At 46.1% G+C, this 72,089-nt stretch overlaps 2 protein-coding genes across 2 annotated transcripts; both read right to left on the bottom strand.

The window, feature by feature from the left end:
• Positions 1–41,859: 41,859 nt before the first annotated feature.
• Positions 41,860–53,032, bottom strand: LOC123054383 (calcium-transporting ATPase 5, plasma membrane-type). The gene is made up of 34 exons (XM_044478152.1): positions 52,732–53,032; positions 50,786–50,902; positions 50,646–50,703; positions 50,306–50,406; positions 50,102–50,233; positions 49,928–50,017; positions 49,543–49,612; positions 49,303–49,373; positions 49,146–49,229; positions 48,992–49,069; positions 48,831–48,902; positions 48,321–48,404; positions 48,138–48,220; positions 47,887–47,995; positions 47,755–47,810; positions 47,633–47,675; positions 47,458–47,541; positions 47,193–47,330; positions 47,003–47,068; positions 46,827–46,925; positions 46,160–46,270; positions 45,917–46,084; positions 45,124–45,183; positions 44,789–44,950; positions 44,139–44,255; positions 43,929–44,027; positions 43,703–43,840; positions 43,363–43,463; positions 43,136–43,181; positions 42,927–43,061; positions 42,727–42,834; positions 42,529–42,620; positions 42,342–42,433; positions 41,860–42,172 (listed from the first exon to the last, which is right to left on the bottom strand). Exons 1-34 carry the CDS (start codon positions 52,855–52,857, stop codon positions 42,123–42,125), a joined length of 3,240 nt encoding a protein of 1,079 aa, XP_044334087.1. The 5' UTR covers positions 52,858–53,032; the 3' UTR covers positions 41,860–42,122.
• A 5,706-nt stretch (positions 53,033–58,738) lies between these two features.
• Positions 58,739–59,332, bottom strand: LOC123049889 (ethylene-responsive transcription factor 2-like). The gene has a single exon (XM_044472749.1). It carries the CDS (start codon positions 59,330–59,332, stop codon positions 58,739–58,741), a length of 594 nt encoding a protein of 197 aa, XP_044328684.1.
• Positions 59,333–72,089: the final 12,757 nt, after the last annotated feature.

Below are 72,089 nucleotides of genomic sequence, written 5' to 3'. Positions count from 1 at the left end.
TCAGAGGGTAGCCTGTCAGTCATATGTCAGCAACATCGTCGGTACCAAGGGCGAGGGACGAAAAGAACCATTTTCCTGCTCGTTGAAACGAGGCGGACCATTAGGCAAAGTTCTCGTCCATCGGTGGTTACCGAAATGTCACCAACAATAGTAACAGGGTCTTACTGACAGAGTTGTACACCGAGGTGTTTACATAAGCAGGAGAATATTACTGCTTAGATCATATAGATCACCAGAAAGGTTAAACCAAACAATGGGAAGGAAAATATGATTATCAGATTAAACAGAAGAATGGAAAGGAAAATGTGTTTAAACACATATTTCAAGGGTATATCCTTCCCAAGGACAAGCAGAGCATGATATCCATGACGTGATATAATGTAGAAAACTCTTTAGGTACGGGAGAGAAATTTCATGACATTACCCATACAACGGTGTGTGGATAATTGAGCAGGAAACAATTAGCTTTGGGCTTCAAATGTTCCTGTTTAAAATCAGAGTACCATAGACATGCTTCGAGATAGCATTGACATGGTCAACAGGTGAAGATCAGACTTTGGAAACAAAAAGGATCCATCAGGAACAACTTATAGAGTAAGTCTTACAATTTCCTCATGGAAGAATAGCTAACCTTGCTAAAAAGGGAAAACTTATAACAATAGGTCCTCCGGCCAGGTGTGTTAGGCATGACATCACCTTACCGGGTCATAAATAGACCAATGTTATAACTCTTGGAAATATGTTCCAACCATCATATCTGACCGAGATTCAGATTTGATTGGTGTCAGGATAACTCAGACTCAGGATGCCTGAGAAGAAAGGTGCAACACCAATTGACGAGATGACTTTGTAAGATTCTCGGGAAACGAACTATGGAAGCGAGTTCCGAAACAAGAGTCCATCAGTATACCAACGAGAGGATGAGGAGGTGGCTGATTGTCTCAGCGACATCCATTGAGATTCCAAATGTGGATTCCACCGCTATGTGAACAAGGAGATAACATTAACTAGATCGAATGACTTAATGATGTATGCTCGAGGAAAACATACACAGTTAAACATTGGTTGAAATGTGCACCCGAAATATGGGCTAGGTAGCACAACCAATGTTCGAATGATGATTCATTAAGCCATAGACGTAGAATGAAGCTATAGACCAATAACTCCAAAGCAATAGGGCTGCTAGAAGTTTAGAATTTACACATCACAGACCATTGGTCGGTATTCCTTTTAGAAACAACACGGGGACCAAGAAAGAATGGTGATGGGGAGAAGTATCACCGTACCAAGATGTCATACGAGGTGGTGAAATTCTTACAACATACTTGACGTAAAATTTGGTAATACTCCAGGGTAGAACATATCATAAGCTAGATAGTAGGGAAATCAAGGTACAACACAAAACACGCACAAGTTTGTGTTGAATGGAAGGCAATAAAATGGTCGATGATAAAACAAATCATCGAAGGCAAGGATGGTATTTCTCATCCAGAATTCGATAGATATCTTGGAAGAGCTCAGAATGTTGATGATGTTCACGACACATTTGTAGCGAGGATTTATGAAGAGGTAAACGATCGGCGATGACATCAAGTCAAAGGAATGATGAAGCGATAGGTTAATGGAACCAAGGGGAAGGCACAAACTTGAAATCAAGCCTGTTGTTCAAGGCGAACTAATATGACGAGGAAGATCGACGTAAGCTTAGCTCATCACCGAAAGTTGTGTTCCGGGAAGGACCGGGTAGCACAGTTAAAAGTTTGCACGATAATGATATAGCCGATAAGGCTAGGAATGACTTGAAGGATTATTACACTCGTAAGCAACAAGAATTACTTAGAGTTATTGAATCGGAGTGCGGAATCGATTCGCTTATCGGTGTTCTCGAGTGACTAATAACTCAGAGCCCGTGGAAAATTGGGATCAGTGAGAATGTAGCACTTGATGAAGAATTCATAAGAAGTTATGCAGTTCCATGATAATCTCGAGATACCAGGGGGTAATACTCGACGACAGATCAAGGTAAAGGTTGGACTAGGGTATTGCCCTGCAGAAGACAAGTGCCTAACTTGTACGAGAAATGGTGTTTAAAAGAGAACATGGTCGGAACCATGATTGCAAAAGGCCAGATCCCAGATATAAGATGAACTTATACCAAGGGAATAATTAATTTAAGAGAAGCTTTTAATGATAAGATCTACATCGTGTCCATGGGCATGAACACAAAGTTCAAGGTCGACTCCCACTTCTTCAATGCATAACCTTTCATTCACTTCTCGCGTTTGATGAAGTTGCAGTGTTGAAAAATTTTATCTGGTAAAATACCAGAAGAGTATGACTCATGAAAACTTTCGAGTTCATACGGTTTTTAGGGAAGGTATAGGTTCAACCCATCGGGGCTTCGTAGAAAGATATACTACAAACTTCAGGAGTAAATAACACAAGCTCAAAAGTAGAGCATGGTTGACAAAGCAGAGGATACAATTTACCAAAGGCATTATGTATCCGAGGAAAAGCTCACCAGCTTATTTAATATGGAGGACATTGTCGGATAAAATCCGACAAAAGGGGTCTGGTGGTCCACAAGGGATCTGATGTGAGCATCAGTACTCAACCAGAGGAAGAAAGAATGCAAGGAGATCTGATTAAAGAAACAACTGACTAACTCAACGTTCAAATGCAAAAGAATTATGATTTCCAAATCATGGGGTCAGAAGCAACGCTCTGATCAAGGATGGATAAGTTGAGTAGGCTTAGGGGTACAATCGATGGCAATTTGATAGGTCGAGATCCAGCTCATGTTAAAGATGTCTGAGCCGGAAGGATGAATTCTAGGATCTGATTGAGGATTGCGAGCATTCGCATCATATTGAATCAATGGACTCAAACTGATAATGACAAGAGATGCCAATAAGATTACGAGACTTAAGATTAATCATAATGCAAGTAAGCAAGAATTTCAAGAGCAAAAAGGCTCCTGAAGATTTTCGGAAGATCGAATAGTATTTTGAAGACTATTGTGGAATACTTGAATCAACTGGGGATGACCGGATACTCGGTAAGTGCGAGAATTATCAGTAGGGGTGTTCAGGTGACAAAGAACAGCAAGGCAGTAAGCTCAAGGGATTCTCGGAACAACAGAGAGAATTTCGGGGTATCTTGTAATAACAAGATCAACTGGGAAACATTGTATGAATGGCGAGTATACGTGGTTATCCATAGGAGTTTATCGATGAAAGGGAATTGCAAAAGCGATGAACACAAGTCCTCGGGTTATCAGCAGAGAGTATCTTCAGGGTCTTCACGTGCAGCAGACGATCATCAGTAAATAAGGGGCTCTCCGGGTGAAAGTGATAACGAGATCCTAATGTTAGATTTAGTAAAATCATTTAACCCGAATAGAAGAGAGATCAGAGTCCCAGAGTATAGGCAGGGAGTAAAAGATCCTAATACCACCCAATGGCGACGTGGGCCCGTAAGACACACAGCCATGTTAGTAAAAGATTTGTAATGTCTAGACTCGACTTCGGCCAAGGAGTGTGGAAAGGGGGATTCCTACAGGCAGTCGGCTCTGATACCAACTTGTGACGCCCCCGATTTGACCGTACACTAATCATGCACGCAAATGTGTACGATCAAGGTCAGGGACTCACGGGAAGATATCACAACACAACTCTAAAACATAAATAAGTCATACAAGCATCATAATACAAGCCAGGGGCCTCGAGGGCTCGAATACAAGTGCTCGATCACAGACGAGTCAGCGGAAGCAACAATATCTGAGTACAGACATAAGTTAAACAAGTTTGCCTTAAGAAGGCTAGCACAAAAGTAGCAACGATCGAAAAGGCAAGGCCTCCTGCCTGGGACCTCCTAACTACTCCTCGAAGCCGAACTCCATGTAGAACCATCCTCGGGATCTCTAGCTCCTGGACTCCAGCATCTGGTTGCGACAATCAGGTATAGAAAGGGGAAAAGAGGGAGAAAAGCAACCGTGAGTACTCATCCAAAGTACTCGCAAGCAAGGAGCTACACTACATATGCATGGGTATATGTGTAAAGGGGCATATCAGTGGACTGAACTGCAGAATGCCAGAATAAGAGGGGGATAGCTAACCCTGTCGAAGACTACGCTTCTGGCAGCCTCCATCTTGCAGCATGTAGAAGAGAGTAGATTGAAGTCCTCCAAGTAGCATCGCATAGCATAATCCTACCCGGCGATCCCCTCCTCGTCGCCCTGTTAGAGAGCGATCACCGGGTTGTATCTGGCACTTGGAAGGGTGTATTTTATTCAGTATCCAGTTCTAGTTGTCATAAGGTCAAGGTACAACTCCGGGTCGTCCTTTTACCGAGGGACACGGCTATTCGAATAGATAAACTTCCCTGCAGGGGTGCACCACATAACCCAACACGCTCGATCCCATTTGGCCGGACACACTTTTCTGGGTCATGCCCGGCCTCGTAAGATCAACGCGTCGCAGCCCCACCTAAGCACAACAGAGAGGTCAGCACGCCGGTCTAACCCTATGCGCGCAGGGGTCTGGGCCCATCGCCCTATGCACACCTGCACGTTGCGTACGCGGCCGGAAGCAGACCTAGCCTAGTGGCGTTCCAGTCCAATCCGGCGCGCGCCACTCAGTCGCTGACGTCAAGAAGGCTTCGGCTGATACCACGACGCCGGGATACCCATAACTACTCCCGCGTAGATGGCTAGTGCGTATAGACCAAATGGCCAGACTCAGATCAAATACCAAGATCTCGTTAAGCGTGTTAAGTATCCGCGAACGCCGACCAGGGCCAGGCCCACCTCTCACCTAGGCGGTCTCAACCTGCCCTGTCGCTCCGCCACAAAGTAACAGTCGGGGGCCGTCAGGAACCCAGGCCCACCTCTACCGGGGTGGAGCCACCTGTCCTTTCAGCCCCCTCATCAGAACCACTTGCGGGTACTCCTCGAGCCGACCCGACTTTAGTCACCACATGTGTCATGTATATAATGTATATAGTATATACCCGTGATCACCGCCCAGGTGATCACGGCCCGATAGTATAGCACAGCAGACGGACAAGATGTAGGGCCACTGATGGAAAACTAGCATCCTATACTAAGCAGTAGGATAGCAGGTAAGGGAAACAACTGTAGCAACAATGACAGGCTATGCAACAGAATAGGATTAATCGAAAGCAGTAACATGCTACACTACTCTAATGCAAGTAGTAGAGAGTAGAGTAGGCGATATCTGGTGATCAAGGGGGGGGCTTGCCTGGTTGCTCTGGCAAGTAGGAGGGGTTGTCAACTCCGTAGTCGAACTGGGCAGCAGCAGTGTCGGTCTCGTAGTCTACCGGAGAGAAGAGGGGGGGAAGAAACAGTAAATACAATGCAAACATAAGCATGACGATGCGTGACATGACAATGAACAGTGCGAGGTGTGTCCTAACGCGACAGTAGGTGGTACCGGCGAAGGGGGGGAACATCCGGGAAAGTATTCCCGATGTTTCGCGTTTTCGGACAGACGGACCGAAGGGGGAAAGTTGCTAGATCGATAGGTTAGGGAGGTGTGGTGGACGAACGGACTGCGTATTCGGATTCGTCTCGTCGTTCTGAGCAACTTTCATATAGAAAACATTTTCATCCGAGTTACGGTTTAAAAGATATGAATTTTCAAAGATTATTTGAATTTCTGGAATTATTTGAATTTAGCAAAAATGAATTATGACGTCAGCATGAGGTAATGCTGACGTCAGCAGGTCAACAGGTCGGCTGACCAGTCAAACCAGACAGGTGGGTCCAGTGGGACCCACATGTCAGCCTCTGTTAGTCTAACAGTAATTTAAACTAAACTAACAGTCTAATTAGAGGGGTGGGCCCCATATGTCAGTGAGTGATTAGTTAATCTAATTATTTTTATTTATAAAACAATTGTTAGACTAATTAACAGAAGGGGGGCCCGCATGTCAGTGGCTGGGGGCCGCCCAGTCAGCTCGTTGACCGCGGTCAACAAGTCAAGGGGGGACCTGGGTCCACCAGTCAGTGGCCCAGGCGGTGCCACGCGGGCGCCACGTCGGTGACGTCGCCGGAATCACGCCGGCGACCATTCCAGCGGCGGAAGTTCGCCGGAGTTGCTCGGATTTCCAGCACAGGGCACCATTCCGCGCGTTTTTGGTGGCGTTCGAACGAGTAGATCGTCCCGCGTCGATCTAGAGTGATCCCAGGAGCGGGGGTGGCCGGAGTGGAGCTCAACGACGACCGCGGGCGGCGCCAGACTACGGGCATCTTCGAAAACCATGCTACGGGCTGCGTTCTAGCTAACAAACGACACTAGCGGGCTCTACGGACCTCCGGCAACTCGACGGAGGCCACCGCTTGGCTCGGAGATGGACGGGGTGAGCGCAACGAGCTCGCGGACGAGGCCGCATGCGGCAATGGCGACGGCGGCACCGCGAGCCTTCTACGGTGTATGAGGAGGAACCAGAGGAAGGAGGAGGGGGTGGAGGCTTACGGCGCGGCACACGGAGGCCCTCGAGTGAACGGGAGCGCAGAGGGGAGGCGGGATGAATCGCGGCGGGCGGCGGCGACCGAGGTTGGGGAAAAGCTTGACCCGGCCGCTGCAGGGCACCCCAGCTCGTCCTGAAGCGCGGGGTCGACGAGGACGACGTAGAGGGAGCTCGGGGACATCGGCGGCTCGACGAACGGTGGTCGGGGCCACGCCTACGAGGCTTCGGCGGCGATCTCGCTCGGGCGAGGGGAGGGCCAGAGAGAGAGAGAGCGGCCGAGATGGAGAGGGGAGTTGGTGGAGGTAGGTGGGGAGGAGGCCGAGGCGTCGAGGGGAGGGGTCAGTGGAGGCGGGGGCGCTGGCGATCTTATCCCCTCCTCGACGCCGGCGAGGGGGGGTCCGGCGGGGACGCGCGCCTGTTCCGACCCTGGTCGGGGGAACAGGGAAGGGGAGAGAGCGACCGGGGGGGAACGGGCCGGTTCGGCGGATGGGCCAGGTGGGCCGGCCTGGCTGCGAGCTGGGCCGTCTGGTCCAGGGGGGTCATTTTCTTTTCCTTTTGTTTTACTTTGTCTTATTTTTCCTTTTCTGTTTTGGCTAATTGTCTGGGCACCAAGTGAGTTTTGTAAAATATGATAGCTGGCCCACAAATCACAGCACAATATACCTTACCACCAAAAACTAGTTTGGGGTAAATATCATTTCATATTTATTTTGTGTTAATAAAAAGGTTATTAATTAATGTTTTCAGCCACTGTTTGAGGATGTTTAAGTCACTTATCAAATTTCAATAATGTTCTTTACTATTTTATCATAGCCTCTGATTTATCTACTATTTATTGAACATTTTAGTTTTAGTATTTGAAAACTTTTATTGTTTGCTTGATTTTGAACTTTGAATTTTGATCCGGTTTTGAACTAACGCGAGATTATCAACACTAACAGAGGTGACGTGTCATCACTAGCGTAGGTTTACTGTAGTATAATTATCCGGGCGTCACATGAGGAGACACAGATCTCTATGAGAGGGGTGGAAATGAAGAAATTTAGCAGCCAGGAAACACTACAGGAATCAGCTTCTTTGCCGTCAGTCATGGCGGACAGCAAACGACTCAAAAACGGACGGCAAAGGCTTTTGCCGTCTGCCGCATACAGCAAACATGTCCGGCAAAGGAAGCGACGGTAAACAGCTTCTTTGTCATCCGCTTTCGCATAGCGGACGGCAAAGGGCCGCTGCCGTCTGTGGCTGACGGCAAAGAACGCGTACGGCAAAGATTAGATGTTAGCCCCGTTAGGTGGCTAACGGGAGGCTTTTGCCGTCTGCCGGCTGACGGCAAAGAACCGGGTCGTCAGCACACACGTCAGCTTCGGACGTGAGCAGGCACGTCGTGCGGACTGCGTGGCGTCGTGCGGCCCGCGTGACCGTCAAGGCGGCGATTCCCGAGGCGCCCGCCGCCCGTACGTCTCCCGACGTACCATTAAGGCCGTCATTACTCCGGTGGGTCGCCGCCCACCTACCCCGCCGCCCCGTCCGCCTATATAGGCCTCCGTCGGCCTCCCTCCTCCCCACCGACGCGCTTCACTTCATCCCCCGGCGCCCTCCCTCTCTTGCCGCCCTCCTCCACCCGACGCCCTTCCCTCTCTTGGCAACGACCATGGCGTCCGGCGGCAGCGGCGGTCCTTCGAGGGGCGGCACATGGCCGTCGAGCCTCAGGACGCCGGAGACCGACGAGCTCATCGACGTGGGGCTGATGGTGCCACCGGGGTGCCGTCTGCCACGCGAGTTCCACATCATCGCCGACGGCTACCCAACGAGGGGGCCCGGCATGATGCCGGACGAGCTCCGCCGCCACCGCGGCGGCCGTTGCAACATCGCCGACCGCCACCGCTATTGGGACGGCAAAGATTATTGGGCGGTCGTCGGCGAGCTCCAGCAGGCGGCTCCTCATCTGTCGCGCGCCGCGACGGTCGCTCCCGCCGTCGTCCTCAGGCCGTCGCGTCGCCCCACCGTCGAGATCCCGCCGTCGCCGGACCCTCCGCCCCTCCCACCGTCCCTGGAACCTCCGCCCTTCCTGCCGTCGAGATCCCGCCGGATCTGGTCGCACTGCACGAGGAGGGGGACCCCGACGACAGCCTCGGCTACCTCGTCACCTTACGGGCGTCGTAGGCAGACGCGGCGGTGGCCACGGCAGCCACGGCGGCGAGGGAGGCCGCGGATCTGCAGGTGGCATTGGACGCGGTGGCGGCGGCGGCGGTCGTGGAGCCTGCGGACGCGCCTGCGGTGGAGCACGACGATGGTGTCTACTGGGAGGCCGCCGTGAAGAGCAGCGATGACAAGGGGGACGACAGTGGTGCGGGCGAGGTCATGGATCTCGCCGACTCCGACAACGAGTAGTTAGATTAGATTGGGGATGAAATGTAATATGTATGAATCATATGTAATATATATGAATCGTTTGTCGATTTGTCTAAATTTCACCGGAGGGGGCTCACTGGAGCGGCGGGGTGCAGTCGTGGTGGCAGCGGGGTGCGGTCGGGGGCAGACGGGGAGAAACCCTAGCGAGAAAGACAAGTGAGAGAGAGAAGTGAGAGAGGAGGAGGAGGTGGGCCGTTAGGGCCGTTAGATATATCGCCTTTGCCGTCAGCTTGATGCAACGGCCCACCCCCCCCCCCCCCCTCTCTTTGTCGTCCGCTAGCGGACGGCAAAGTTTCTTTGCCGTAAGTTAGCGAACGGCAAAAATCTGGCTGACGGCAAATATTTTCGGTGCTGTCAGCCATATCTTTGTCGTCCGCTTTCTCCATGCTGACGGCATAGAACGCCTTTGCCGTCTGCTAGCTGGCGGCAAAGGGACGGCTGACGGCAAATAGTCTGATTCCAGTAGTGAAAGGGAGGAACTTATAACACCCTTCTCCCTAAAAGAAATTCATGAGGTGGTATTTGGGATGAAGAAAAATAGAAGTCCTGGACCAAATGGATTCCCTGTTGACTTCTACCAGGAATTCTGGGACCTGATCAAATGGGATCATAAAGCCCTGGTGGAAGGATTTGCCAAAGGAGAGATTAATATTGCTAGACTTAACTATGGCATTATCATTCTTGTCCCAAAAACTGCTGAAGCCAAACAAATCCAAAAGTTTAGACATATTTGTCTACTGAATGTTAGTTTTAAGATTACCACTAAGAGCATCTCTAGCCGCGCCCCCAACAGGCCCCCCAGGCCACTTTTTTGGCGCCGGCGCCAAAAAAACGCCCCAGTCGCGCCCCCAGGACGACGAAAAGTGCCGGTTCGGCCCGTTTTTGGGCCCGGCAGTCGCAGGCCGAACCCGGTGCACTCGGGGGCGATCGAGGGCTCCAGCGCAAGGGAAAAGCATGGCTGGCCCACACCACCAGGTGAAAAGTCAAGTTTTTCTTCCCCGACTCGCCTCCCACCCCCCGCGCCCTCGACCGGCACTAGCTGTATCCCGGCGCCGCCCGCCGCCCTTCACCGCTAGATAGCCAATCCCCGCCAGATAAATAGCAGAGATTCGCCGAGGCAGCCCCTCCACCAGCAGCTGGGCATTTCCTGCCGCGGAGGGGCAGTTTAGCGGTGTGGTACACGCCCACCGGGCGCAAGGTGTTCGGCGATTTGCCTGCCTCGGCGATGGACTCGGATGACGAGGAAGCGCTCGCCGCGCTGCTGCATGAGACGTCTCCAACGTATCTATAATTTTTTATTGCTCCATGCTCTATTATCTTCTGTTTTGGACATTATTGGGCTTTATTATTCACTTTTATATTATTTTTGGGACTAACCTATTAACCGGAGGCCCAGCCCAGAATTGCTGTTTTTTGCCTATTTCAGAGTTTCCCAGAAAAAGAATATCAAACGGAGTCCAAATGGAATGAAACCTTTGGGAACGTGATTTTCGGAACGAACATGATCCAGGAGACTTGGACCCTACGTCAAGCAACCAACAGGGAAGCCACGAGGTAGGGGGCGCGCCTACCCCCCTAGGGCGCGCCCTCCACCCTCGTGGGCCCCCAGTTGCTCCACCGACGTACTTCTTCCTCCTATATATACCTACGTACCCCCAAACGATCAGATACAGAGCCAAAAACCTAATTCCACCGCCACAACCTTCTGTACCCACGAGATCCCATCTTGGGGCCTGTTCCGGAGCTCCGCCGGAGGGGGCATCGATCACGGAGGGCTTCTACATCAACACCATAGCCTCTCCGATGAAGTGTGAGTAGTTTACCTTAGACCTTCGGGTCCATAGTTAGTAGTTAGATGGCTTCTTCTCTCTTTTTGGATCTCAATACAATGTTCTCCCCCTCTCTCGTGGAGATCTATTCGATGTAATCTTCTTTTGCGGTGTGTTTGTTGAGACGATGAATTGTGGGTTTATGATCAAGTTTATCTATGAACAATATTTGAATCTTCTCTGAATTCTTTTATGTATGATTGGTTATCTTTGCAAGTCTCTTCGAATTATCAGTTTGGTTTGGCCTACTAGATTGATCTTTCTTGCAATGGGAGAAGTGCTTAGCTTTGGGTTCAATCTTGCGGTGTCCTTTCCTAGTGACAGTAGGGGCAGCAAGGCACGTATTGTATTGTTGCCATCGAGGATAACAAGATGGGGGTCTTATCATATTGCATGAATTTATCCCTCTACATCATGTCATCTTGCTTAAGGCGTTACTCTGTTCTTATGAACTTAATACTCTAGATGCATGCTGGATAGCGGTCAATGTGTGGAGTAATAGTAGTAGATGCAGGCAGGAGTCGGACTACTTGTCTCGGACGTGATGCCTATATACATGATCATACCTACATATTCTCATAACTATGCTCAATTCTGTTAATTGCTCACCAGTAATTTGTTCACCCACCGTAAAATACTTATGCTCTTGAGAGAAGCCACTAGTGAAACCTATGGCCCCCGGGTCTATCTTCATCATATTAATCTTCCAACACTTAGTTATTTCTGTTGCTTTTTACTTTGCTTTTATTTTACTTTGCATCTTTATCATAAAAATACCAAAAATATTATCCTATCATACCTATCAGATCTCACTCTCGTAAGTGACCGTGTAGGGATTGACAACCCCTTATCGCGTTGGTTGCGAGGATTTATTTCTTTTGTGTAGGTGCGAGGGACTCGCGTGTAGCCTCCTACTGGATTGATACCTTGGTTCTAAAAAACTGAGGGAAATACTTACGCTACTTTGCTGCATCACCCTTTCCTCTTCAAGGGAAAACCAACGCAGTGCTCAAGAGGTAGCAAGAAGGATTTCTGGCGCCGTTGCCGGGGAGGTCTACGCAAAATTCAACATACCAAGTACCCATCACAAACCCTTATCTCCTGCATTACATTATTTGCCATTTGCCTCTCGTTTTCCTCTCCCCCACTTCACCCTTGTTGTTTTATTCGCCCTCTCTTTTTCATTTGCCTCTTTTTGCCCGTCTATTGTTTGCTCGTGTGTTGGATTGCTTGTTTGTCACGATGGCTCAAGATAATACCAAATTATGTGACTTTACCAATACCAACAATAATGATTTCCTTAGCACTCCGATTGCTCCTCTTACCGATACTGAATCTTGTGAAATCAATGCTGCTTTGTTGAATCTTGTCATGAAAGATCAATTCACTGGCCTTCCTAGTGAAGATGTCGCTACTCATCTAAATAGCTTCGTTGATTTGTGATATGCAAAAGAAGAAAGATGTTGATAATGAAATTGTTAAACTGAAGCTATTTCCTTTTTCGCTTAGAGATCGTGCTAAAGCTTGGTTTTCGTATTTGCCTAAAAATAGTATTGATTCTTGGAATAAGTGCAAAGATGCTTTTATCTCTAAGTATTTTCCTCCCGCTAAGATTATCTCTCTTAGAAATGATATAATGAATTTTAAGCAACTTGATCATGAACATGTTGCACAAGCTTTGGGAGAGGATGAAATTACTGATACGTAATTGCCCTACACATGGTTTGAATTTGTGGATGATTATACAAAAAAATTATGCCGGATTGAATTTTGCTTCTAGAAATCTTTTAGATTCGGCCGCGGGAGGCACTTTTATGGAAATCACTTTAGGAGAAGCTACTAAACTCCTAGATAATACTATGGTTAATTATTCTCAATGGCACACTGAAAGATCTACTAATAAAAAAGTGCATGCGATAGAAGAAATTAATGTTTTGAGTGGAAAAATGGATGAACTTATGAAATTATTTGCTACTAAGAGTGTTTCTTCTGATCCTAATGATATGCCTTTGTCTACTTTGATTGAGAATAATAATGAATCTATGGATGTGAATTTTGTTGGTAGGAATAGTTTTGGTAACAACGCGTATAGAGGAAACTTTAATCCTAGGCCTTATCCTAGTAATTCCTCTAATAATTATGGTAATTCCTACAACAATTCTTATGGAAATTTTAATAAGATGCCCTCTGAATTTGAGACTAGTGTTAAGGAGTTTATGAATTCGCAAAAGAATTTCAATGCTTTGCTTGAAGATAAATTGCTTAAAGTTGATGAATTGGCTAGGAATGTTGATAGAATTTCTCTTGATGTTGATTCTTTAAAACTGAGATCTATTCCTCCTAAGCATGATATCAATGAGTCTATCAAAGCTATGAGAATTTCCATTGATGAGTGCAAAGAAAGAACCGCTAGGATGCGTGCTAAGAAAGATTGCTTTATAAAAGCGTATTGTTCAAATTTCTATGAAAATAAAGATGAAGATCTAAAAGTTATTGATGTGTCCCCTATTAAATCCTTGTTTTGCAATATGAATCTTGATAATGATGGGACTGAATATGATCCACCTTTACCTAGAAGGCGTTCCAAAAATTCAGAGTTTTTAGATCTTGATGCTAAAATTGATAAAAGTGGGATTGAAGAGAACAAAACCCTAGATGTTAATAAACCCACTATTTTGGATTTCAAGGAATTTAATTATGATAATTGCTCTTTGATAGATTTTATTTCCTTGTTGCAATCCGTGATAAATTCTCCTCAAGCTTATAGTCAAAATAAAGCTTTTACCAAACATATCGTTGATGCTTTGATGCAATCTTATGAAGAAAAGCTTGAGTTGGAAGTTTCTATCCCTAGAAAACTTTATGATGAGTGGGAACCTACTATTAAAATTAAGATTAAAGATCATGAATGCTATGCTTTGTGTGATTTGGGTGCTAGTGTTTCCACGATTCCAAAAACTTTGTGCGATTTGCTAGGTTTCCGTGATTTTGATGATTGCTCTTTAAACTTGCACCTTGCGGATTCCACTATTAAGAAACCTATGGGAAGAATTAATGATGTTCTTATTGTTGCAAATAAGAACTATGTGCCCATAGATTTTATCGTTCTTGATATAGATTGCAATCCTTCATGTCCTATTATTCTTGGTAGACCTTTCCTTAGAACGATTGGTGCAATTATTGATATGAAGGAAGGGAATATTAGATTCCAATTTCCATTAAAGAAAGGCATGGAACACTTCCCTAGGAAGAAAATAAAATTACGATATGAATCTATCATGAGAGCCACTTATGGATTGCCTACCAAAGATGGCAATACCTAGATCTATCCTTGCTTTTATGCCTAGCTAGGGGCGTTAAACGATAGCGCTTGTTGGGAGGCAACCCAATTTTATTTTTAGTTTTTTGCTTTTTGCTTATGTTTAGGAATAAATATTTGTTCTAGCCTCTTTTTAGATGTGTTTTTATGTTTTAATTAGTGTTTGTGCCAAGTTAAACCTATAGGATCTTCTTGGATGTTAGTTATTTGATCTTGCAGAAATTTCCAGAAACTTTCTGTTCACGAAAACAATTGTTAAAAATCACCAGAACGTGATAAAATATTGATTCCAATTGCTGCTGATCAATAAACAAATTTTCTAGGTCGTCCTATTTTGGCTGATGTTTTGGAGTTCCATAAGTTTGCGTTAGTTATAGATTACTACAGAATGTTCTGTTTTTGTCAGATTCTGTTTTTCGTGTGTTGTTTGCTTATTTTGATGAATCTATGGCTAGTAAAAGTGTTTATAAACCATAGAGAAGTTGTAATACAGTAGGTTTAACACCAATATAAATAAATAATGAGTTCATTACAGTACCTTGAAGTGGTCTTTTGTTTTCTTTCGCTAACGGAGCTCACGAGATTTTCTGCTGAGTTTTGTGTTGTGAAGTTTTCATGTTTTGGGTGCAAGATTTGATGGATTATGGAACAAGGAGTGGAAAGAGCCTAAGCTTGGGGATGCCCATGGCACCCCCAAGATAATCTAAGGACACCAAAAAGCCAAAGCTTGGGGATGCCCCGGAAGGCATCCCCTCTTTCGTCTACTTCCATCGGTAACTTTACTTGGAGCTATATTTTTATTCACCACATGATATGTGTTTTGCTTGGAGCATCTTGTATGATTTGAGTATTTGATTTTTAGTTTACCACAATCATCCTTGATGTACACACCTTTTGAGAGAGTCACACATGATTTGGAAATTATTAGAATACTCTATGTGCTTCACTTATATCTTTTGAGTTATATAGTTTTTGCTCTAGTGCTTCACTTATATCTTTTAGAGCACGGTGGTGATTTGTTTTATAGAAACTATTGATCTCTCAAGCTTCACTTAGATTATTTTGAGAGTCTTAAATAGCATGGTAATTTGCTTAAATAATCCTAATATGCTAGGTATTCAAGAATAGTAAAAATTCTTATGAGTGTGTTGAATACTATGAGAAGTTTGATGCTTGATAATTGTTTTGAGATATGAAGATGGTGATATTAGAGTCATGCTAGTTGAGTAGTTGTGAATTTGAGAAATACTTGTGTTAAATTTTGTGATTCCCGTAGCATGCACGTATGGTGAACCGTTATGTGATGAAGTCGGAGCATGATTTATTTATTGATTGTCTTCCTTATGAGTGGCGGTCGGGGACGAGCGATGGTCTTTTCCTACCAATCTATCCCCCTAGGAGCATGCGCGTAGTACTTTGCTTTGATAACTTGTAGATTTTTGCAATAAGTATATGAGTTCTTTATGACTAATGTTGAGTCCATGGATTATACGCACTTTTCCTCCTTCCACCATTGCTAGCCTCTCTAATACCGCGCACTTTTTCGCCGGTATCATACACCCACCATATACCTTCCTCAAAACAGCCACCATACCTACCTATCATGGCATTTCCATAGCCATTCCGAGATATATTTCCATGCAACATACCACCGTTTCGTTTATTATGACACGCTTCATCATTGTCATATTGCTTTGCATGATCATGTAGTTGACATTGTATTTGTGGCAAAGCCACCGTTCATAATTCTTTCATACATGTCACTCTTGATTCATTGCATATCCCGGTACACCGCCGGAGGCATTCATATAGAGTCATATTTGGTTCTAAGTATCGAGTTGTAATTGTTGAGTTGTAAGAAAATAAAAGTGTGGTGATCATCATTTTTAGAGCATTGTCCCAAGTGAGGAAAGGATGATGGAGACTATGATTCCCCCACAAGTCGGGATGAGACTCCAGACGAATAAAAAAAAGAGGCCATGAAAAAAAGGCCCAAATAAAAAAATGATGAGAGAAAAAGAGAGAAGGGACAATGTTACTATCCTTTTACCACACTTGTGCTTCAAAGTAGCACCATGATCTTCATGATAGAGAGTCTCCTATGATATCACTTTCATATACTAGTGGGAATTTTTCATTATAGAACTTGGCTTGTATATTTCAATGATGGGCTTCCTCAAAATGCCCTAGGTCTTCGTGAGCAAGCGAGTTGGATGCACACCCACTTAGTTTCTTTTGTTGAGCTTTCATATTCTTATAGCTCTAGTGCATCCGTTGCATGGCAATCCCTACTCACTCACATTGATATCTATTGATGGGAATCTCCATAGCCCGTTGATACGCCTAGTTGATGTGAGACTATCTTCTCCTTTTTTGTCTTCTCCACAACCACCATTCTATTCCACATATAGTGCTATGTCCATGGCTCACGCTCATGTATTGCGTGAAGATTGAAAAACTTTGAGAACATCAAAAGTATGAAACAATTGCTTGGCTTGTCATCGGGGTTGTGCATGATTTAAAAAATTTGTGTGGTGAAGATAGAGCATAGCCAGACTATATGATTTTGTAGGGATAACTTTCTTTGGCCATGTTATTTTGAGAAGACATAATTGCTTAGTTAGTATGCTTGAAGTATTATTATTTTTATGTCAATATGAACTTTTGTCTTGAATCTTTCGGATCTGAATATTCATACCACAATTAAGAAGAGTTACATTGAAATTATGCCAAGTAGCACTCCGCATCAAAAATTCTGTTTTTATCATTTACCTACTCAAGGACGAGCAGGAATTAAGCTTGGGGATGCTTGATACGTCTCCAACGTATCTATAATTTTTGATTGCTCCATGCTCTATTATCTTCTGTTTTGGACATTATTGGGCTTTATTATTCACTTTTATATTATTTTTGGGACTAACCTATTAACCGGAGGCCCAGCCCAGAATTGCTGTTTTTTGCCTATTTCAGAATTTCGCAGAAAAAGAATATCAAACGGAGTCCAAACGGAATGAAACCTTCGGGAACATGATTTTCGGAACGAACATGATCCAGGAGACTTGGACCCTACGTCAAGAAACCAACAGGGAAGCCACGAGGTAGGGGGCGCGCCTACCCCCCTAGGGCGTGCCCTCCACCCTCGTGGGCCCCCTGTTGCTCCATCGACGTACTTCTTCCTCCTATATATACCTACGTACCCCCAAACGATCAGATACGGAGCCAAAAACCTAATTCCACCGCCGCAACCTTCTGTACCCACGAGATCCCATCTTGGGGCCTGTTCCGGAGCTCCGCTGGAGGGGGCATCGATCACGGAGAGCTTCTACATCAACACCATAGCCTCTCCGATGAAGTGTGAGTAGTTTACCTCAGACCTTCGGGTCCATAGTTAGTAGCTAGATGGCTTCTTCTCTGTTTTTGGATCTCAATACAATGTTCTCCCCCTCTCTCGTGGAGATCTATTCGATGTAATCTTCTTTTGCGGTGTGTTTGTTGAGACCAATGAATCAAGTTTATGATCAAGTTTATCTATGAACAATATTTGAATCTTCTCTGAATTCTTTTATGATTGGTTATCTTTGCAAGTCTCTTCGAATTATCAGTTTGGTTTGGCCTACTAGATTGATCTTTCTTGCAATGGGAGAAGTGCTTAGCTTTGGGTTCAATCTTGCGGTGTCCTTTCCCAGTGACAGTAGGGTCAGCAAGGCACGTATTGTATTGTTGCCATCGAGGATAACAAGATGGGGTTTTTATCATATTGCATGAATTTATCCCTCTACATCATGGCATCTTGCTTAAGGCGTTACTCTGTTCTTATGAACTTAATACTCTAGATGCATGCTGGATAGCGGTCGATGTGTGGAGTAATAGTAGTAGATGCAGGCAGGAGTCGGTCTACTTGTCTCGGACGTGATGCCTATATACATGATCATACCTAGATATTCTCATAACTATGCTCAATTCTGTCAATTGCTCAACAGTAATTTGTTCACCCACCGTAAAATACTTATGCTCTTGTGTATGTCTGGCACGGTCAAAACTGGTACTGTTGTTAGTTTCTTCTTGAGTTCTTGGAAGCTTTTCTCGCATGCTTCCGTCCATACAAATTTCTTGTCTTTCTTGAGCAACTGTGTCATCGGTTTTGCCACTGTGGAGAATCCTTCAATAAATCTCCGGTAATATCCAGCCATTCCAAGGAAACTCCGTACATCTGTCACGTTGGCTGGTGGTTTCCAGTCGAGTATGGCTTTGACTTTTTCTGGGTCTACGGCCACGCCTTCTTGGGTTAATATATGGCCTAGGAAACCAACTTGCCTTAGCCAAAATTCACACTTGCTAAATTTGGCGTACAATTGATGTTTCCTTAATTCTCCCAAAACAATTTTGAGATGCTCAGCATGCTCTTCTGGTGTTCTTGAATATACCAGAATGTCGTCAATGAACACCACAACAAATTTGTCCATGAATTTCATAAACACTTTGTTCATGAGGTGGACAAAATACGCGGGGGCGTTCGTCAGTCCAAAAGGCATCACGGTGAACTCATATAATCCGTATCTGGAGGTGAATGCCGTCTTAGGGATATCTTCAGTCCATACTTTCAGTTGATGATATCCCGATCTTAAATCAATCTTTGAGAACACCTTGGCTTGCGCGAGCTGATCAAACAAATCATTTATCCGTGGCATCGGATATTTGTTTTTGATGGTGACCATATTGAGAGCTCGATAGTCTATACACAGTCTCAGTGTCTCATCCTTTTTCTTGGCGAATAAAACTGGCGAACCCCATGGTGAGGAGCTGGCTCGAATAAATCCTTTGTCCAATAGCTCCTTTATTTGCTTCTTCAATTCTACCAACTCTGAGGGTGCCATTCTATAAGGTTTCTTATAGATGGGAGTGGTGTCAGGTGCTAGTTCAATGCTGAACTCTATCTCTCGGTCTGGTGGCATGCCTGGTAGTTCTTCAGGGAATACGTCGGAAAATTCGCACACCACTGGAACTTTTCTCAATTCTGAAATGTCTACTTTGTTCAGCTTTGGTTGCCGTGACCATGGTCTCTCTTGAGCTGTAACCTTTATTGTCTTGCCGTGATGATGAGTGAGGATCACGGTCCGATTGAAACAATCAATAAATCCCTTGTTGGTGGTCAACCAGTTCATCCCTAGGATGACATCCAGTCCTTTATTTTCCAACACGATGAGATTAGCCTGAAACTTTAGTCCTTCGAACTCAATGGTCACTCCTTGGCAGTAACTCTGAGCGATCTGCTTATTCCCGGGGGACTTGATGATCATAGATTTTTCCAAGGGAAGTATCGGAAAACCATGTTGTGAAACAAAACTCTTCGAAATGAACGAATGAGAAGCTCCAGAATCAAACAAAACCGTGGCAGGTACTGTGTTGACAGGGAACGTACCGAGCATGATGTCTGGGGCATTCTGCGCTTCTTCCCTGGTCACATGGTTCAGGTGACCCTTCCTGTGGTTGTTGCTGGGATTGAAATTGTTGCGCTTGGGGGCTGGATTGTTCCCACCATTGTTCGGCTTGGGGGCCGAGTTCCTTGGTTTTGGGTACTGTTTGGCATAGTGCCCTTCTTCACCACAAGCATAGCAAGTGACCCCTGGACGGTACGTGAAGTCCTTGTCCCTTGAATGAAACTGCCTGGTTGGCCTTAGATCAGTAGTCGTGGATTTTCTTGCTTCATTCCTCGGAACCTCAGTCTTGCTTCGATTGTTGCGAGCAAGGGTCGTCTTGTCCCTTTTCCGCTTACGGATATCCTCCAGACTGCGGCGCTCATTCTCCAAGGTAATGGCCTTGTCAACCAGAGTTTTGAAATCTGGGAAAGTGTGTACGACTAGTTGGCATCTTAATGCTGGCGCCAGGCCGTCCAGAAATTTTTCCATCCTTCTGTTCTCAGTCATATGTTCATCGTAGGCATAACGAGATAGCTGGGTAAACTGACCGTTGTATTCTGTTACGGACATGCCTCTCTGCTTGAGGTCATCAAATTCTCTTTTCTTGATCTTTATGATGCTCCTGGGGATGTGTGCCCCACGAAAGCCTTCCTTAAACTCTTCCCAGGTGATGTTGTGTTCACTGGGATGCATGTGTAAGAAGTTTTCCCACCATGCTGCAGCTGCTCCAGTGAGGTAGTGGGGTGCATAAAGCACCTTCTCATGATCTGAACACTGAGCAATAATCAGCTTTCTTTCGATGTCACGAAGCCAATCATCGGCTTCAAGTGGCCTATCAGTGTGAGCAAATGTTGGAGGGTGTGTCTTCTGCAGTTCAGACAACTTGGAGTGTGGTTGGTATGGCTCACGGTGATTCCCCATATTAATGACGTGATTCATCATCTCTTGATGTTGTTGCTGGCTTTGTTCGAAAAGACGGCATACTTGAGACAAGGCTGCTTCGCTGTCCTGTTGACTAGACTGTCCCTGAGTGAAGTTGTTGCTGGTCTGTGCTCCATAAACTTCTTCTGGTTGATTGGGCATGGAACGAGTCCAAGGACGAGACATTTTCCACTCTGGGGTATTATTTTGCAAAAATTATAAGAAGAAATGTGTGGAACAAGGAAAATCTTGCAAAGGCAAAAATTTAAAAGACCTCAAGATTTTTCAAGAACATAAACGATTTCGCACGGAGAAGGACTGCTTAGTACATATCTTACACGCGAAATGCAAACATACGATACAACACTCAGGATGTGCGTACACAATCCTGACACGTTATTTAGACTAGCACACTCCTCCAGAAAGTAGCGCACACAACTACTACAAACTTAAGTACATAAAACATAACAAACATGCAGGCACAACGTGCGGCTACTAAGCGCACTCAGTCGGAGATGGTGAAGATTTCCTTCCCCTGCCGAGGGTAAGACCCAGCGGTGCAGGAGACTCAACCTCCACCTCCTCCCTGGTAGGCTCCAGGCGCGTAGCACTGCACTGAGGTGATGGCGCAGGAGCGACAGGCGGCAGTGCAGGTGTGGCAGGCGGTGCAGCTCTGACTGGAGTAGGAGCGATGACTCGGTCGAACTCCTCAGTGGTAGGCAGACGGCGAGCAGTGGCCAAAATGGCCGGTGAATAAGATGTCGAGGACGAGACGAATGTCAGCGGCGGTGCCATGTGGGGAAGCTCCTTCCTGCTGGCAGGACCGCCCCGAACTAAGTCCATGCGGGCAGCCACAAGATCGTCCACGAGGTTGTCGAAAGATTCCTCCGGAGCTTTGAGGTACTCGACAAGCATCTCGATAGCTTCATCCCGCTCTCCCCTATGGCAGGCGAATGCATAGTGACAAGTATATGGCACATGGCATGGGAGGTAGCGGTAGCGACGAGTCTTCATCATAGGAAGGATATCCCGAAGGCGAGCTATCGCCTCACGGGCGGCCATCTGCATGGCATGCCTCTCCGTAGGCATGGCCCTTCCCACAAAACGGAAGTGGCGTGACGCAGAACGTCCTCCCTTGAATTGCACCACGGCTTGGTGCATAGACACGTCGTCGCTGAGCTTGTGCTGGTAAAGCGTGAACTCCGGACGAGTCACTGGCCCGATCGCGAGCTTGGTGATGGAGACGAGGAGTTTGACAAACCCCTCTGGTACGTTAGTGAACACCCGAGTCTCGCAGTCGTTGCCAGCCATCTACAAAAGTAGGCAAAAATTCTGAGTAGTCATGTCATAAATTTATGATGACCAACAGAAAATAGCTACATTTGCAAAATGCTGAAAAGGCACCAAAGACGCTAATAACCGATTAGCGATCGCACCTAGTGGCTTCCTACAGTCAGCCTGGCTCTGGTACCAAGCTTGTCACGACCGGTTTTCCAATAAAAATATTTATTGAGAAATCGATCCTTTTTACGGACCAGTAGAGAAGAATCCTTCTTACTGGTAGACAAAGTCTTGATCACAGAAGAAAAATACCAGGAGTACTGAATATAATACAAGGTTGAGCGGAGACTGCCCAACAATTTATTACAAACTCGCCAAAACTACATAAAGGCGGATAGGGTGGCATCACTACTAACTCACGATAAAAGCGGTGGCGAAAATATCACAGCGAAGTGGGAGACATGACTCCTGAATCTAACAACTCTTCGAGCGTCGGAGTGAGGCTCGAGGATACTTATTGTGGGTGGCGGAAGCGTATATAATACAAGTGACCAATATCCAGGATCGCACGGGACTGACTGGGATTCCTCTAGGCATCGGACTCACTATCAAACTCTTCATCCATGAGATCGCCTTCGTCAACATCTGGCCAAATCAACAAGCCAGGTGAGTACTATGAAAGTACTCGCAAGACAGTTCGGACATAAGATATAACAAATGTAAACATGAAGCATGCGAACAGATTAATAGAACGTGCTCAAACGACGAGATGGCAATGCATGGAGAAATAAAAGGGGAGTCGAGCGGTAGTCCTCCCGAAATCCCAAAGTAATACTGAGGGCCAGTCGAGTGTCTGAAAGACTCCTCGGAAGGGTAAATATGAAAGAACAATGCCGCAGTCGGGCGTCAAGGCGACACCACGTAAAGGGCTTATAACAGAACATAAATGACAGTGCGTGCCACAGTCGGACGTCTGAGCGACATCACATAAAGGGCTTATATCAAAAGTAAACAACAAGAGTGCCACAGTCGGACGTCTGAGCGACATCACATAAAGGGCTTATATCAAAAGTAATTAGCAAGAGTGCCACAGTCGGACGTCTGAGCGACATCACATAAAGGGCTTATATCAAAAGTAAATAACAAGAGTGCCACAGTCGGACATCTGAGCGACATCACATAAAGGGCTTATATTTCACAACTTAATAAATTTAGCATCTCATGAATTTAATACCGCAACAAGGAAATATTCAGATACGTGATAAAGGTTAGTCCATCCACAGGAATAACAATTCAAACGCGTATACTGCTCAAGTTTGTTCATCGGGGATTTACCACGAGGATTGACATAGATAAGGATATACTGGCCATGGTCCTTGACCACGGGCACGATGACTCGGAAGGATTTGACTCTGCAGAGTTTGTACTTTAACCACAGCCAACGGATTTCAGTAGTCGCAAGGACTAGTTCCGTTTACGGTGTTTTAGAAGAAACACATCTAACCAGTACACACCCATTCAACATTCCGATGCCAGGAATCACCCTCGGCAACGTTCAAGAAAAACTTTGAGACGGGGAGGCTACAACCTCGCGTAGCATGGGATCAAATTTATATACGCGCGCTCTAAGGGGTGCCCCCCTCTCGGTCCCAACCGGAAACACCCATGCCCCCTGACCGGATGACTGGCTTTAATCCAGGGCCATGGAACCCTCATCCCGGCCCCTCCATTTGGTGTGTACACGGAAAGAGGTTAACAACTTACTAAACCGTATTCGTTGCAGAAAACATGTGGCAGCACGAAAGGGGAAGGACGGTAACGTGACTCAGTCCACGTTAACGTCGGAGTTTAATGGATGGCGTAAGGTTGGCATGCTACAACAATACCACCTCACTACCTTTCATGTCACCACATGACCAGGCCATCTTTCATCAAAGATCACGGTAACTTCGGAACACACGGATAGTTGCCTTACATGCAACGAGATACTCACCGATGCTCATATGCCATGCACAACCCATTCAAGCAAACATGCAAAACACCTATCATATCAAAAGTTCAAACATGCTTGCCTGGTTCGGAGAAGTCGGAGTCTAGCTCGGCGAAGTTCGCGGCTCCGTCACCTCTTCCGGAACCTACGGTATAGCGAAAACGCACACTAACGTGAAAACCATCGTATGCATAAAACTTGTTTCAAAAAATTTCCCAATAAATACTATAAAAAACTAGACAAAAATACAAGACTGTCAGAAAAAGAATCAATCAAAAATCATCTTTTATTAAAAAGTTATAAGGGTTTTAGTCCAGGGACTAATCTGTGATGAAACAGAGAAGAACCAGGGACTTAACTGAGAAAACAGAAAACGGTTCGGAAAGAAATGCGCCAGCTCGAAGGGAAAGCGCATTTGCCCGAAGGCGCCAACAGAAAACGGTTCAGGGGGAGAAAGAAGAGAGGCTGACGGAGGGGTCCACACGTCAGGTTTAAAAACGGCCAACGGGGCTCACCGGCGCCCGAAGGCTGCGGTGGTCGCCGGCGTCGAACCATGGCGAGACAGAGAGATCTGAGGGTACCAAGAGGTTCAGTGTGTTCTTCCGCATCGGTGGGTGGTGGATTTGGTCGTCGGAGAGCACCACGTCGACGGCGACACTTTCTCCGGCGGACGGTGGTTCGGGTGATGGTGGAGAACTCCGGTGGGTGCTGCAATCTCCAAATATAAGCGCGGGTCAGCAGAGTGGATGCATAAGGAAGCTACTGGCAAGAGGTGAGGGGTAGAGGTGCACGCACGGGAGCGAATCGAGTTGGGTCCCGTGGCGGGTCGAGGCGGCCGGAGTTGGGGAAGAAGGCTCCCTCGTGGCTCTTCCAGTGGCTTGGCGTAGTATTGGTGGTGCGTAGGGGTGGTGTGAGTTCGTGTTCGACCTTGGGGCCTCTATTTATAGGCGATTCGAGGGGGTGGCCGTGAACGGGATATCTCCGGCGAGCGATTACGGCGAGGCAGTGGTTGGGCAGGGAGTTTAAGTGGCTAGGCAACATCAGGGAGGTTCACTGGTGCCGTTCCCCCGCTAATCCTCGGTCGGGCTTGGCGTAATGTGCTGATCATCGACGAGGCGGCCGTACGGGCACGGCGGCGGCAGAGAGCGCGCTCCGCGCCTAGCAGTTCACGACGAAGGGTGGCAGCGCGCACGGGGGAGTGGAGGGCCACGCGGCGACCTTCGGTGACTTGGGCGGCGCTGGGTGGCGCCGTCCACGCTGCGCCCCTCTCTGGCGGCCGCAAAGCCGCTGCTGCCGTCGCTCACGGGGTGGCGCACCTCCGCCTGCTCGTCGCCGACGCCCGCTAGCTTCCAGGTGATCGTGTGGCGCAGAGATACGAAGGAGAGGACAGGAAGCACGGCGACACCGGGGTACTGGCGAGATCGACAACGGGCTCTGAAGAAAACGACAGTGCATCTCTGAAACTATTGTTCTGAAAACTGAACTTGACAGGAACAGTGCACTGCAGGTGTTCGACGAAATGATTTGGCATGAAGAAAAAAATTTCTGGAGCTGGGGCTTGGTGAGGTGACCTCTCAATGCACCCAGAGGCTGCCTGAATTTCTCGGATTTTTAGGAGAAGAATTCAAATGAATTTCATCAAATTTGGCAAATCTGGTCCAAACTTGCAGCAAGCATAATTTGAAAATTTTGAACTGGAGACCCGTGCAGAGCATTGTTGACACAGAAATTTGCAAAATACATACGGATCTGGATTTGGAAGACCCGTTGACTAAACTTCTCTCACAAGCAAAACATGATCACACCTTTGTACTCTTTGGGTGTTAATCACAAGGTGATGTGAACTAGATTGCTGACTCTAGTATAACCCTTTGGGTGTTGGTCACATGACGATGTGAACTATGGGTGTTATGGCGATGTGATCTAGATTATTGACTCTAGTGCAAGTGGGAGACTGAAGGAAATATGCCCTAGAGGCAATAATAAAGTTATTATTTATTTCCTTATATCATGATAAATATTTATTATTCATGCTAGAATTGTATTAACCGGAAACATAATACATGTGTGAATACATAGACAAACATAGTGTCACTAGTATGCCTCTACTTGACTAGCTCGTTGATCAAAGATGGTTGAGTTTCCTAACCATGGACATGAGTTGTCATTTGATTAACGGGATCACATCATTAGGAGAATGATGTGATTGACTTGACCCATTCCGTTAGCTTAGCACTTGATCGTTTAGTATGTTGCTATTGCTTTCTTCATGACTTATACATGTTCCTATGATTATGAGATTATGCAACTCCCGTTTACCGGAGGAACACTTTGTGTGCTACCAAACGTCACAACGTAACTGGGTGATTATAAAGGTGCTCTACAGGTGTCTCCGAAGGTACTTGTTGGGTTGGCGTATTTCGAGATTAGGATTTGTCACTCCGATTGTCGGAGAGGTATCTCTGGAACCACTCGGTAATGCACATCACTTAAGCCTTGCAAGCATTGCAACTAATGAGTTAGTTGCGGGATGATGTATTACGGAACGAGTAAAGAGACTTGCCGGTAACGAGATTGAACTAGGTATTGAGATACCGACGATCGAATCTCGGGCAAGTAACATACCGATGACAAAGGGAACAACGTATGTTGTTATGTGGTTTGGCCGATAAAGATCTTCGTAGAATATGTGGGAGCCAATATGAGCATCCAGGTTCCGCTATTGGTTATTGACCGGAGACGTGTCTCGGTCATGTCTACATAGTTCTCGAACCCGTAGGGTCCCATGCTTAAAGTTCGGTGACGATCGGTATTATGAGTTTATGTGTTTTGATGTACCAAAGGTAGTTTGGAGTCTCGGATGAGATCGGGGACATGACGAGGAGTCTCGAAATGGTCGAGACGTAAAGATCGATATATTGGATGACTATATTACGACATCGTAAAGGTTCTGAGTGGTTCGGGTATTTTTCGGAGTACCGGAGAGTTACGGGAATTCGCCGGGGAGTATATGGGCCTTATTGGGCTTTAGGGGAAAGAGAGAGGATAGACTGTGCGCCCCCCCAAGGCCTAGTCCGAATTGGACTAGGGGGAGGGGCTGCGCCCCCTCCTTCCTTCTCTTCTCTCTTCCCTTTCCTTGACTCCTACTCCTACTACTTGGAAGGGGGGAATCCTACTTCCGGTGGGAGTAGGACTCCTCCAGGGCGCGCCATAGGGGCCGGCCCTCTCCCCCCTCCTCCACTCCTTTATATACGTGGCCAGGGGGCACCCCATAGAGACAACAATTGATCATTGATCTCTTAGCCGTGTGCGGTGCCCCCCTCCACCATATTCCACCTCGGTAATATCGTAGCGGTGCTTAGGTGAAGCCCTGCATTGGTAGCATCATCAACACCGTCATCACGCCGTCGTGCTGACGGAACTCTCCCGCAAAGCTCTGCTGGATCGGAGTTCGTGGGACGTCTCGAGCTGAACGTGTGCTGAACTCAGAGGTGCCGTGCGTTCGGTACTTGGATCGGTCGGATCGTGAAGACGTACGACTACATCAACCGCGTTGTCATAACGCTTCCGCTTTCGGTCCACGAGGGTACGTGGACAACACTCTCCCCTCTCGTTGCTATGCATCATCATGATCCTGTGTGTGCGTAGGAAAATTTTGAAATTACTACGTTCCCCAACAGACGGCTGGATGCCCATCCGCCCCCAGCGCCGATTGTATCGCCGGCTCGCCCCCAGGGGGCGATTTTTATGCGTCCTGGGGGGCAACGGCTGGAGATGCTCTAAAGTGTTGATGAACAGGTTAGCTAGATGTGTGTCTCCAGTTATATCTAAAATACAAACTGCCTTTATAAAAGGCAGATACATAATGGAGGGAGTGGTAATTTTGCATGAAGCTCTGAATATTCTTCATAGGAAAAAAGAAGATGCCTTGATCTTTAATGTTGATTTTGAAAAAGCATATGATAAAATAAAATGACTGTTTGTGATACAGATGCTAAATCTTAAAGGATTCCGTGACAAATGGTGTGACTGGGTGATGGAAACAATGAGAGGAGGGCATGTAGGAGTTAAGGTGAATGATGAAATTGGCCCATATTTTAAAACATTTAAAGGGTTGAGACAGGGGGGATGCTATGTCACCACTTCTGTTTGACCTAGCTGCAGATGCTCTAGCTATTCTTATGAGCAATGCATTAGAACATGTGGTGGTCAAAGGGGTCCTGGGAGATGGAAGTAATAAAGGGGTCAATATGTTGCAATATGCAGATGACACAATCTTCCTAATACAGGATGATGTGGATAGTGTGAGAAATCTTAAATTCATTTTGGGAGCCTTTGAACAGATGTCAGGCCTCAAAATAAACTTCCATAAAAGTGAATTGATGCTATTTGGGAAAGCTACAGAAAGGCAACAACTATATCAAAAAAATTGACTTGTAAAATGGGTGATCTACCTATCAAATACCTAGGGATGCCTGTATCAAATGTTAGGATTAAAAACATACATTGAAATTGTGTGACTGACCAAATTGAGAATAGGTGTAGTTGCTGGCAAGGGAAATTGTTGGGCTCCATTGCTGGCAGAGTCACTTTGGTTCAATCTTGCTTGACAAACACCCCGCTCTTTATGATGTCCTTTTATACTGTCTCCAAAGGGGTTATTAAAAAAAGTTGATTTCTTCAGAGCTAGATTGGTCTGGCAAGAAGATGAAATATTAAAAAATATCACTTAGTTAAATGGAAAACATGTTGCTTACCAAAAGATGTTGGGGAATTGGGGATTCTCAACTTGGAAATAATGAATATTGCATTACTAGCTAAATGGCTTTGGAAGTTGGAAACTGAAGAAGGTTTGTGGCAAAGTATAATCATTAGAAAATATGGGGGTGGAAAATGCTTAGCATTGATATAAAAAAACCTGGTGACTCCCAATTCTGGGCTAGTCTTATGGAGAAAAAAGAAATATTTTATAGATTTGCTAAAAAGAAAATAGGAAATGGAGAAAATATCAGGTTCTGGGAAGATACTTGGGTTGATGACAAACCTTTAAGAGGAGCTTACCCTAGGATTTATGACATTTCTTTTGACCATAATATAACGGTGGCTGAGGCTAACCCAAAAGGATGGCATGGGTTCAGATTTAGGAGAACTTTGCATGGGGAAACTCTGGGATTGTGGAACAGTTTAAAAAACAGATGTGAGGAGGTGAATATGCAAGGGGGAGAGATAAAGTAATCTGGACCCTTACTGCTGACCAAAAATTTTATGTTGGATCTTTATATAGAAAGTTGATCACATCTGGCTTGAGGTTTCCACAGAAATTTTCCAAAGTCCCTGCGAAAATTAAAGTTTTCCTGTGGCTAGTTAACAGGAAGAGTATACTAACCAGAGATTCATTGCTTAAAAGAGGGTGGAAAGGAGGAAAAAATGTGTGTGTTCTCTGGGAAAGATGAATCAGTTGATCGTTTATTTTTCACTCGCTCGGTGGCATCTCTTTTATGGGGGTTAGTCAAATGTGTGGTGGGGCTTAGAAACATCCCCCTTTCTGTCAAAGACTGCCTGGGTGGGTGGCTGGGCAGGTTTAACAAAGATGACAGGAAACTAGTCATGGGGGGGTCTCTGCTTTGTTTTGGGCCATTTGGAAAAGTAGGAATGGGATTATCTTTGAAAATAAAAGGATAAATGATCCTTTCTCTATAATCAAACTAATGAGCCGTTGGATCGTTGATTGGTCTATTTTGCAGACAAAGGAGCCGCAAAAAAAGGTGCTGGAGCTGGGAGCAAGACTGCTAGAGCGAGTAGCAAGTGAAGTGTACACAGTGTCACATGGGTGGAGGATCAATGTTGCGAGGCTGGAAGGATGAAAAAGAAGACCCTGCCACCTGTTGAAGCTGCTGTCCCTGAGCTTTGCTTTCGTGCTTTAGTAGTTTGATCTTTTGGTGATCGGTGGCCTATGTAGTTTCTTGCTGAACATGTATTGCAGACTGCGTTTAGTTTATGTTGCTGGATTCTCGTTTTAGTAGTTTGTTTGGGTTCTGGATGCTTGGGGTTTTCGGTAATGAAAATCGGAAGGGGAAACCCTTCTTTGATCAAAAAATGTTATGCAGTGATTTGCTGACACACAGACGATCCAAGGAGCTAGTAGTTAGCAATCATGTCTTGACTTTTGCAGACTTTGACAATAGTGAACCGCGACGTATACTCGCTGCATTACGTACGCCTTAATAATTTGAAAGAGAAGAAAATTTAAGTCTAAGCTAAACATGTGAAGTGTACGAAAGTACATACGTGCCGTACATGCATATAGTACTGGCATGTCACCCGCCGCTAGCTGGCTTGTACAAGTAAAGCACGAGCGAGGCGTACGTGCTACCTGCATACGTACGTCCAAGACCAAGTCAGACAGATCTCACGAGACCAGGCTAGTTTACATGTGACCCGAGAAATCCGAGACCAACTCGGCTCTTGGAAGCATGTGCTTCAACCCACCAAAAATATTTTTTGTAAATATCAATAAAATTTATACAAAAAATAGATGTGCTCATTGTCACACCAAAGCACTACCTACAATTTTTTAGTAGAAAGGTTTAAGTATTTTGATCTGTGCAAAAAAAGCAAGTTGAACGACAAATATCACTCTAAATGTTACACTCATTTTTGTTTTTTCACCAACGAATCGCCGTCATCTCGTTTCGCATGAAAATTGGCAAGCACACTTGCTACACTAACAAGAACATATACAACTTTAAAAAACAAGAATATACTATACAAAAAAAATAGATTTTGCTTTTACTATTTAATTTGAATTTATTGTTCATTAGGGAGCATGTGCACCCTAGAGGCAAAACGGCCCTCCATCCGAGAAATGTCCTTGGGAGTTGGCAAACTTATCATACGTACGTACGATCGTGCACACTTTCCATGTTGCAGGATGGAGGGTTGTGACCAACCATATGTACGTACGTACCTACGTACGTATCGCCACATTGGTATCTCCTGCTGATGACAAACAATGTACAGAGAGTGGATACCGACCCACATAAGAGCATAATCCCGACGAATTAAAATACAGGACAGGATCACGGCGGAGACACACGCACGTATATATGCTGGAAGAAAGACAGAAGCTAGCTACAGTAACGTTGAAATTGGATGATTGCGTGCCGTGCGCGCTGTGCACGCGTACATATTTATCCACGGCTGCGATCCCGACCCTGCTCGACCTCGCATCCACTAATGATCTGCTCGATTAGTTCTTTGCGTTACGTGCAATCTTGGGGCCATTAATGCGATTGATCGATATGGTAATGGTATATCCATCGGCTCCACCGGATCGATCCTCGAAAGCTAAAGAAAACAGAACGAAAACGATCGGCCGGCCGGTGTATATAGTCTCCAAACACAGGACGGTCTCTGTCCCGTACGTGACCGCGAGGAGTACGTCTAGGCAGCGTCCTCTGACGCCGCCGTGACCGCACCCCGGCCGCGGCTCCACAGAGAGGTCCATGTCCGTGGCGCTAATCCGCGTGATCATCTCGCATAACCACCGTCGTTAAGACAGACAACGATCCCTCGCAAAAAAAAAATTTGACAGACAACGATCCCACGAAACTTGTTGTTAGTGCCATAGTACTGGCTTACAAGGGGAGGAGGTTTTAGGTGCGATGGACGCGCGCATGGGCGGCCATGGATGGACAGGTGTGAACGGGAAGGCTGTCGCCGGTACTACTCGCCGTCGCCGTCGACGACGATGACCCACGGCCCCGCCGCCGGCGGCGAGGTGTGAACGTCGCATTGAATGCCTCGCGGGACTTCTGGCGCGAGCGGGAGAGCCAGGCGCGGTCCCCGGGACCCTGCGGCGGTTGTGAGAGCGTGCGCGCAGGCAGTTCGTGGTGGAGGCCTCGTCGGCCGGACCCGTCGCCGTCGTCCGTGGAGGGTTACATGGCGCCTAGCTAGGGTGATCGAGAGAGACTGGTTGATGGTGGTGTTGGGGCTCCATCGGGTCGTGGTCGCGGGAGCAGCCATGGCATGGCCTATTTCTGTGTGTGCGCCGGCCGGATTTTTCATGCTGCGTGCGGCCGTGCGCGCGACAAAATTGGAAACGACCTGCTCATTTATTTGGAGACGTTTCCAAGTCGCGAGTGGTACGTTTTAGGTTTCACATTTCAGACTCACGGACAGTCCCGCAGCAACAGTAAACTGAAATCTGATGACTCCCGCTTGAATAAAAGGTTTTGCCGCTACAGTGCTCCTAAGATGGAGACGGAAGTGAACGTGACGTGAAAAGGTGGACGGCTCGATCCCATCGTCTCTGCCGTCAAGCTCGGGCTCGTTAAAACGTCAACAACTGTTACGGGATTACTACTGTACGCGGCATATCTCACGTCTATTTCTCCCGTGGATTACTCAACGTGAGCGCCACTCTACGCGTATGCAATTACTCCTCTCATCTCATGTCTTTTCATGGTGTCCGTCGCCTTTCAGCACCATCTCATCTTTCGCGTGACAAAATTGTCAACACAGCCAACCCGTGGATTAGATCGTGAAGATGTAACATCGTGCCCGAGACACGCTAACTTGTTTCGGGGTTTCACTATGGTCCGCTATTTTCCACGCAGGAGCAAATGCTGCCTAGAGCCAAATTGAGTATCTGCTTTACAAAAGACTTCATAACGACAAGGTCAGTGTGAGTGATGTTCTAGCTAAACATGTGACTTATCTGACGCGACGAGTAACCTTTTTCCTTCTGCACGTACGGTATCCACGGTAGAGTTCTCTGAAATAATGCGGAAGTCGCCCGAGAGGAAAGAGAGAGAGAAATGTGAAAATGCCATCGCTGATGCAGACGATGTTGTTGACATGCATGGCTAGCTATGGACGGAGCATCTCAGGCTCATCACTTAGGGGCTGTTTGGTTGCCACTCTGAGGGTCGTGCCTGACATCGGCCAGTCATGTGATCTTTGCCTGGTCAGGCAAGTTTGAGAATATGTTGTTTGGTTGGCGACCTGGCCTGTGAAGTGCTTAGCTGCTAGATGCTTTCCCATTTAAAAAATAGGCTCACGTGGGTGCCTTGTTTCGGTTGTGATTAGATCTCAGGCAGCGGACAGGCTCAAGAATTCGTAGGCCTGAGTCAGGCTAACTGTACTACATGTATTACAAGACAGGCTAATGATAGATGTATGCATCCAGGCCAGGCATTCAAGTTATTTCTCAGTTCACCAACCAAACAGGGCACAGGCACGTTCCAGGGAGGTCGTAAGGCCAGGCAATTTTTCTCAAGCCTCCAACCAAACAGTCCCTTAGCCTTCCTTCTTGACTGAATACAGGCCAATTTTCCGCGCATTTTCTCCTCAGGAACCGAAGATCGGTCACTGTAGATTTATTTTTTTATTTTTTCCGTAGAGAGTCCTTTTTTTTAACCTCAATTACATGGGCACATGTCGTAGACCAGAACAGACACACACCACACGCACGCACACCACTGCACACACCCGCTATGCGTCTGCCAAGATCTACGCCCAATACACATGGGCCAAGTCTTGAGAAACATTCAAAATCATCTTACTCCGCGCCATTATCACTGTGACCGTATACGTGTGAGATACCTGCAAGGGAAAATATCCCAGGTGGGACGCCCACGTCGATCTCAAGGATCGATATTGGGCAGGCTGGGTGGCCACTGCCACGACCAACCATCGAGCCGTGGGCTCATCCTTCACACAGTCCTTTATAGTTTACATGCACAGAACACAAACATGGTATGTCAAAAGAGGATTGGCATGTATCACTGTAGTTTTTTAGACACAAAACTAAAAGTATTAGTATAATGCACTAGAAGAGTCATATTTAAACACATATTTAATGCATGAGATAAAACTTAACTAAAATCCAGTGTCTGTTATGACAGTCTTCATTCTATAGTCTATACATATTGGAGAAGTATCCCAGCTGAAGACACAGTCAGACAAGGATTAAACTCCTCTTGGAATTCAATGCACTAGACTTGCATTACTTCCATAAGCTGCCAGCTGAAATAAAAATAGTTGCTGAAGCCTAGAACACAAGATCTCGGTTAAACGTGACGTTTTAGACGAGCAAACAAAAGATTGCGCCGCACAACGACAGTGGTATGTAACTCTGCTTAGATCAGTTGTCCATGTGATCGATCGTACTACCCGATTGCAATGACAGAACAAGAGCTAAATATGCGCGATGGTAGGATGGTGGTGCAAGTCATTGTGCCGGCTAGACCAAGCTAGACAACAAGGACTACTCACACAACTGCTCTAATTCAGAAGAAACTGGCTCCAGTTTTTGTATATAATTTTCAGGTGCTTGCAATTGTACATTGCCCACTTGCAAATTGACTAATTCGATCTTATTTAGTTGCATCCCTGCAATACACATGCATCCACTGCAACTATTAAACATCCACATTTCCTCATGCTTAAAATGATACTCCCTCCGTCCCGCAATGCAAGACGTTTTTTGACATTATGAGACAGAGGGAGTATATCCAAATTTAATAAGAAAAAAAATCTGTATGCTGATATGTTTCTGTATTTATATTGTTATAAAATATTGCACTAGTACTCCACGATATATCTAGCAGAGTCTACTACACTGCAGCACTAGACTGATTGAATGTAAGGTCACTCTCATGCCCCGGGTCGTTAGCGATAAAACTGTACAGCAGAGCATGAATTATATATTTGCCTGCGATCGGCATCTTTTGGTGCAAACTCCCAAACTAACGTTCGTAGCCGACGCACCTGGCAAGAGATTCTCACTGGCTATTCTAACAAATTGCTGCTACAATGCCAGTATACGTAGTTGCTGGCTTGTTAGAAGCACTACATCAACTAGGCAAATCAAGGTTGTTGCCACCTGCCAATGTTCCGTCAGACATTGGTGCCCACCAGGTGTTCGTAGTTCGATCTGTGTCGATATTCCTTTTGAGTTCCATACTTCTTTTTCTGTGTGTGGGGTCAATCGCATAAACAACGCATCCTCTTCCTCTTCGCACTTCGCCTTAGATTCTGCCCACTTCCAATTCCAGGAAATCATGACATTCGTCGACTCCTTCTTTGCAAGTAGACATACAGCTATTTTTTTATTTTTGCGAGAGAACATACAAAGCTGAAAGTTCCAGACTTGAAGTTCAAAATTTTCATTTCAAACTCGAAACTTTCATCTGAAAATTTCGTCGGTAGAGCACACCATGACGAAGTACGGAGGAAGCGTCCGTCGGCGGAAATAGAGGGGGTGGAGCCAGGGTGGGCACCTAGCTAAAACCAAGTAGGAGTAGCTAACAATTTTCCAAAAAAAAATACACACAAATTAACACGTAAACATCTACATGTTGTCTGATCTGCAAGAAAAATATGTGCCGAGTTGGAGTTTTGTACCTAGCTACATGTTGTCTTTGTCAGGACCCCGATTTTAAGTCACACCGATCTAGCCTCTAACACCTCATATCACTTTGCGGCCTCACGCACGGTATTCCCACGGGTGTCGCCTTACCATGGCCCGGGACCGTTTGCGCCTTTTGGCTCACGTATATGATAGTGTCGCTAGCATCCATATGACAGAGAATCCGGGCCGACATGGCTAGTCGTGAACCCAAAGCGGCACTAGCGTATGGGGACAGGCATACATGAACCAACATCGAACGTGTCGGTCAGCAGCGTGTGAATCCGGGCTGTAGCACTGGGCTAACATGACTCCGGGAACCCGGGCTGTCGCAAGCTAGGCAGGACTCCGGATGTCATCGCGTGACATTTCCCCGAAGGGACAGACACAGGAACGAAGTGAATCACATGCCGCCAGTCAGGTGTCCGGAGCAGTAGTGCTGGGCTAGCAGGACTCCGGTGAACCGGGCTGTAGCGGACTACTATGGCTCATGGAAGCACAAGACTACATTTCCCCATAAGAGAGGCTACCAAGGATAAACAACTAGGTTGTCGGATCCCACACATACCAAGCATTTCAATCATACACACAATATGCTCGCTATGTGCAAATACAACATGGCATCACAACTAGACTCTACGACTCAGAGTATTTATTCATTAGGCTCCGAAGAGCCAGATATTACAAACATGGGTCTCTCGACCCAGCATTCAGAGCATACAAGTCAAACACATGCGGAAGCTTAACATGTCTGAGTACAGACAACTATAAATGAAAAAGGTTGAGAAGCCTGACTATCTACTAGATCCTGCCGAGGGCACAAGATCGTAGCTGAGGTATCAAGCTAAACGTCGAAGTCCACGCGGAACTACTAGCGAGACTGAAGTCTCTCTGCAAAAACATAAATTAAGCAAACGTGAGTACAAATGTACCCAGCAAGACTTACATCAGAACTATCTACATATGCATCGGTATCAACAAAGGGGGTGGTGGAGTTTAACTGCAGCAAGCCAGCTTTGACTCGGTGGCTATCCTAAACTACGACTGCAAGTAACTCTTTTGAGGTGGCGCACACGAGTCCACATATTCACCATATCAATACTCCACTATGGATCCGCTCCCGTCTCCCTACGAGAACGCCATCCATAGCACTCACGCTTATCTTGCGCATTTTAGAGTATCCACTTTCACTTGTCTATGAACTGTTATAGGCAACCCAGAAGTCCTTTACCGCGGACACGGCTATTCGAATAGATCATATTAACCCTGCAGGGGTGTACTTCGTCACACACGCTCTCACCACTTACCGCCGTTTACACGACATGTACTCGACAACCTTCAAGCGGAAGCCCAACGTGGGTGTCGGCCACAGCCTACCTAAACACTCAAGTCTCTAGTCCAGGTTTATCGCCTATTCAGGTTCCATCCGCAGGGAGTCCGGCCGAGGTTTCCACATACGGCCCCGAACGATGTGTACAGGGTTCCGAGACACCAAACGGGCGCCCGGCATGCCCGGCCACGTGCCTACCGCATCACAGCCCACCCCTCGGGTCAGCGCTGCCCACGGCCTCCAGCATACTACAAACACCAGAAACTACTTGCAACTCCTGGACAGAGGACAAGGGTGATTAAGAAGCCGAGAGGGTCCATTGGTTTCGGGCCCAATGCGTGGTAGTAACTGTATCATGGATCACAAACACAGAACTCGGTTCCTGAGGACGGCTTCAATGAGATAACCCACCATGTACTCCTACATGGCCTCTCACCGCTACCTTTACCAAATCGTGTTCACACACTTAGCTCACACACAGTAGGACATGTTCATCACCATTCCAATTCATCCCCGATGAATCAGACCCGACTCAACTCTAAGCAGTAGCAGGCATGACAAACAAGCATGAATGAGTAGGCACATCAGGGCTCAAACAACTCCTACTCATGCTAGTGGGTTTCATCTATTTACTGTGGCAATGACAGGTCATGCAGAGGATAAGAGGTTCAACTACCGCAGCAAGTAACAGATGAATCGTTGTTGTCCTAATGTAGTAAAAGAGAGCAGGAGCGAGAGAGTGGGATTGTATCGGAATGAACAAGGGGGTTTGCTTGCCTGGCACTTCCGAAGATATTATAGTTCTTCATCGGTGTCATCGAACTCATCGTCGGAACCACGTCTATCGAGAGGGGACAACCACCGGCAAACAAGGAAGAACACAATCAATGCAATGCAACAATTATGATGCATGCTAAGACATGGCAATATGAATGTGTTTTGGCTAATGCAACTACAAACAGATGGGTTTGGGTCATTTTGAACCAAAGGTTCAATCCCAAACTCAAATTATGAATTTAAATAGTGCCTTATCATGTTTTGAACTAAACAGCAAGGTTAAGTTGTTTAGACATGCATGAAACCAGTACAGATGGATAGATTGGATTTTTCTGATCATTTTTCATATATAAATCTTTTCAATCTGAGTTATAGATGATTTTCTATGATTTTTAGAAGTTTGCTACATTTTCTGGAATTTCCTATATAAAAAATAAATCCAGAAATGAGTTATTGCGTCAGCACTGCGTCACTGTGACGTCAGCTGGTCAACAGCGTCTAACCAGAGTCAAACCTGACAGTGGGACCCATATGTCATCGACTCAGCTAATTAATATAGTTAATTAGCCTTAAGTTAAACCTAACCAAAATGTCAGTGGGGCCGGGGCCCACATGTCAATGACCCGGGGGGGTCAAATCCCTGGTCAACCGGGGCTAAACCACCGGCGTTTAGCCGCCGGCGGCAGCAGACACGGCGAAAGGGCTCGGGATTGCTTCTCCGGCGCCCAATCGAGCAGAGGAGGGCACGCGCGGGGAGCTGGGGCTCGCCCGCATCCAGAGCGGAATGCGGCAGCAGCGGGGACGGACGGAGCTCGCCGGAAACGAGCTCGGGGCGGCGCTGGCGTTCGGGTGTTTGTGGCTACGGGGCTGCAGTGGCCGTGGCAGCGCATTCATGGCACCTACAACAACTACGCGAGGCGGCGAGCATGTTGGACACGACGCCCGGGCTGTTTGGTTGCCGGGGCCGCGTCGGCGGCGGGCGCAAGCGGCGGCGGGTGCGGTCGAGCTTGGTGTGGTCGCTACGGCATGCGAGGAAGAGAACGGGGAGGGGAAAACGGCCAGCAGCTCACCACGGTCACGACGAGCGGGTCGGCGAGGTCGGGGAGGAGCTGATGAAGACGGGAGGTCGCCGGCGATCTCGGCGGCCGAACGACGAAGACAAGGTCGGGGGCGGCGCTTCGGGACGTTTGGCGTCGCGTGAGTCGACAGAGAGACGTAGGCGACGGTGGCGGATCTCCTGGGCATGTCGGAGAGGCGAGGGGGAGGCGATGGCCGCGGTGGTGGCGAGCGGCGGCGACGAACCCGTTCGGGTGGGTGCGAGAGAGAGAACAGAGGAGGGGAAGGAGCTCGGGAGTGAGCGAGAGGGACCAGGGGGCTGCGTGGCGCCGCGAGAGACATCCGGGGGAGGAGGAGGCAGCCAGGCAGGGAGGAGGTGGCCGGCGTGTGGCTGCGCGCGCCGGGCACGCGCCCCTGCCTACTGGCGCGAGGAGGAAGGCGACGGAGGGGGTTACGGTGGTGGGCTGGGCCGGCTTTGCCCAGCTGGGCTACTACAGGGATGGGCCAGGTAGGGCAGGTCAGTCCTTTCCCCTCTCTCTTTTATTTGTTTCTGTTTTCTATTTTTGTAGTCTTTAGGGCTTTATTAAAAATACTTAGACACTTCCAAAAATCATGAAACTACTCATGATCACTGTTGGAAATATATCCTACAGTAAACATTTTAGTTTATGATTATTTGAGCATTTAAAATATTTAATAGCATTTAAATGCCCAAATGCAAATAGAGTATGATTTAATCCAGAGCCCAAATATGTCATGGAAAAATGTGCATCACCTCTGGTTACTGTTTCCAGCATTTTCCAAGAATGATGAACATTTTTGAAAGCCATTTGGATTTACTGGAAATATTTTGGTTGAACCTAGTGAATTCCTTTAATGCTAGGGTTTAGGCAATCCCCATTTTAAGTTTCTTTCAAAGTTTAAACATGATGCACACATGAAGTTAGCCTAGGGCAATGTCAGAAGCCAGGGATGTGACAGTCTTGGAGGGAAGTTGACCTTCTGTTCGATTTGTTCGTTTGTGACCACGTGGCGTACGTGGTAAGCAACCCAAAAAAATTTGTTCATGTGTGGGCCACAAGTAGCTAGCATATGGCACATGCATGCCAGCTAGTCACATATACTTATATTCGATCTGTACGGGCGTACCGTCGATAGTTGACCATGGGAGCAGCCGGCCGGGCAGAAGGCTGCCGTCCGTGGAGTGGTATGTTAATTTAGCACAACCAGACATGATTACCGATGATAATGCGACCTCCATTGTTTTGTCTTATCTTCCGTAAGCGCCCACAGATTTCAGCGAATGCAAGTACAAAACGTACGGCCGCTGGCATCATCATGGTCTAGCTTCTGGTTTTCGATCTCTCCTGCCCACTCAAAAAAAACAATCTTTGTGGATCTTTCCTTGGATTGTAGGATGCGTCCAGTGCGTGATCATGGACTATGAAACACGCTACTGCAGACATAAAATTATGTTATAGTACAGATTTCGAGTGAACTTTGGTTGATTACCAATCGGTTAGACACAAATCAGCAAAGTTGATTAGTACCAAGTTGTGAGTTGCTCTGATTGGTTTACAGCATCATGAGAGAGAGAGAGAACGTCGTCCTAGTTGGATAGTCTCTTTTATACACATCCATCCAGGAAAAAAATTCGGATCCATGAAACCAGCCTGACATATATGCGGATTAACTGCAGAGTCGTGATCGAGAGCTAAAAAAGTGATTGCTCATTGACAGTGGTTAATTTCCGCAGGCTATTCATACGTCCCCGTTCGGCCTCATACATTACATGAAACATAATCTGCAGTGATTTGCTGACACGGGCAGGCGATCCCGTCTCACAGGCTTGATTTGACTTTACAGACTTTTGACAATGAGTTCATCGCGCCGTATACATACAGGAGAAGAAACTTCGAGCGCAAGACTTTGAAGTGTAGAAAAAATACAGATGTGCCGTACAACATGCGTAGTACTGGCACCCATCCCTTGTCAAGTTAAACTAGCAGCGAGTCGTACGTGCGTAACCGGGCAGTTTTTTTGTACGTGGTGCAGTGCATGCAGCTTAGTTCCCATGTACTCCAGCACGCAGCATGTCAGTGATCAACCGTATAAGCATGCATTAGAAAGAAGAAGACGTCGAGTTTGTGTTGGGACCTTGGGTTCTCTTAATGAAATAACCTGCCCTCTCTTATTTCATGGGTGACACACACACACACGTACCCTGATAGAGAGACAGAAAGTTCAGTATCCTCGACACTACACGGACACACGCGCAATTCTGGCCCCGGACGGCTCTATCGTGTCCACTGAACCACGGACCAATCCATGGATCGACGACCCGGCCCAAGGCAATTATCGGTGGCTCCGGATCCCACAAGGGAAAACAGAACGAAAACGGCCGGTGAACCTAGTCCCAAACACAGGACCATCTCTGACCTTGACGGCGAGGTGTATGGCCTCGTCTGGTGCCGTGACCGGATCCATCCGTCTTTTAACTGTCACTAGCTTGGCTTAGACGGGAAGGAAAAGAAGGTGTTAAGCGTGACAGATGACGTCCGATCGGCGACGGAAGGACAGGTGGCGTCGAGAGCGCGGCTCGATCGCGAGGGGTAGGGGTAAGTCGCCTTCGATGATCCCCGGCTCAATATCCGGTGTCTAACTCAACCTTATCTTCCATCCGAATGGATCAAGGATCACAAGCCAAAACGTTTCGGAATGAGCCAAACTGGCAGGAATAGCCATCGCTACCTCGTTTGCTGAGCCAGGAATTTGTACATAAAAGGGCCAAAACTATGTTAATGTTCGGATAAGGACGAGCACTGCATTTATTGTTATTCGGGTAGACCGGAGAAACAACAGAAGTGTGACCACAACAGATGTCGAGCTGGCCTCCAATCTTCATCTTTTTCCTTGTCGAAAAGAACCTCGAGGCGTTAGAACATCAACAACTGCTGCGGGATCCGGCTGCTACGCTGCATACATTGGTCTCTTTTCTCCGTGGATTACTCAACGTAAAGTCGTCGATCTCGTCAGTTGTCTGCATCGCCTCATGGCAACTTCTTCAACAGACACTGTAGATTCATTGATCTTGTTCTGCTGTCATTCACAGTTCTCACCCGTGAGCAGAACAAGGAACACGCCTACAATGCTGCACATGTGTGAACAAAAAGGTTGACAAAAGTATCCCGACCGAGTGTGTGTCAACAGCACGGGAAAGAGAAAATCCCTACACGGAACGCCAAGACGAACCAACATATGTGCTCATGACACATGATTCCAACTCAATTTTCAACGTGTGTGGCGTACCACGTGTACCTCCAAACCCAACAAACCCAGCACATATACCTACTCCCGCCGTGTTACTTCGAACGAGCACCATAACACACTAACATAGCAAATGCAGGATAGCTTTATCGCCAAGGCACAAGTGGTTAGAACTTAGAACCATCAACTCAGAATTGATTGATTCGTTCCGGTTTTGACAACACTGAGGTTTTGAAATAGTTTTACTACTGCAAGTTATCCTGACCCAGCTCTCACAGGACGATGCACCGCCACAAAGAAAACAATGTGCACAGAAATGGCAGAGCAGATTAATAAACGAAATGGAAAAGCAACAGAAGACAAACTGTTAGTGCTCCTTCCAAGTTCCAACATCCATTTTAAGCTAAATTCCAGCTTCCAAGTCAGCCACCAGTGGCCAGGGTCAGGCGTGATGTTAAAGATAGCGTGGCAAATCAAATCTCCAAAAGTGAGAGACCTAATATCCACTCCAAACCTAGTGTATTTACAAATCCAAATCACCAGATAATTACAGCCCCGATCATGTTAAAAGCTCCAAGCAAAAACTGCAAAGGTCCTCCTCGATGTCAGCCCATCACTTCACACCACCTCGATGTTCTTCACACCACTGTCTTCCTTCCCATCATCAGCTGCACAACATAGAAGTCATGTGAGGGGCACGATCAACGGAGGAGCAGATATGCAAGAACAGTTTTTCACAAAACAAAACAAAGAAAGATATGCAAGGATAGTGGGCCAACAATGGCAACATGAGGTCGAGCCTAGGCAAGAAAAGAAAGCACGCGATGTGAAACATACCCTCTTTCTTCCCTGGGCAGCAGCAAGTGAACATGTCTAAGAACGGACGGTCTGGAACAGGGATAAGCTTTCCTACCAGTGCCAACGGCCAGCTGAGCAAAGAAGAGGAAGATCCCATCAGCTAAAGTTTTAAACGGGGGTACAAAGATATATATGTTCTGTTTCATAAACTAAACAGAACTTGTACCTGACAAAAGCAAGACCTATGGACACCAACCACAGCTGCCAGCTCAACCTGACTGTTGTCGTGAACTTGCCAAGGAACTCGATGATAAGCACCTGCACATATATAATACAGGAATGAGCAAGTGACAATAGCAAAACCGAGATCACTTCATGTGGCATACAGAACCGCACAAAAACAACTTCTGCGCCCTTTTCTTACCTGGAGAACAACCGTTATGGCTATAATGGCAATGAAGAGTTTGTTCCCTGCAATACCCTTGAAAATATTCAGCTCATCTGGTTTCCGAGCGTTGAACTCACTGAACACCTGCAGAAGACAAGATTGCGGGTTAAGTTTAACCCCACCAAATCAACTGTAGGTATTTCCGAGTCAGACTAGAGCAAAAGCCAATGACTCACTTGACAGAGAACAAATGTGTTGAATATGAAGGTATTTTTCAGAATTTCAGCATGTGCTGGGTTGTCATGTTCCAACCGTAGAAGGGTCAGGCCCTTGAAGGTGAGAGTAAGGAGGATTGCAACTTGATAGAAAGCCTGAAGAAACAATTCGTTAGGCAGCAGAATGGCCACAGATATGAAGAGTAAAGTAAAGTGCATATACAGCATACCATTATGAGCAAGTTTCTCCACATGATATTTGTTATCAAAGGCTCCCTGCAAACAACAAGGTCGGGACAGATTCAGCATGCAGAAAGCAAACTATGTTGGCACTTAATTGCGGAATGGAAGATATTGGCAAATCACTTCCAATCCATGAAGTTTGCCAGATAAGTGAGCTTAAATTATGCCGAAACAAAGGAAGATATTTGAGCAACAATAGCACAAGAGAACAAACCTCCGCCCAACTGGTGGTCTCTGCATAAGATGGTTGTTTGGTGGCTCAGTCGCCAATGCAAGCGCTCCCAGTGTGTCCATGATTAGATTAACCCAGAGCAACTGTAAACAAGGGAGGCAAAAGCATACAAATATCACCCATCATTACAGAAACTGGTATGAGCAATTCGTGTATCTTATAACTGGTTCAGAATACCAGCACAAAGAAAATACCCTTAAACGAACTACAGTGAGACGTAGAAATACACGACCCACAATTGAACTTTACACAATATATCTTGAGAAAAACTTTGTCCGGTGATCTGGAAGTTTCCAGGCACAACATATTTAAGAATTCGAACCTGGACAGCATTCAGTGGCACGTCACCAGAACTGACAGCAGAAACTACATTAATTATCAAGGCTGCAACGTTGACAGTCAGCTGGAACTGAATGAATTTCTGGATGTTTGCATAAACTGAACGTCCCCATCTGACAACCTAAATCCAGAAACAAATATCAGATGTCGCCCTAGAGAATACAATTTCAGCTAAAAAGCAGTAAAATAAGAGGACACAATATACATACCCTCACGAGTGTCGCAAAATTGTCATCCAAGATAATAATATCAGAACTCTCCTTGGCAACTTCAGTTCCCTGGATGCCCATTGAGAGACCAATGTCGGCCTATGAATTCAAAATTGTGTAAGTACTACCGGATGGTGGTTCTTGAACATGTCCTGAAGATAGCTTCAACAGCTTGATGCAAAACAAAATGATGAATAGCAATTCACAAACCTCATGCAGTGCTGGGGCATCGTTTGTGCCATCACCAGTTACAGCGACAACATGACCTCTGTTTCTGAGTGCCTTAACAAGTAGAAGCTTATCGTTCGGTGAAGACCTCCCCATAACCTGTAACAATGTATAGAGTACACTCAATGAAAGGGCAAAGTAGAAATGATATGCAAAACATAAAGCAATTGGTATAAACTAAATATAAGGAAACATCAAATTAAGACAAGATAGCACAATAGTTTTATTCATGGGGAAAAAAACCTTGTTCACTCATATTTCTGTGTTCTATATTTCTGCATATCTAACAGTTTAGCACATGATGGGGCGCATAGACAAAATCAAAACAACATAACCCCATAACAAGAAAAATGGATACCAGGAGAATTAGGTAATTAGAAAGTGTGCACCAAACAAAAGTTTGGTTGATTCCTACACCACTGATGCAAATCATATCGAATACTACATCGCAGCAGTTGATCATTCTGTTGGCTTTTGGTCTCATACATCACACCTCCCAGGTTCATGTAATCTTGCAGGGAACAAGAAATCACAGAAAGAAGCACTGTAGTTTCTTACAAGGTTGTAATCTACTTATAGGTTTTATCCACTGAAATCAACAAGATGCAAGCAATTGAGGGGAATAAACATACAGAGATTTTGTCGGCGACTTCCTCCCTTTCCAAATCTGACAACTCCCGGAAGGTCTTCCCTTCAATGATGGTTGGCTCTGATACGTTAGGATCAGTAAGAATACCACATTCCAAGGCAATCGCTCTGGCGGTTTGAAGGTTATCCCCGGTGACCATGCGGACCTAGACATTCAAAAATTAAACTCAATACAAGTGACCCTGAAAAACACTTGGCTAACATAGCTAGTACAAAACAAAGTTATGGAACTCGTCCAACCGTCTATTCTTCATTGTATACAGTTACTAAGATATGGCAGAAACAAGCGTACTGACTCACACAAGAATATAAGAAATACCTTAATGCCAGCTGCAGCACACAAGCGAATAGAATCTTGAACTCCTGGGCGGCAGGGATCCTGCAAAGTGAATTGGTTGTAAATTCTTGCAAACCAATGAAGGTCTAAATGGTTCATGACTTATAAAGGCTGCTACTACATGTCAGTAAATGTTAACAGTAAATCACTAAGCAAGAAATAAAAGAGAATGTACTCATGCAAGTTCTACATATGTTGGTATCGCTTACAGATTTGGTAGTAGCCCATGCTTCTTGTGCATGCAAAATTTCAATAAATGTTGCAAAAAACATTAGGCAAGAAATATAAGGTAATGATCTCATGCATGTGGCAAAAATGTTATTATCACTAGAAATGTTATTATTGTTACTAGTACAGGTTTCTGCATTACTACCATCAAAGGTAGGAGCAATCCTGATGGTTCTGTGTCTAAAGAGCAGCTAACAGATGTCCAACAGTATTTCTTTTTCTATAGCTTTTACTCATGATTTTAGCATGCACTTGTTTGAGATATGAGTAGTACTTATCCAGACGAACAGTTTAGTGCAAACAAATTGGATACAGAGGGTCTGAGGGAGAGAGACAGAGAGAGAGAGAGCAATGCCAGTAGAACTAGTAATATGCATGTATGCAAACACACACAATGACAGAACCAGTAATATGCACATACGCAAACGCAAACAATGACACGAGTCTCAACCACTAATCACAACATCAAGGAGTGATAAGCTATCAAAATAATAATACCCCATTAATAATCATGGCTCGTAGTTCAAAATGCAGGATTGCTGCTTACCTTTATTCCTACAATGCCAAGCATAATCAAGTTATCCTCAGGTAATACCCAGTCAGCCCTCTGGTCCTCCTTTGGAACATCACTCATCTCACAAGGTCTGTAAGCAAAGGCGACGCAGCGAAGGCTAGCAACAGCCATGTCTTCAATGAATTTCTTGAACTCACCAACCTTAAACAGTAATTAGCTAGTTAGTTAGTTGCACCCATACTGTACTTGAGCAAATGATGAGAATTTGAAGTTTACTTTCTCAGGAGTCATTGATTGCTTTGAGCCATCCTTGTCAATCCAACTAGTGCATGACTCCAAAATAAGTTCAGCAGCTCCTTTCCAGTATACATGAACCTCAGAGTCACCCTCCAGAAATTTAAAAAAAAAAGCATTATTTGAAGGGGTCGGAGAGAACACAATAGCAGCCAATTGAGCAGATATTAATTAAGGTCTATAACTATCTTGATTTTAATTTGTCAACAAAAAAATATGTTCGATCCTTTAAGGAAGCAGGAAAGATGTACATCGTTACTCATAATTGTGAGTAATGATGATCTTAGATACAAGTAACCTGTTCCTACAGCCCACTGAGTGTGGATTACAGTGTGAAACAAATATAACAAATGAAGGGTACTGACATAGAATCATAGAAATGGTACAATTTCATCAGCTGAAACCATTAGCAGTACAACTATTAAGACATGCCCATAGGATGGACGGAGATGCTATTTAGCCTATTATAGCAAATTAAATTCAGCAATGGTTCATTGAAAGGGCAATCAATTTATTTTTTTTGCATGACATTTCGAAAAAATGTCAAGCAAAGTTGCCAAACAAGTAATTTTGCTGAGGCCAAGAGAACCATAAATCCACCATAAAAAAATTAAGGAAATTGTCACTGCTACAGATAAAAACGAATTACCACTTGCACTGCAACTCCGCCTCGCTTTTTCTCTGAATTGAATGGGAAGACTTGAAGAATGGAGGATTTCGATCTTGTTTCACTGAATTTCATACCAAGCTGTTGAATATAAAGATCATGGTTACCAAGCAGGAGATACAGAGAATATAGGCTGACGCTACTACGAGAAGCCATACCTGCAACCCCCAAGACAGTATAGCCTTTTCAGTCGGGGATCCAGTCACCTCTGGAGCTTGACCACCCTGTGACAGTGAACAAAAGTCAGTAGCCACACAGCTGAACCATAACATGTTAAAAGGAAGAAAAAGATGTTCAGATTCCAGGATGAAAAGGTGCATGTGACGTAAATTGTAAGTATAGCCTGACCTCCGGCTCAAATATGCTTCCAGATGTATTCTGAGCAATTCCTTCAATAATCATTGTTGATACAGCAGCAGATAGCTTCTGAGTGTTATCTGGAGGATCCATCTTCTCACCACCAAAGTATGCCTCAACAACAGTCATCTTAATAATGACAATGAAGAAAGTGGAAAGGAGTCAAGGCCCAAGCATATTTGAGAAATCATGAATCCTACCATGGAATTTCCATGTATTAAGACAAGGACAATGCTAAAAAGAAAGAGCTTTCCACCTGATTTAGAGTTAATGTTCCAGTCTTGTCACTGCAAATTGTTGTTGCAGAACCCATTGTCTCGCATGCAGAAAGTCTCCTGACCTGTTAACATATGGTTGAGAATGCATGAGACCGGCTGTTACTACAAGTAACACAGCACAGTAACAAACACAAGCAAGCAATAGCAGCATACCAGAGCTTTATCCCTCATCATTTTGCGCATCGAAAAGGCGAGCCTGACAAAAATATGCAGTGTCATTGGGTAAGTGATTGCTAGCATGCTACAAGAAAATTACGCAATAAATTTATGCTTACGTCAATGTGACAGCCAACGGTAGTCCTTCGGGAACAGCCACAACCACAATTGTGACCTAATTACAACCCAAGATGATAAGATAACAGACTGTAAAATGCAAATCAGCAGTCATGACTAAATTGAAAACCTACCGCCACTGTGAAGATTTTAACTACTCCACGTATTGTCTCACCGACACCCATCTTTCCTTTCACATATTGCGGAGAGCCATCCGGATTGTACGTATGCCCAGTGAAATACCTAGAAGAAAACAAGGTTACAGAAATAAGCCACAAAGCTAGTTGGCTAAATTAAACTATGCATCGATATACCTAGAAGAAAACAAGGTGACAGGAATAAGCCACAGGGCTAGTTGACCAAAATAAACTATGCATTAATATACCTGGCCAAGAGGACAACAAGAACAGCAACAGCAACAGAAAGTCCAATTATTCCAATGAAGGTAGCAACACCATTCAAGCGAACCTACTCCAGAACAAATAAGATCATGCCAATTCACACGATCAAAAAACATGTCTAACACATGGGAGTCATGCGTAGGCTAATAACAAGTACAGGATCAAACCTGTAGTGGTGTTTCTTCACCAGAGTCTTCAGATATGCTTGCCATCAGCAGACCCCATTCAGTGTTAATACCAACAGCGGTCACCTGGGTAACATACAGTAGATTCCCCATGATCAATGATCAATTGCAATGCCCTCTGTCATGACCATATGTTACGACAACGCCCCAAAAATAACTACACTCGAGCCCTTACAACTACACTTGAGCCCAGGCTGACTCAGGTTCGCCAAAAAGAGACTAGCCAGCCCACTATGTATGACAAAAAGATGCCAGTATTTAAATGTGAGAAATGCACAACAGTTATAGTATCACGATACCTTCTCTTTTTTTCCAGTAAGTAAAATGGTTTCAAGCAAGATCCAATTAATAACTTAAATCTATTATGTCCCACAGGAAAAACATAAATTGAGGTTACTGCACTTCCAAGTTCACATCACTAAGTACAGAAAATTTTCAGAAGCTGAAAGTAGCTAGACATTTTCTCCATTTGGTAGGCACAGATAGACTCACCAGCATTGTACCATAGCCGTCGGCGACTTTGCAACCGGACATCATAAACGGTGACTTCTGGTCTTTGTTTACCTTCAATTAACAACCAGCTTGCAGTGTCAGCTTAAGACTTCACCTAAACTATTTCCAAAAGGCAAAAAACGCGTATGAAAGTAGCTCACTATTTTGCTTTCGCCAGTCATGCTCGATTCATCTATGGAGAAGGAGTGACCACTAATAAGGACTCCATCAGCAGGTACCTGACACAGAAATTTGATTAGCACCTTGTATTTCCAAACTGCTTGCAGCCAAAATAAAGATCAATGGCATTCGTACCTGGTCACCAATCTTGAGGGGCACCACATCTCCAACAACCAAATCAAAAATTGATACCTTGATTCGCCTTCCACCTCTCACAACCTGAACGAGAACATCTGAGACATTATTCGGGAAGAATAAACAATTTATAAAATTATGAGTCTAAAATTTTAACCTCCAATTGAATGTTCTGTTTCTCCTCATTCAAGTTTTGGAACTGCAACGATTGCTTGTAGTCACTGGTAGCTGGACAACATTGTGAAACGTTAATAATAAATGCCAAGTAACATGTCTAAGATAAGTTTCAGGAATTTAGACGCTGACGGTGCAAGTTAAAGGACAGACTAAACGTTGATATTATTATAATTGCTCACAGAAATAACCAGAAACAGGAAAGATGGTTGTGGTGGCATACCTGTAACAAAAATAACAAGGAGTACAGCAAAACCAATGCTGGCCCCATCATACCACCCTTCTTTTATCCCCTAGAAACCAGAAAAAGTTGTAATGGGAGTCATACACTCATATAACCAGACACAAGAATGGTGATGAACCATCTAGTTAATGGTAACCAGCTGAGCAAAGAGAAAAATCTAAATGAAAATAAGTTACAACTACGGTTTTGCTTCCGTACTATAAGTCATGAAAATTGCATACAGTACAAGGCATGATGCTGGACTAATGATGCAACATGTTTTGGTTACAAGCTACAAGTCATGAAAATTGCAAACAGTATGAGGAATGATGCTGGATCAACATGCAGAGGTAAATAACAGATGAACTAAAGATCCAACACACACCTCTGTATATATGCCCAAGGCCAATGAAACCGCAGCGGCGACCATGAGGATGATGAGTGTCAAATCTTTACAAGCATCCCACACAAAGGCCTAAATAACAGTGAGAACACACCAAATGAGCCTCCAGACAGAAGACAGCAATTGCCATACTAATATAAGAGAACAATCTCATACCAAAAAGCTTCTTCCTTTCTTGCGAGGGTATGTGTTCGCCCCGAATGCATTCTTTCTCGCATCAATATCGGACTCCTCTCCACTGATCCCCTTGTCAATATCTGTCTTTAGCATATTTGCTAGCCCTGAAATCTGTAGGGAAGGTTACAAGACGCAAACTATGACAGGAAAGTGTGAAGCACACTGACAACAGAATAAGCTCACCCCTTCATACTGCTGTAGAGCAGAGTAGTTATGATCTCTGGTCAGTGCTGTAAGCTGGTCTTCTTTAATTCCAAAGCCAAGAGCACCATCGGCATGAGCTTCTGCAAAAATCATCATCCAAGAAATCCTATCAGAATTTCATGAAACTGATCTGCACATCCCATGATTATAGTCTGAATTCAATCCGAATTCAGATGACCACTATCAAATGATATATTACATATTAGCAAGTTCCTACAAAGCATTAATAAATTGTCTGCTTAGAATGCTCAAAAGAGCAAACCCAAACGACGATTGTACAGAGCACAGGAAGGACTGGGTAGGTGAGAAAGGAAATTACCTGGTGCATCCTTTGTAGTCGTACCGACTCGAGCTGCTTCTTTGAAACGGAATGCGGCCTAAAGAAGGAAATAAGAAAAAATCAGCATAAATCAACTAATCAGCTAAATGAAACAAAGAGAAAACATGACGATGCAATACCCTGATAACATGAGCTTGTGCACGAATTTTTCTTATGACTTCCTCCTTTTGCGCCTCTTTTTTCAAGTCCAATGTGTACCTGAATCGCCTTGATGCATTCAGGACAAGAGCTGCTTGCTGCAGTGGACAAAATCAAAGGGATTATATTCAGAACAGTCTAAAAGATCAGCACTCAATCAACAGCAGTAAGAAACAATGTGTCCAGCCTCCTAAGAAAAGAAGCTCCAGTTACTGACAGCACCCAGCAAAGGCCACATTGCGCTAGCAATGGCTTAAATCTTGGCATAGTATTTCATCAAGAGAAAGAGACGCATTAGAGTTAAGTAAAAGGTTGCGCCATCAGCACAAACTTTGTGCAGCATACTGCAAAATTAAACTACAGACTAAACATTGTGTCAGAAACTCCAAGTTTGAAGGAGACCTGATACAACTATATTATCGGACACAACTATAAATTTGCCATCTCCACTCCTTGAAGTTGTTAGTTAGATGCAAACACAATACTCCCGTGCAAAAGATTAATTTTCAAAATAACTAAAATTGCTGGCAGCCCTAATGGCCAGCAACCACTTCTGCACCTGGCTGCAAGGGCCCCGGGTGGGGATCAAACCAACCTACAACCACATATTTCAACAAGTTCCAGCTAATATTTCCTGTTCTAATAAAACTTCTGAATGAGATCCGACAGTTGCGGGCCACCGGTCCCGAATATAATAGAGCTTTATGAAAAGACAATCGCAAAGCAAATCTGGAGGAATAGCACATGATAACAACAGATTGCGTCGTTTTCGAGTGGTATTTGGGAGTACTAAATGAATGAACAGTGTATATACGGAATTGCGAACATTGTGAATTCGGGCATGCTTGCAAAAGCTCAAGGACTGCTTGCCGACATGGATGACGCAAATGTAGCCACTCTGAACATTAAATTAAATACTACTTCATCCGCAGAAGTCTCGGACCATACCGGTGAGTCAAGCCTAGGTATGACTAGTATTATCAAATTCAAGACGTCAGAACAATACTAATCTGCGGGAATACTCCCGAGACTAGCACGTCGGCAAGCACTGCCACGGTTCGACGCGTGGCTGCTCCACTCCACCTATCCAGAATATTATAATGCGCATTCATCTACAGGGTTCTAAGGAATCGGCAGTATTCTGAAGAAAAATGCAAAAGCGAAGCGTATCTCAGAGAAAGGGAAGGGCAGCCCAAATGTAACGCAACTTCACAGCCGGCGTCAAAGGCGACAGAACAATTCGAAAGCATTGAGCGCACAGCGCAAAGCCAGTGGAAGCGCGAATCAATTCCGAAACAGGAAAGCGAAGCCACCCTGAATCAAACCCAAACAAATGGCTCGGTGGGCTCTGCGCCCTCCGGCCGCACGCGAAATCGAATCGAAGAACAAAGCGGCCGACTGAAGAAATCCACCCGGTGGAAGGGGATATTTATCTCTTAAAATAGAATTGAAGGGGAAATGGAAGCTAGTGAGTCCTGAATCTGAAGGCAAGCACGGATGCGAAAGGGAAAAAAATAGCATGGGAACGGAAGCGTCGGAAGGAGAAAACCCCACTCTCGTCTCCCAAACAAGCATCAAGTGTGTGGAAATCCACCTAATCGTGTACAGATTCAGGCCCGACCCCGGAATGCGGAGGCAAAACCGCGGGACTCTGAACCCTAAACTCGGAGACCGGGAACTAGCTTGCCTCTGAAAAAAACAGGAGCTAGCGATATATCTGGAATTCAAAAACCCTAGGCGCGGCGGCATGGAATCCTGCAAAAACTACGCAAATCTGTTGGTGGAAACGGGCAGCGGAAAACCCCAAGTTCCCAAAACGGGCGAGCACTCGAGCAAACCACCACCCAAAACTCGCCGCCGCCCGCTCTCACGAGCCGAAACATGTGAGGAAAAAAACAGCTAGCGAAGGAGGAGCGGCGCGGCTCACCCTCCATTTTTTGAGGCGCTCGACGGGGGCGCCCTTGCCGGGGATGTCGAAGGGGTCGCTGCCGCCGCCGCCGCTGCCGCTCCGCCGCGCCTTGCTGGCACCGCCGCCCGACGAAGACGACTCCATCCGCTCCTCCTCCTCGTCCTCACCCGCAGGCCGCGGCACAGCACGTGGCTTCCGTGCGGAGAAGGGCGAGATATTTCCCGGCGAGCAGTGGATTGGGGGAGAGGGCTTTTGTGAAGGGAGGGCGTCGCTGCCGAGTTCTCCACCAGCACTACCGTCCACGGTAGAGTCACGCCGCGGGCGTGCCACCGATTTATATGGGCGGAGTGGGGCAAAAGCCTCGCTGTCCGCTGTCCCCCCTTCTCCCCGCCTCTACTGCTCGAATTTTAACACAGGGGCTCGTCGCCACGTACGGGACTTTTTTTTGTTGTTGTTGGGACGCGTATTCTATCCGGTGGCCCCGATGCGTTTTCAGAAGGAAGGCAACCGGCCTCTGCTTCCTCGATATGTATATATATACTTTCCATATTAAAAATGAGATGGTTTGGACTTTGGAGGAAACAGAGAGATTGTCAGAAGTTCCCATAAACAACAACGCGTGCCATTGATTTACTGACTTTTCATAGTAGTGGATCGCGGCCCTACATCTTCCTCAACATGTGTATATATACATGTACTACTCCCTCTGTCCAAGTGCATTAGGCACCTAACGAAATCCAGGAATTCCTATAATGTAAGTCACTGCAATTAGACTACCCACGGTGGGTGGGAGTAACATAGATAGTAACATCACACATATCTAGATAAAATAGATGATGTGGCAAGCAATAAATGAAGAAATAGAGGAATGTGCTAACATAGCTAGTTACTATTATTATGAGTAACATCACACATATCAAGACAAGATGAGTCTATAGCCTAATAAATGAAGTGTTGCATGTTACCACACATATGTTACTCCCCACTATAGAGGTAGTAATCCATGTTACTACTCTATGTTACTATCCATTGTGGCTAGTCTTAGCTAGCACAGTGTGGAGTGATAAATTTTATGAGTCCAACCCAGATAACAAGGCACATACGGCCAGTCATTGCAAACGGCCACTCCATGCAAGCCCCAACGCACAATTACCGGACGTGCATGCAAACGGCCGCGCACCGTGGTTGGATGCCCAAGTGCACCTTCCCAAATAGTGCACTAAATACACATATAAAGCGGTGCTAATTAATTTTGACTAGTCCAATCCATACGCGCCTAGGTCTCGCTGCACCTTCTTAGGTGCCCTATGCACCTGGACGAAGGGAGTACTATATTACTAGTAGTAACTAAAACTTCACATAGGAAACATAGTACACCATGACCTAATTATAGTACTTTGTCCGATCCATTTTAATTGTGGCAGCTTTAAAACAATTTAGATTCATATTAATTGCCCCTACTTTAAAATGATTTTAGATTCATATTAATTGTCGTTGCTTTAGTACAACTTTGTACATGAAGGAAGAAGTAGTAGATTGTAATCGTTAGATCATCATAATTGTATCCAAGCATACCATAGTTGTTGGACCCAAACAGGTTACGTGCATTTGGAAGGCCATAAATTGTAATTAAACATAGGGTCTTTTACATCTGTGTCCCTAACTAGAACCCACTACACATATTTGCTCCTAATTTCGAAGTCTGCTCAAATTTACCCCTCTGCTGTTATGTGCACTTCTAGAAATACTCTTATGTGCCGTTACCGTCTGGTCAAAGTTGGTCAAAGGGCTTTGACCATCCTGAAAAAAATAGCAAAAAAATAAAAAAAATTGAGATTTTGCGGGATCAAAATACTCAGGTTCGCAAAATGCGTGCAAATTTTCGTGTTGTTTGGACATTCCATGAGCTCGTGGCTAAGAAAAAAGTAAATATGTAAGCCTGTGAACAGTAAATTCAAAAAGATAGCAAGAAAATTCAAAAAAATAAGAAAATTTTGGCATCAAAGAGGCTCGGGTTCGCAAGGTGCGTGCAATTTTTTTTTGTGTTTGGACACTGTAGGAGCTTGTGGAGAAAAATATTGGCTCGGGAAAAAACTTTGGAAAAAATGACTTTTTTTTGCTAGAGCTCCTCGCATGTCATTTGATCACAAAAACTTGCAAGCACCTTGTGCACCCGAGCCTCTTTGATGCCAAAACATTTCATATTTTTTTTGAATTTTCTTGCTATTTTATTTCAAAATTACTGTTCACAAGTATACAGATTAACTGTTTTTCCTCGCCACGAGCTCCTGAAATGTCCAAATAGCATGAAAATTTGCACTCGCACCTTGCGCACATGAGTATCTTCGATCCCCCCAAATTTTAAAAAATTTAGAATTTTTTTGCTTTTTTCAGGACGGTCAAAGCTCGTTGACCGGACGGTAACGGCGCATAAGGGCATTTCTGTAAGAGCACCTAACGGCAGAGGGGTAAATTTGAGCAGGCTTCAAAATTAGGGGCAAATCTGAGTAGGTGGTTCGAGTTGGGGATAGAAATGCCAATGGCCCTTAAACATATAGCACATTCCATTGGTTTTCTTAAAAATAGCATAGTCTATTTTATGCGTGTGAGAGACAAAACATAAAAATGTTATGTCATGCATGAAAGCGCAAAGCGTCTGGTTAGTTAACAGGAACTCGATACGAAATAAATAAGCTTAAAGGGTATTAAACCTTGAAAGTCATCCACATTGGAGTGGCAGCATCTCCATTACCTACCACAAACGTAGCACCATGGACCATAACCCACCACCCGTGTGCCAAGTGATCTGACAAAGGGCACAATACTCCAAGGCAACGTCTTACAAAAAGAACGGACATTCACAAACAAATGATGTTTGGTCCGACCACAAGATCGAACACAGCAATGGTTGTCACCCCCTGAAACAAGACTTGAAACCAACTTCTTTGATAAGGAGCAACGTGTCGACATCAATGTTGCATGGTGTAGGCTAGATCATGGGTTTCACCCCCACGAGAATATAGTCTTGCGAATATCGCCATCCACCTCGCTATCGAGCTGCTGGCTAGCCAGCTCTTGACATAGATTTCTTTAGGATGAGAAATCGTCGAACGAGAGATATCAATCATGTCCCTTCCGGTCGATATTATACCATTGTCCTGTCGATTCTTGACAAGCAGGCCACACAAAACATCATGGTAGTCTCAAACGCCACATGCGTCGTCCAGATACCATACCATCGTATGCTTGGGCGCGGATTAGACCAACCGCTATAAACATTGATTGTCGTGCTGCAGTGTCGCGTCTCCGTGATCTATCGTGACTGCACCATCACACTGACACGGCGTTGCCGCCATGAGAGAGATGTGCGGCTTAAATGAGGAGCACTGTTGTAGAGTGTGTTTTGCCTAAGGGGAGATAATGTGGATTGGTGATGGCGACGAGGGTTTAGGGCTCCACCCATGTCGCCCTTTTGGGTGAATATGGCTTATTTTGTCACCCCTCGAGAGATTTTTCCGATGTCAAGATCTCTGATGGGTAGAATTTCTTCAGTGATGTCGGGTTGTATTTAACTTATTTTGTCAGGGAGGGGCATGTTTTACTTAAAACCTAATTTCAGTTGGTTCATGTGAAAATTATACAGTAGTTACCATATTTCTTTTTTTGTGAGGTGTTATATTTATATTCGAGTATACACATTTTGTCATGTGGGGCTTGGTTTGTTAGATTCTAATTAGTGTGCCCCCGCGGGTGTAATTCAATTCAAAATAACCGAAAATCCAATTCCTACGTAAGACATGTACACAGATTATACATACTCCACTAGTCCCTCCGTCCAAAATAATTGAATCTCTAGAATTGTCCTAAGTCAAACTTCATTAATTTTGATCAAGTCTATGTAAAAACATATCAACATCTTATACAGAGAAAAAGAAGATGTCTACAAAACAAATATACTTTATTAGATTCATTGTGAAATATGTATTTTCATACTACCCCCGTCCCCAAATAGGTGCCATATAAATTTAGTCAACAAGCCAATGTTTTCTAAGTTTGGCCATGTATATATAAAAAAAATGAAGATAAACAATACCAAATCAATATAATTATATCAACCATTAGATATATTTTCATAATCTCTCTATTCAATATTGTACTTCCTCCGTAAAGAAATATAAGAGCGTTTAGATTACTAAAATAGTGATCTAAATGCTTTTACGCTTTTCTTTACAGAGGGAGTAGCTGATTATTATTTTACCATATATTTGGTCAAACTTAGAGGGAATTAACTTTTTGACTGGATTTGTGCGCCGTCTATTAGGAGGCGGAAGGAGTATTATGTATGCTTGACATAGTACATCTCTGCGTATTTTTCTATAGACTTAGTCAAGCTCTAATTATTTTGAAAATGGAGGGAGTAGATTTTTTTTAGGGTGGCAGTAAATATTTCAGATCATAACCACCTCAGAATTTCAACTAACCGCCATCAGATTACACCGCTACCTAATGTTTTCTGTAAAAAAGGTGCGTATGAATTATCATTGCGCCAAAACAATTTGCTGTGGGAGATTTTTCTGCCGTCTTCTCTTGAATCCAGTGCTGCCCTAGACGGCAGCTTCCCTCTCAACAACGGCAGCTATGGAGTGCTAGTACGGATTGTTAGATGGTCCCGTATGAACTTGCCTAAAGTTAAACGGGCGAGTACGTGAGCATATATTCCCCCGGCCCGATATCTTATCTGCGTTTTTTCTCTTTTTTCTTGGGTGATGACAAACGATGTCTGCGTTGGTTGGGCGATGGACGCGTGAAGCCCGCGTGTAGGCCACATCAAAGCTCTGGTCAACAGTCGACACCGAGAATCAATCGCACGGACCGTGCGACCCGCCGATGACACATACATGTCCTCGCTACTTTGCGTGGATCCAGCAGGGAGTTTACAGACACGCCCGTGAAAAGGGCAACACGATCGGGAAAACGACGCGTTCGTTCTGCCACCGGTTTGCGGGAACTGCGGGTTTGCGCGCACTAGTTCATCGTCCGATCGAATAACTTGCGCATGTTTCCCCGGCCGGCCCTCGCCATGATAGCCGTGGACGTGTTGCCCCGCTGTTGTGAGGATTTGAAGACCATTGATAGTCTTTGTTAACCTCCTCCGCTGTTAATCTAATCTATTGGCTTTGCTAGCTAGTAGCTTGCTGTTGCCGCCACAGCGCTGGACCTGGATCCAATCCAACCGCCCAATCTAATCATCAACTTTTGCTCGAAAAAAATATATCTAATCATTAGCCTTGGAGTCAAAGAATCGATCGTAGTCCACGGACGGGGTTGGTTTAGGCTGTCCATGTGGCCCTCTCGTGAGCGAGCTACCCGTCGATTGTCCAAAGCATCCCTGCATGCAGGCCTAACGTGAACACGTCGACGTAACGGTTCCACCGATCCCAGGCATATATTCTCGACCCATCACAACGCCGAGGCTGGCAGAACATGGTTTGCTCTCCTGTCTCCTCTCTACACGGAGTTTGATCGTAGGAATGTAGCTGGTTCCAACAGGTACATTGCGTGATCCTTCTCTTCTCGCTTTCGAGGAGGGGCTCACTGGCATTTCTCCTCGAGCAGATCAGATTTTGGCACTTTACACCTACTAAGCCAGATAAGACATGCAAACGGAACTTGATTACTACCATTTTTTTAAACGAATATTGGCGCTTTACACGGACAGTCCAAGTCCAGAAGCTGCTAACTGATTAATTAAGCCGCGTCGATATGAACTCGAGAGAAAGTAATTAGAGCATCTCCAATAAAAATTTGGCGGTCTAAAACTGGAGATGTAAAATTTGAACCGCCAAAAAATGCGTTTTGGAGCTCCGAAAAAAGCTCATCTCCAACAGATGGTCCAAATTGATGGCCAAAAGAGCAACTCCAATAGATGGTCCAAAATGAAGATGCAAAAACGACATACTACTAATCCATTCAACATAGTTCAAACATCAACTTCAACTACTACTTATTCAAACTGCTAGATAAACTACTCCTCATCGGAGCTACGGAACTGCTCCCATAACTCCTCCTTCGTCGGGTCGTCGCACCCCTCCTCCTCCTCCTCCTCCTCCTCCGAGAAGTCTGCCCAGTCCTCCTCGGAAGAGGACTCGATGGGGATCACCGTCGAGGGACCGGCCTCATCCTCCTTCTTCGGCCCCTTCTTCTTCTGCTCCGCCTCACGCTTCCAGTAGTACTCCAGCTCGGCCTGGACGTACTCCGGATGCTCCCGAGCAAACCTCGCCATCGCCTCCTCATCGGTCTCGCCAGCACTGACGACAACCGACGGCTTCTTCATCTTCTTCTTCTTCGTCGTCGTGATCTCCTTCATGTTGATGCCCTGTGGCACAAGCATCTCCGCTACCACCCGACTCTCGATCTCTGGAAAGTTGAGGTGCGATCGAGGCCTCACGGCACGCCACACCGCCACGTCGTAGGCACGCGCGGCCTCGTGGGCGGAGGGGTACGTGCTGATCCACCAACGCCTTCCGGCGTCGGAGAACTCCACACCCCAGTTGTCGGAGGGCTTCTGCCTCACGCCGAAGAAGCCCGACTTGCCCTTCGGCGTCTTCTTCGGCGCCATTGGGAGCGGCGTGCGGCCGGGGCGGTGGCGGACGGAGCCGGGCGGGGCGGTGCTGCGGGCGGCGGTGGCGGGCGGGGCAGTGGCGGACGGAGGCGGGCGGAGCGGATCTGCGGGGCGGCGGCGGCGTGCGGGGCAGAGCTGCGGGTCGGCGGGCGGGGCAGTGGCGGAGCTGCGGGGCGGGCGGGCGGCGACGCGGCGTGGAAACAGCGGCGGGCGGTGGGGCCGGATTAACGGCGGGGCGGCGTGGAAACAGCGGCGGGGCGGCGTGGAAACAGCGGCGGGGGGCGGGGCGGCGCCGGATCTGATGCGGGCGGCGTGCGGCGGGGTGTGGAGGCGGCGGGGCGGCGGCGGGGTGGCAGCGGGCGGGCGGGCGGGAACGGAAATGAAGCGGCGGTTGGGCGTTCGCGGGCGGCGGCTGGTTTTGGACCAGATGCATCCCGTGATGTATATTTGCATCGCGAGGTGTTGCATTTTACATCACAAGAAGGCCACGGTCCATTTTTTTTTACATATGGACCGTCTGTTGAAGCAGCGTCTTTTGCCTCACACGGTTCAAAAGTTAGTTATTTTTACATTTGAACCATCTATTGGAGATGTTGTTAAAGGTCGGACGGAATCGCAACGGCAACTCGCAAGTACTCCTACTTTGTCTATTTTTCTCCTCCATCTGCTACTTTATTTTGATGCCACCTGCATGCATGAGCGCGGTACTTGCAAGGAAAGTGTGACCTCATATATCAAAGTGGCAGATCGCATGCCGATGCGCTCGGCTTGGCACGCAAGGAAGGAAGAACCCCATGCCGAAGCAATGCACCTGTAGGCCTGTTGATTGACAAGACCATCCAATCGACGTCAAATCGGCAACGAGATGGTGGTGTATTTCAGGAAACTAGGGTTTACTTGTGGATTTGCGTTTCAAACAATGCCTTGTTTTTTAATTTGCTAAGCAACTATTCATTTGATAAAAAAAGAAACCTAAATGCATGCCGGCTTGGAACTAAGCAAGGAAGAACTCTATGCTGAAGCAATGTACCTATAGGCTTGTTGAGACTGTCCAATCCGCAACGAGATGGTGGTGTCTTTTAGAGAATCAAGGAGTACTTTGTTCAAATTTCTTAAGCAAGCGATCTAAAAAAAAACTTAAGCAACTATCCAATTCATGAAATAAATCATACAATATGTTTATTGTAATATAGAAACTACGGGTGTATTGACAAAAAACTATATTCAAAATTACTATCAATTATTCCAACCAGATCCTAAGCTTTGAAGTTGCATTTAAAGTTGGTTCTTGCCTTTAAATTACAATGTGTTGTGGTTGTTGTATTCCGCTTCCAGTTAGATGATGGTTTTCCTATAGCATGTAGCAGGAACTGGCAAAGAACTTGCTAAGGTCGCCGCTCCTCTTTATGCCTTCCACACTGCTTTATCTTTTTTGTGTGTGTGTTTTGGTTGATTTACTTTGACCGAACTAAAATACATGTACTTGTTACGGATAGTGATTTTGCAATACCTTGTCATTTTTTGGAGAAAAAAATGGGGCAACGAATCGATGTAGGCAATGCTACAAAATAATAGTAAGTTGGAAAAATGTGATTTAAAAGATGACAAATGTTTTTTAGTGGGAAACAAATGATGCAATATTTGGTGGTATTTCATTTTATAGAATTCTTTCACACCCTTATTGATTTAGTTTTAGAAATATATGTAAAAACAAAACAGAACCCCCCCCCCCCTCTCAACCTCGATCTTTTAGGACAACTATGTTCCCTCAAAGTTTCAAAAATAATGCAAGTAATTCACAAGCTATAGAAATGTACTCCATCCATCCCAAAATGTAAGACCATTTTTTGACACTATCATAGTGTAAAAAATGGTCTTACATTCTGGGGCGGAGGAAGTATTTAATAAGAATAGTTAGGGATAATGTTTGTTTTTATTATCAGAGTCTATCAATGAGGCAAAAACTTACAAGAGAATCATCACCTGTTCAATTGGCAGCTTACATATGAAGTGTACAGGAAACCTTATAGATGCTCGTATCCCCTATTTACCAAACATGTAAGGTTATGTTATGCACTCGTTCTTCGTCCAACTTTTGTACTAAGATTAGTGGGTTGGGGGCATACCTTTAATTCATGCTTATCATAGGTTATGTGGATTTTATCTTGATATAACATTTCGGTTGGTGATGCCTTCACCGGAGGTTGGGGCTCTCTAAAATTCAAGACAACTCTACGGTGGGATGATTTACTCGCGTGTGAAAGTATCACTGAAACTTGCTATGAGGTAGTTCTCTCCAAATAATGCCATAAGGTTAAGTTGGACGGAACAAGAGAAATGGCATGGTGTGTGTTAGCTCATTGTACACAAGATAATTGTGCAATTTTTTAAGAAAAAATCAGATGAGATTTCATAGAATGTAAAAACTCATCGGAGGCTCGAGGATTTTTGCATGGTTAGTACGTAAGAGTTAGGAAGGGTATTGTAACTCGGGATGACTTATTGTGGAGATGACAAATTGGAAGAAATGTTATGGATTCCGTGGTGGAGGCGAAACGATTGGCTGTTTATTTATACAATGTTGAATTGTACATTTTGAGCGGAGCATTCTACTACGTGCTTTCATCATAGCAATGTTCTTGTTTATGTTCATAGTGTGTATCACTTCTAGCTTTATGGGTTTAGGAGGTAGGATAAGTTGTGTTGTTTGAGTAGTCGTTGCATTTCAGGCTATTTGGAAGTGTTGGAATGATGATTCCTTTAATAACAAGGAGTTAGGACACCGTTTTCCCATCTAATTCTTCACCAACTTGGCAACGCATTGCTCATGGGCTTGAACTCTTGAAACGGGGCATTATTTGGAGGGTTGGAAATGGCCAATCAATACACATATGGAGAGACCGCTGGATCCCGAATGGAGGCTCTGGTAAACCTATCATCATGCAGGGCCGGTGTCGTCTACGGAGAGTGTCCGAGCTGCTGGATGAACGAGGAGCATGGCGTATGGACCTTCTCCAAGAGCAGATTGTTAAAATTCGAACTTGCACACGTCTAGGAGATGATGTCCTCGCTTGGGAACCGGAGCGTAATGGTATCTTCACGGTGCGGAGCGCATACCGGCTGGCGCTCGATGAACGACTCCGTCCATCTTCAGTCGCTGCGAGCAGGGCACCGGACGGGCGACGAGCCGTCTGGGCTTTTTTATGGAGGTGCCCTGCTCCTCCAAAGGTGCGTGTGTTTGCTTGGAGGGTAGCGACAAACTGTCTTCCCACTTGGACAAATAAACATTCTCGTAATCTTGAACTGTCTAATCTTTGCCCTGTGTGTGCCACCGAACCGGAGGACACTTTCCATGCTCTATGTAGATGCCCCCAAGCGGTCGCCCTATGGCAGTCAATGGCGCAGCAGTGGAACATCCTAGACGTCCGGCGGCTAGTGCACACAGGACCGGAGTGGCTCCTCCATGTGCTTGCTGACCTGCCGGAGGAGGAGCGCATGTACACGCTTATGACGATTTGGCGCTGCTGGCACGTAAGGAATGAGATCGTCCACGACAAACGGCCACCACCAGTGGAGGCCTCGACAAGGTTTCTGTCTAGCTATATTAGCTCCTTGCTGGCCCTTCAGGCAGACCCTCTTGGCGATCATGTGAAAGGGAAGATGGTGGCTGGCCACCAGGTCAGGAGGAAACCAATATGTATGCGTACCAGGCAAAGGAGCAGGCTCCAAGATGGGAGGCACCGCCAGCTGGATGGGCAGCGCTTAACGTTGACGGCTCCTTCTGTGGCAAGGACGGGAGTGCTGGGGCGGGTATGGTTCTTCGAGACGAACATGGAGCTATAATCTTCTCTTCTAGCCGAGAGTTACGACAATGTGCGTCCCCGCTGGAATCTGAACTTGCAGCATGTATGAAGGGCATTTCCCTAGCCTCCCAATGGTCTGCACTACCAATTGTTGTTCAAACGGACTGACTAAATGTGGCCAAGCTGGTGAAGGAAGGTGGAGTAAATAGGTCGGAGCACCTGATGATGATTCGTGAGATCACTAGGCTTCTACAAGAACGTGGGGAATATCTAGTCAAGCATGTAAGGAGAGAACAAAACGTTGTTAGCCATTATTTAGCGAACTAGGTAGAATAAATAAGCGCACTGCGGTGTGGCTTCGATCCGATCCGGACGAGGTGCCGGACCTATGTAATGCAGATATGGCTGCTGCTTGATGAATGAAACCCCTTTTCCTCGCAAAAAAAAAGAAGTTATAAGATCGTTTAGCCCAATTAATTCACTAGTTGGTTACTGGTTGAACTCATGGCATATGATACGGATAAAACCATGAAAAAAAAGTGGTGTTATGGCGGGGAATAAAATTGTCTGAGCAAGTAGCAAGTGATATCTTCAGTGTGTCACTTAAATCTCTAACCGAGCTCGAAAACATGCCAAAGGACTCGCTTTTGTTTGCCTTGCTTTTAAGTTTCCATTTTACTCTTACTTGGTTTTTGTCACCTTTAAAGGTGGTTTTAGTCGCCTTTAAATTTCAAGGTGTTAAGGTTGTTGTCTTTCACCTCCCTGTTAGATGACCGTTTTCTTACAATTTAGTGGAGAAACTAACAAGCGACATGAGGCGCTGCCTATGGATTCTCCTTTCTATTCCTTTTTCCCATTCTTTTCTTTTTGACTTTTGGTTGGCTATCCTTGATACGATCTACTTCCTCCGTTCCTAAATATTTGTCTTTTTAGACATTTCAAATGAACTACCACATATGGATGTATGTAGACATATTTTAGAGTGTAGATTCACTCATTTTGCTCTGTATGTGGTCACTTGTTGAAATCTCTAAAAGACAAATATTTAGGAACGGAGGGAGTACTTGGCTTCCAATAGAAATAGGGCTACCCAATTTCTTAAAACGTGTATGATTACGACTCGTATCTTTGTTTTTACATCCGCTATTTGTTAATACTACCTCCGTCCAGAATAAACAGTAGCTGAAATGAATACATATTTGCCGACTCCGGCATAGCCGCTATCTAGAACTTGTGTTAGAGTTCATTTCAAATAATTTCAAAACTTGCTTATAATTCCGTGTAAGAAAAACAGAGGTATCTCATATACGGTTTTGTATTTATGGCCAGGGGACATGAAGCAATATATTCAGACCATGTAAAAAACTGATGTACCTCAAGCAAAAGCTAAATTGATACTTGTACCTTATTAACGCGTAAAGTAGAACTGGACGTGGCGATCCTTATTGGACGATCGACTTTAAGATTCTCTATCATGCTGAAACCGGCCGAAAAGGGGTAAAAAGTTAAGAGACAAATGCTGCTATCTCAGTGATCGATATCTCTTGCCCGCCCGCCCGTATGGGCTGATTCATCGATTCTCTATCTTCCTTTCTCACGGGTAGCATCTGAGACGACGGCGGCAGACGATCGACATATCAAGCTCGCTTTTCTTCCTTCTTTTTCCACGGAAGTGATCCAAGCTGCCGGAAAACTCAGAGCTGCCGGTGCTCTCGACGTGGGCACGTGGCACTTCGCTCGGGATCGACGGGGGCACGCGTCCGCATGCACACGCATGGAACGACCGTTGGGCGCCGGTTGTCCTCACCAGAGCGGCAGAGCGTTTCGCAAACGGCCAAACGAGCTCTCGGCCACTAGAATAATAGTAGATCGTGGTGCGCCAAGAATGTTCTGACCGTAACATTTGATAGAGTAGATATATACTTTGTCTTGCATTATTGGCATTGGCATTATCTCCCTATTGGGGTTGGGTAACTGTGACATTTATAGTGTAATAAACAGTTAAACTAAGATAAGAAGAGTGCCGACTTCAAGGGGAGTACGTGGCACGGAGGGTGGAGCAACCCCATGCAGTGGTGGTCGACTGGTTGCACGTGGCTTTCTGGCGAGTGGGTGAGAGATACAGCGGCGGGCGGGCATAGATGCAAACGAAATGAGCTGCCCGTGCCCGTCATCCTTTGGCGACGTGGACAGATGAGCAGAAATGCAGATATCTGGCTGGCCGACTAGCCGCATGAGACAACCAATTTCTCTGTAGGAATCCATAATTGACAATTGAGTACTCCGTGCCACCGTGGGCCTTAGACCAACTCCAATGCAGCGATCTACTTCATCCGCCGCGGCCCGTTTGAATCGTCGCGGACAACGGCCCAACGCGTCGACCCATTTTCAAATCATGGCCGCTAGGCGTTCGCGCAAACCCATTTTCAGACCAAATTTAGACATGAAATGCGTCGGCGCGGATGCGAAGCGGACTCGACACGTGTCCTCTTGATGTCCACTGCGCTCCCATCTGGCGGCCGGTCAACCACCTCACACGTCTTCATTAATGACGCGGGACGACCGCGGGCCCGCGCTTCAGCGACAGCGAGCGTCCTTTTTTATCCGAGCATGCGCAGGGGAGGGGGGCGTCCTCATCCTCTTTCAGACCCCCCGTCCCCATCTAGCCACCCACTGCTCCCCGTCGGCGACAACCCTAGCCACCATGGGTTTCTTCTCCGGCAAGAACAAGGGCAAGGCCCCCGCCGGCCCTTCGCGCGCGCTCCCCCCTTCTCCATCGTCGTCTTCCCGCCGGCCATGGCAGCACATCAGCGTCCCAGTGCACCAGGCGAAGTGGCACTGCGAGCACCGCGTCCCCATCCTCTCCCCCGATGTGACGTTGCCACATGACTAGCACTTGGATCCGGAGAGGATCCCAGTGCCGGGCGGTGCCGCGATCGATCGGCGCGGGCGCACGCGGAGGAGTTGCGGCGCCGACGGTAGCAGCTGACGCCGGAGCAGCACCTCAATCCTGCCTACGCATCAGACACTCCTCATTGGGAGGTCTGGTTCATGTTCGAGCACGAGGAGGCCAGGAGGCGCGGCGTCCGCGACGTGGATGCTGGAACCCCGCCGCCCCTCCTCGTGCTTGCCGAGGACCAGGAGGCGGAGGCCGCCTACCAGACGGCGCTGGCGGCTGTCCTCCATGAAAGTGAGGAGGAGGAGTGGCGCAAGGAGGAGGCGGCGTACCAGGCGCGGATGTCGGAATGCCGCTGATGCCGCCATCCCCAGTCAAGGCCGAGCCCGCGCCGACTGCCCTCAAGCCCGAGCACTACAAGTCGGGTACATGGGTGAGTGGGTCAGCGCGCCACCCGCCTGGTTAGGCACGACGCCGGCCCAGGAGCAGATGTACCTGGAGCAATGGCGGCAACGCAAGCTGGCAGAGGAGCGCCGCGAGGGCGAGCGACTTGAGCAGTTGGAGCGCGAGGCGGAGGAGGAGTAGCGCCTTGCCCGGGGTGGGGCAGCCCAGGCGGCGACGGCACAGTCAGCGACGGAGGACGTCGCCATAGCCTGAAAGACGGCGTTCCCTTGGGCTGGCCCGGCACCAACGCTCATCGACCTCACCAGGCCCGACGACGACGCCTAGGGCAGCGTGGACTTTCCCGGGCCTTTGTGGCCGGCATAAATGTTTAATTATTGTTTTTTATTTTCAAAATATGTGTGTTATTTTATTTCCGCGCCATCTAAAAAATATGTCGGGCCAGCGATGGGCGCAGACACCGATCCAAACACAAAAGCGAACATGTGTGTTCGTTGGGCCAACCGGACAAAAAAGGATAAAATCGCCGTCTCTCTGGATCGGCCGTTTGGATTTACTCTTATGGCTGCTAGAAGCATGCACGTGTGGAAGTAGAGAAGCAGCAGTATTAACACCTGGTGGCACTAAGGGCATGTACAATGGCATCATCGTACCACTGCCCCAGCATTTTACATAGATAAAAATAACTAAAACCATGGTTTAGTTTTATCTTCATCCAATGGAAGCAGCAGTGTTGTTGCCACGTTCAATAGCTCTTTCTTTTTATACGATACACTAGCATGGTCATGTTGGTTGTTGTCCTATCCTCCCTTATTGGCTGCCTCAGCATCTTTGTCAGCGAAGAACCAGCCTCCTCTGCAGGATCCCGTCTAGCTCTGCAAGCACTATCTTTTGGCATGCAAAACTATGCGAACCGAGGTGGCATGCTGGGGCACCCGTCCACCCTGACGCGTTGGCCATGCCCTGATTAGTGATGCGATGAGGCGAAAACTTGTGCGGACTGGCCTGCCAAATCAGCTCGGTACGTGGCCAGTCCGACGTACCACACGACGCCCGGCGAAGAGTTTGTCCCAAGAAAGAAAACGGGAGAGAGCCGAGTCGTACGTGCTCAACTGCACGGACTAGAGTGGCGGGGAAGAGTGGTAGGAGCTACGAGGAGACGGAGCAGGTGGCGAACTAGCGGACCGATGGCGGGTCACGACGCCGCGGCGGACGGCAATAAACAAAGGAGATTCAAACCTAAGACGCGACGTGCCCTGCCCCCTGCAGGCTAGTGTCGACGTAGAGCCACACGTGTCGAGAGGGCAGGAGGCCGCTCGGGGTAGGGTGGGCGGGTAAATTTGACAGTTTTGACCTGTGGCGAATTTTTTTCACAAAATAAACTGCTTTGACAAAAATTTCATCCAGCTGACCGAGCGGCGCCCAATACGAAGGCGCCACACCCTACGGTGCAGCGCCTAGCTCGCAGGCGTTGCACGTCTGTCCAGCGTGGCACCCCGGGCCCCATTTCTGGTTGTGCAGCGCCTAACTGAAAGGACTTGCACAGTGTAGTGCAGCGCCTAGCTGAAAGGAGCTGCACAGTATAGTGCAACGCCTAGCTCAAAGGAGTTGCACTATCTTATATTAAAACCGTTATAACTTTTAATCCGTGTATCCGAGGAAAACGTGCCTTATATCAATGTTGTGCATTTTCCTATGTTCTACGCAATGGTGGCATTTTCATCTATGTTAGGATCAATTTGCTTGATGAAAACTCTGTGGCAAAAGTGCATCATAATATAACTCACAGAATCTGTTAAAACTTACATGATGATATCCATTCACCTATAGCTCTTATCCATTTGCATCCTACATGAGTTTTCCACTACATAATGTGTACATTCACGCCATGCCCATCCTTTCCATGGTAATCATCTTTAACATGTTCATTTCTTGCATGTAAATGACAGACATGATATAAATGAACTTCTATTACAAAAAGTTGCATTTTGTAAGATCCATAATAATTAATCCTCGCATCATATGAATATGATCTAACTATGAAAGTTGGAAAATCTTATGTCTACTTTATGTCCATGTCATTTTCATACCCACTAAATATTTGCATCACTATGTTTTTGAGACACTAAAGTACCTAAGGCAATATTCTACCAGATTAACACTTATGAATTTCACCAAGTCCCTGGATGTGAGAACTTCGCATTTTGTAAAATGCATAGTAAACCAACCATGCTTCATATGGAATAACTTTACATATGAATTTGAGCATCTCCATGTCTACTTTCAGTATATCCAGCGTGTTGCCACAAAACATGTTCATATCTTGAGTTTTAACAAACCCCTTGGCATGAACTTGATATGTTTTCCATTTAAAATTTTGTGCAGACCGGTTTAGTTTTCCTGCTAACTAAACTTTGTTTTTCATTATTCTAGTAAGATAAGCCTTCTCACTTCCAGCTAGTAGCACCGACAACTAGTTTTTCTGCCAACTCTGTTTTGTCATCCTGGTTAGCAGTAGGGTGTCCTAGGCTATCAAGTTCAAACCGACTCACTCTGTACCGACCTTATACCCTATATATAGCAGTACGCAATACAAGCAGTTGCAACTTTTTTCAGTAGCCTAAAAGCCGAGTTCAAATCAAAGAACATGTGCTCTTGCTACTGAGAGCAAACATTATAAGTGCTAAATTTTAATAGTATATAAGTATATATCTTTACAAAATGCAAAGTTCTATTGACATCCAGTGACTTGGTGAAATTAATGTTTTAATCTAGCAGAATATTGCCTTAGGTACTTTAGTGTCTCAAAAACATAGTGATGTAGTGGGTATGAAAATGACATGGACATAAAATAGACATAAGATTTTCCAGCTTTCATAGTTAGATCATATTCATATGATGCCAGGATTAATTACTATGGATCTTACAAAATGCAACTTTTTGTAACAGAAGTTCATTTATATCATGTCAGTCACTTACATGCAAGAAATGAACATGTTAAAGATGATTAACATGGAAAGGATAGGCATGGTGTGAAAGTACACATTATGTAGTGGAAAACTCATGTAGGATGCAAATGGATAAGAGCTATAGGTGAATGGATATCATCATGCCAAGTTTGTAAGTTTTAACAGATTATGTCAGTTATATTATGATGCACTTTTGCCACAGAGTTTTCATCAAGAAAATTGATCCTAACATAGATGAAAATGCCACCATTGTGTAGAACATAGAAAAATGCACAACATTGATATAAGGCACGTTTTCATCAGATACACGGATTAAAAGTTATAACGGTTTTAATATAAGATAGTGCAGCTCCTTTCAGCTAGGCGCTGCACTATATTGTGCAGCTCATTTCAACTAGGCGCTGCACTACACTGTGCAGCTCCTTTCAGCTAGGCGCTGCACAACCAGGAGTGGGGCCCGGGGTGCCATGCTGGACAGACGTGTAACGCCTGCGAGCTAGGCGCTGCACCGTAGGGTGTGGCGCCTTTGTGTCGGGCGCCACTCAAAACGGTCAGTTGGGTAAAGTTTTTGTCAAAACAGTTCATTTTATGAAATGTTTTCGTCCATAGATCAAAACTGTTAAATTTGCCGGGTGGGCGTGGAGCCCCGGGCAGCTCGGCGGGCACGCAGCAGTGCAGCACGCTCCTCTCTGTCTGGGCGAGGTCAGTCTCCGCTGCTACTCTCTGTACGTACTGTACCCAGCACTACCGACCTGCACTCAACGTCTGAACCACTCCTCCCGTCTGCCCAACTGCTCTTTCTCTGTGTTTGGCAAAAAAAAGCTGCTCTTTCTCTGTCTCACCTGCCGACTGCCCTATTGACCGCGGTCTTTATCCGTGCCGCCGTTGGCTTGACTTTCCGAACCGTGGCTCAAGTCTTGGTTTTGTTTTGTGAGATGTTTCAACTCTTCAGGGTAGCTCGGCTATCTTGAAGAGGAAGAAAGGGACCGCGCGGCGCGACACATTGCTCAAACAGTCGGGTGGTATATCTCCCCATGGATACAATACAAAATAATATTCCCTCCGTTCCTAAATATGCACTTTTTTAGAGATTCCAATAAAGATTGCATGCGGAGCAAAATGAGTGAATTCACTTTAAAATATATCTATATACAATCGTATGTAGTCCGCATTCAAATCTCTAAAAAGACTGATGTTTAGAAACGGAGGGAGTACAACTCATACTAAAATATATATTGGGTGGAGTACATATCACATGATGCTGGCCTGAGATATTATCCAGTACGAGAGGCATTATAGTTTTCTCTCAAACTTGCAAGGTGTTTTCGAGGGGCACTTTTCATATTACTACTTGTAGGCAGGTCGGCGAGAGCTCCAACCAAATCAATTGACTTTATCTCCGAAAGAGAAAGAAAGATAGGCTTTCTGATAGGCCGTCATTTCCTCCCGCATTAGCTTTCCCGCCCCGTCCTAATCCATGAGCCGACGTGCCCACGAGGCGCCTCTTGGCAAATATCTGTCGCCCCTGCTCCCACTTCGATTCCGAGCGTGCTCGCGGTCCCGGACATCCGTCGTTCTCGCGGAGCTGCCATCGCACACACACTAGTGAGCCAGTGGAGCACAGCATCAGTAGTACAAAGGTGACATGGAAGCTGCGTGCCACAGCTCATCAAGCAGCAGTACCTTGCGCTGCTGGTCCAATGTCCCGTGCCGATCGACCTTTTGAAGTTTGAACGTTGGTTCCCGTGACAGGTCATTTTATAGTACTACATGCACTGTGGAAACGTTCGACCAGACCCACTCACATGGGCTAATCGTCCGGTCATTTCCGTTCTTCTTTCTTTTCTTGAGCGCAACATGCCACTGAGTGTACCTCGGAAAACATTGTAGAGAATGATTTGGTGCATCGATAATTGATTGATCGTGCACTAGGCACATATATATAGGTACAACGGGTGCGACCGGTATCTTGTCTCCTAAGATACACGTACATACAGAGGGAGACAGATACTACAGGTACTGCATACAGAACCCAGAGAAGTAGAAGGAAAAGACATATGACCGACATGAGTAATGGGTAGGGAAGAACCGTTACCAACGGTGATACCGGTGGGAGTATGAACGGGGGTGGCAGATGTGAGGTTACCGGGATGAGCAGTCATGTGAGCAGTGGCGCCCGAGTCCATGTACCAGTCACCACCGCCACCATAGGAGCTCGGTGACGGGGCGGAGTGCAGTGCAGCGAGCAAGGCCGGGTCCCACGGCGGCGGCGCCTGAGGAGGGTAGAACCCTCCGTAGGCCGGCGCGGGAGCAGCCCCGAAGGCCGGAGCGGCGGCGGCGTCGTAGGAGGGGGCGGTCCCATAGGCCGGCGCGGACCCGTAGGCGGGCGCCGGCGGGGGCGCGGCACCATAGCCGCTGTAGGGAGCGGCGGTCTGCGCGGCGAAGAGGGCCTGGTGACCCGCCGGGCGGGGCCCAAGGATGCCCGGAGCCGGAGCCCGAGGGACCGACATGGAGTAGGCGTGGACGACGCCGGTCCACGGGTTGGTGCCGTACGTCCATGGGGGAGTCACCTGCTGCTGCTGACGGCCCCCCCGGCGCCTGTTGCTGCTTGCGGCCGCCCCCGCGGCGGTTGCCGCGGCGTCCGCCACCTGGCTGCTGGGGGCAGCGGGAGGGGCGAGAGGGGG

Source organism: Triticum aestivum, chromosome 2D, assembly GCF_018294505.1.
Source record: "Triticum aestivum cultivar Chinese Spring chromosome 2D, IWGSC CS RefSeq v2.1, whole genome shotgun sequence".
Taxonomy (NCBI): Eukaryota; Viridiplantae; Streptophyta; class Magnoliopsida; order Poales; family Poaceae; genus Triticum; species Triticum aestivum.
This window is presented reverse-complemented; position numbering and strand designations above follow the sequence as displayed.

Excerpts from the sequence above, each read along its gene's own strand:
- LOC123054383 (XM_044478152.1), bottom strand. The coding sequence starts at position 52,857 with ATGGAGTCGTCTTCGTCGGGCGGCGGTGCCAGCAAGGCGCGGCGGAGC. Across the intron at positions 43,841-43,928 it reads ATTTTGCGACACTCGTGAGG|GTTGTCAGATGGGGACGTTC; the intron begins GTATGTATATTG and ends TTCTGGATTTAG. Across the intron at positions 43,464-43,702 it reads TGCCACTGAATGCTGTCCAG|TTGCTCTGGGTTAATCTAAT; the intron begins GTTCGAATTCTT and ends CCTTGTTTACAG.
- LOC123049889 (XM_044472749.1), bottom strand. The coding sequence starts at position 59,332 with ATGGCGCCGAAGAAGACGCCGAAGGGCAAGTCGGGCTTCTTCGGCGTG.